The sequence below is a fragment of the Musa acuminata genome, chromosome BXJ1-11, assembly GCF_036884655.1.
Source record: "Musa acuminata AAA Group cultivar baxijiao chromosome BXJ1-11, Cavendish_Baxijiao_AAA, whole genome shotgun sequence".
NCBI lineage: Eukaryota > Viridiplantae > Streptophyta > Magnoliopsida > Zingiberales > Musaceae > Musa > Musa acuminata.
In genome coordinates this window covers 24,072,607-24,144,695 of record NC_088337.1, presented here as the reverse complement: position 1 = coordinate 24,144,695, position 72,089 = coordinate 24,072,607, and the positions used below count along the sequence as shown (strand labels likewise).

The 72,089-nt window shown below is 37.7% G+C and overlaps 4 protein-coding genes across 5 annotated transcripts; 3 read left to right on the top strand and 1 right to left on the bottom strand.

The window, feature by feature from the left end:
- Window positions 1-33,992: 33,992 nt before the first annotated feature.
- LOC135597320 (hydroxyproline O-galactosyltransferase GALT2-like) lies at window positions 33,993-41,267 on the top strand. The gene is made up of 7 exons (XM_065090114.1): window positions 33,993-35,214; window positions 38,760-38,992; window positions 39,116-39,406; window positions 39,835-39,963; window positions 40,067-40,240; window positions 40,576-40,683; window positions 40,769-41,267. The coding sequence occupies exons 1-7, from the start codon at window positions 34,338-34,340 to the stop codon at window positions 40,973-40,975; spliced, it is 2,019 nt and encodes a 672-aa protein (XP_064946186.1). The 5' UTR covers window positions 33,993-34,337; the 3' UTR covers window positions 40,976-41,267.
- Window positions 41,268-41,671: 404 nt separating this feature from the next.
- LOC135597319 (nucleolin 2-like) lies at window positions 41,672-55,798 on the top strand. Of its 2 annotated transcripts, none has more exons than XM_065090113.1 (19): window positions 41,672-41,822; window positions 42,396-42,455; window positions 42,535-42,583; window positions 42,679-42,863; window positions 43,315-43,404; window positions 43,492-43,623; window positions 44,342-44,470; window positions 45,846-45,902; window positions 48,942-49,022; window positions 51,104-51,205; window positions 51,303-51,440; window positions 53,109-53,183; window positions 53,269-53,360; window positions 53,577-53,694; window positions 53,940-54,028; window positions 54,301-54,391; window positions 54,458-54,549; window positions 55,186-55,490; window positions 55,574-55,798. In XM_065090113.1, exons 2-19 carry the CDS (start codon window positions 42,423-42,425, stop codon window positions 55,600-55,602), a joined length of 1,887 nt encoding a protein of 628 aa, XP_064946185.1. In that variant the 5' UTR covers window positions 41,672-41,822; window positions 42,396-42,422; the 3' UTR covers window positions 55,603-55,798. The 2 variants fall into 2 exon arrangements, with proteins under 2 accessions (XP_064946185.1, XP_064946184.1); XM_065090112.1 differs by having other exon boundaries at window positions 55,186-55,505.
- A 1,727-nt stretch (window positions 55,799-57,525) lies between these two features.
- LOC108951715 (uncharacterized) lies at window positions 57,526-63,561 on the bottom strand. Its single transcript, XM_065090111.1, has 3 exons — window positions 60,538-63,561; window positions 59,712-60,126; window positions 57,526-59,356 (listed from the first exon to the last, which is right to left on the bottom strand). The coding sequence occupies exon 1, from the start codon at window positions 63,405-63,407 to the stop codon at window positions 63,042-63,044; it is 366 nt and encodes a 121-aa protein (XP_064946183.1). The 5' UTR covers window positions 63,408-63,561; the 3' UTR covers window positions 57,526-59,356; window positions 59,712-60,126; window positions 60,538-63,041.
- Window positions 63,562-63,809: 248 nt separating this feature from the next.
- LOC135596453 (pentatricopeptide repeat-containing protein At4g20090-like) lies at window positions 63,810-65,780 on the top strand. Its single transcript, XM_065088498.1, has one exon. The coding sequence runs from the start codon at window positions 63,810-63,812 to the stop codon at window positions 65,778-65,780; it is 1,971 nt and encodes a 656-aa protein (XP_064944570.1).
- Window positions 65,781-72,089: the final 6,309 nt, after the last annotated feature.

Here is a 72,089-nt window from a genome sequence, read left to right as displayed (position 1 = left end):
ATCATATGAATATAAATTTATAAAAATGAAATGTGATCCTCTATCTTATCGACTTTTCAATAAATCTATGCTTGTCATGTATGAATTTATTGAATGTGACTTTGAGGATGATTTCGGATTTCACAAATGCTTGATTCATACTTATGACATGAGACACATTTTAAATATGAATCATGTTCAATGCTTCAATCATATTATATCTCCCTTAATTCATTTTGTTATCCTAGATTTATTTACCAAAGAGGAGAATCTTCCAAAAATGAAATGATACAAATGAATCATTTATCGATATGTCTTTTTGAAATATCTTTTTAATGTGATGTTGATAATTTGAGATGCCTATTGGAATTCATGACATGAGATAATTGAATCCTTGACTTACTCTGGCTTGAAAATAGATGTTTAAAATCTTGCTTGATGAGTTGTTTTATAAGATTTTGTCTTTACGTCTTGAACTTTCATGCTTATCTTGATTTGGCATATAATGACTAAGGCATGCTTAGATGAAAAAGAATCACTTAAAAAATGCTTTTCCCATCTGATCGAGATTAATGATTTCATGATATTTTATGAATCTCGAAATTGATTTTGATGATTTGATTATGAATTTCAAGTTAACGATTTGATTTGAAATGAGTTTTATCAAAATCATGATCTTGATTTTTTGGAATAATATGAGATTTCCTTTGATGATCTTTTTTATTATTTAAAAGAAGATTTGACGAAATGATTCATGGAATTTTGGATTCATGACTTGATCCTTCATTTGTTTATGAGATGGTTGAAATCTTTGTACCCTTGAATTCTTTCCTTCTCCTTTCGATTTTTGAATTCATGCATGTTATATGTTGAAGATTTGAAACCATGTTTTGATGTCATGCATACCCAAGAAATGTTGATTTGACAAATTGAATGATTTGAAAATGAATGATGATTTTTCTCTTGAATGTAACTTATGATATTCTTTATGAATCATCATCTTGATTTCTCGATATTCAATACATGATATTTTATTGTGAATCAAGATCTCGTTCTTTGAACTCCCATATTTCTTCTTATTGTTTACTAAAGAAGAAAATTTCTGAAATAAATCATGATTTTTTGAAATTATAATGTTTATGATTCATAAAGAATTGAGAGATTAAAAAATCTATCTATGTTTTTCTTTTTATGAATCTCTTGAAAAATGATTTTGATTTGATGATTTGAATTTGAATAAGACTTATCTTGATTTTTTGAAATTTATAACTTATGATTTCTTATGCAAGAATCAAGGTACTATAACATTTGATCTCCTACATTTCTTTTTGATATTTATAAAAATAAAGGAGGTCTGTTGAAATAAATCATGTCTTTTGGTATTCAAATGGTCTTATCTTTGATGATATGATTTCTTTGTATCTATGATACAAATACCTTGATATGATTGAATCACTGTTATAAAAGAAAAAGGAATTTGTTAGCTTGCTAATTGTAAAAATATATGCTAGCTTGAATGATAAAACATGAGATTGTCTATAGTGCAAATTTATTACTATCATGATGTGTAGATTGAAATAATGATTAGAATATTGATGTAATTATAAATGATGACTTTGTATTATGTATAAAATACTCTTGATATTATTTTGATGCATACAAATGAAAGGTTATGAACATAGTAGGATATAATTTGATAAAATTGATACCATCATGATTTGAAACATTTATGATTTGAAATTATACACGCAATTGCTTTTTGTTGTGATGATATATGCATATAATGTTTATCATGAATGCTCTAAATGATGAATGCTTGGTATCATGATCAAAATATTGATAAATGCTATGATTTATTGCCAAAATGATGTATCATGTATGATATGCTTATAATGTTGATTGATTTATTCAATATCATGCATGAATGAAATATAAGGTTTTTGAAATAGTGTATATTTTAATTTAAAAATATAATGATGCACAAATGAGATTGATACTTACCTTTGTCATAATTGATGTAAAGGGTCTTTCCTTCTTTTTGACAATGACAAAGGGGGAGATAGCTAGCTTGCACAAGTCAAGAAGATGCAAAAACTTGATTGCTAGCTTGCCTATCTTAAGTAGCAAAGATTGCTAATTTGATTATTTCAAGAAGCAAAAGTTGTCTTCTTGAACATCACTATCTTGCCTATCTCAAGAAGCAAGACTTGCAACCTGCACATTACAATAGGAAGCAAGAATCGATAGCTTACACACTTCAACAAGAAAGCTATCTTGTATTTGCTTTCGAAATTTTTGCTAGCTTGTATGTTGCAAAACTTGCTCACTTTTTCAAACACTTTGCTAGCTTGCACTTTGTAAAGGAAGCGAAAATAGCACTTCTCAAAAGAGAGAAAGAGCTTGCTTTCTTGAACATCTTTAATTTGCTAGCTAGCATGATGTACAATTTGCTATCTTGAACATTACAAGAAAATACTATCATGCACATTGCAAAGAAAAGCAAATATGCCAACTTGCACATCTTTAAATTTGCTAGCTTGTATGTAGTAAAACTTGCATATCGTAAAAGTTGCTAGCTTATAGAGAAGCAAAGAATTGCTATCTCGAAAGAAGCAAAAAATGCAAAACTTAGAAAACTTGTAATATAATTGCTCTTGCCATGCTTTGTATAAAAAACAGGTTGATATCCTTAAAAGCATCGCATTAAATTTTCTAGTATCGCAATGTATCACATGTATCTCAAATTGAAATTTTTGAGACTATTATCATATCATGTTTAACAATTGATGTCTTTCATGATATGATTTCTTTGCATTTTTGTCTTGTATATATCATGTGATGATTGAAATATTGATTGATGCAAAGTTGATGTAAAAGTCTAAATCATTGGTTCCTCTCCTTCTTTTTGACATTGACAAAGGGGGAGAAAGTTATTGCTAGCTTGCACACTTGAATGAAGAATTTGCTAGCTCTATCATTGTAATGAAGAAATTTGCTATATCAAACATCATAAATATTGTTACTTGCAAAGAAAAGCAAAGTGCAATCTTGCACAAAAATTCAAGTGTTGAATTGCCATGATTGAACTTAAGAATCATGCTATGCTTTTGTGCTTATATGTTGTGATGAAAATCTAGCTTCATGTTGCAAAAACTTGCATATCTTTTAAAATAGCTAGAGCTACTTCTCTTTTTTGTTGATGACATAGGGGGAGAAGTATATTGATGACTTCATGCATTGAATTGAATATTTTATATATATTTGCATGATGGTTTAAATATTTTTCATAACATGTGATGAATGTTACTTGGATTTGGGATAATCCAAGTGTTATATCAATGACATATTGATAGGGGGAGTTTGGTTAAACTCCGGGGAGTTAAGGTTAACTCCGTTAATCATCAATTAGTTGTCATCATCAAAAAGGGGGAGATTGTTGAATCTCGGATTTTGATGATGAAACTAATTGATTGTGTTTAGATGTTTAACTGCATTTTGAGTGATGCAGGTCTACTCGATCAGGATTAGACAGTTAACGCAGGAGGAATTAACGTTGCGCCGGAGGAGATCACGTTAGGATATTGGATGGCAGAAGGCTTCGGACGTCGGGCATCGGGCCAAGAGCAGAATTGCGCTAAGGATATCGGGGTTGCAGAGGTCAACCGCCAATTGGGAAACAAGCCGCAAGAGAGGACGATGCGCTGAAGAATCGAACGAAGTGCCAACCAATGACGTGCCGGGCAACAGAATGTCAATTCGCGTTGTAATAATTGTCTAAATCGGAGAAGAGTTTTGGCTTGTGTGTGCAGGATTAACTATGATAACGATGAAGACATAAAGCGAAATAAAGTGTCGGAGTTAAGCGCGAAGGATTTGTTGTGAGTTCGAGAGTTCGACAGAAGTCCGAAGGTTCGTCAGGAATGCTGCCGGAACTAGCCGAGAATGAGGAGGGAGCTTGCCAAAGGGTTTTTCGGAAGCTCGCCGGAAGGTTCGTTGGAAGTTCGCGGAGCTCACCGAGAAAGATCGAAGCTTGCCGAAGAAGCTTGTTGGAACTCGCCAAGATCAAATCGTGAAGTCTAGGAGCTTGCCGGGAGTCCACAGAATGGTTTCCGAGAGTTTATCGGAAGACCACCGGAAGTTCGCCGGAAGCTCGTTGGAAGAAGTCTTGACTTGTGGACTTTGTAATAGCTTAGGAAATGTCTTTAAATTCATATTTAGCACGTTAATTAGGGTTAGGATTAGGTGTTAATCCTATAACCCAAGTAGGGGCCAATTGGGCCCGAGTTCGGACTGGTTTGGGCCAAGTTTGGAGCCCAACCAGTGAGCTGAAATAGTGTAGGCGGTGGCACCGCCTAGAACCTGAGAACTGAGCGATGGCACTGCCAGCCTCGGGAACCCAAGAGAATTCAAAATTTCGAGCCCAAATTTGAATCCTCTTGGGACCTATAAATACCCCTCAATTCTCAGCAGAGAAAACAACTTTTGAGAAGCAAGAGAATGAGATAAAAGTCTTAGCAAAGCCTTTAGCAAGTTTTTGTTTTCAATAGCTTGAGTGTTCACCTCCCTCTTTCTCTTTGAAAATTTATAAGAGTGTGAACCACTTGTAAAAGGTTGTAAGAGGGATATTTGTCCTTCCCCTTCAAAATGATTTGCTAGTAGAAGTTGGGAGCCTCTTCAAATAAGGCTTCGCAAGTGGATGTAAGTCATTTTGACCGAACCACTTTAAATTGGTGTGTTCTCTGGTTTGCATTTACTTATTGCTATTTACCTTACTGTAAACCTTCATATGTGCTTTACTTCCTCGTTACTTTTGCTGCATACCTTTACGAACACGCTTTCAAGATAAGCACTTCCGAGTTCGGTTTTTTATCGTACGAAAGATTTATCCAAAACTAAAGTTTTAATCCACTGCACTAATTCACCCCCCCCCCCCCCCCCCCGCTTAGTGCCGCTCCGATCCTAACAATCAAAACTTGCTCCACATTCTTCATAAAAGCCCCAATGGGAAATCACCAACAATAAACACCAACCAAGTCCAAGCACTGCTTGAACTTGTAAACTGGAAGAGGCTTCGTAAGCATATCAGCTGGATTGTCCTTCGTATGAATTTTCTGAACAAGGACCTTTCCCTCAACAATAGTATCCCATTTGCATCCAATAATTTTCTTATCCGAAGGCAACTTCACAAGATCCCAAGTTCTATTCCGATGGAGAGATTCAATTTCTTCATTCGTCGCAATTAACCACTTAGCGGAATTATTACAAAAAACTGCATCTGAGTAGGAAGTAGGCTCACCAACTTCACTTGTTTCTTCTGCAACAGACAAAGCATATGCAACCAAATTTGCATATCTTTGTGGTGGTCGAATATTTCTCCGTGGTCTATCCTTGGCTATGGAATATTGCTCTTCCTCTATATCATCTTCGTTAGTAGACTCGGGACTACCTACTGGCATTCTTTGAGTAGAAGAGTTCGACTTAAAAAATCTGAACTACCAATCTCAAGCTCCACCTGCTTCTGCGCACTATCATTTGTACAATTAGTAAAATCCTCTTTGGAAGATAACATAGACAATTCATCAAAAGTAATATCTCTACTGATTACAAATTTTGAGGATTTGGGATCAGAACATCATAATCTGTATCCTTTCACCCCAGAAGCATACCCAAGGAAAATATATTTTTTAGCTCGAGGCTCTAATTTTCCTTCATTTACATGCATGTATGCTAGACACCCAAAAATTTTTAAATCAGAGTAATCAGTAGGAGTACCTGACCAAACTTCCTCTAGAGTTTTAAAGTTAAGTGCTGCAGAAGGAGCGCGGTTGACAATGTAATAGGCCATATTAATCGCCTCTGCCCAAAAGTCCTTTGTCAACCCTGCATTTGAGATTATACACCTTGCTCTCTCCAAGAGTGTTCTGTTCATACGTTCGGCCACACTATTTTGCTGAGGCGTCATCCTAACAGTGCGATGCCAAACGATTCCTTCTTTTTTGCAAAATTCATTAAAGTCACCTTCACAAAATTTCATGCCATTATCTGTTCGAAGCCGCTTAATCTGTTTACCTATTTGCTTCTCAATCAAAGCCTTCCATTGTTTAAAGGTTAGAAAAACATCATTTTTATGCTTCAGAAAATAAACCCAAACTTTCCTGGAATAATCGTCAATGAAAGTCAACATATACCTAGCACCACTCTTAGACTGAACATGAGCTGGACCCCAAAGGTCTAAATGAATATAGTCAAGAGTATCTTTTGTTTTGTGAACTGCTGGAGAATTGAAGCTAACTCTTTTCTGCTTTCCAAAAATGCAGTGTTCATAAAAATCCAGTGGCCCAGTACTCTATCCACAAAGTAAACCCCTTTTACTCAATATGCTCAAACCTTTTTCGCTCATATGACCCAAACGTATATGTCATAATATGGTGATGTCAGAATCAGACAATGATGATGACGAGACTACAACCGAGCCTGTGATAGTAGTTCCCTGCAAAATATATAATCTACCAGACCTACAAGTTTTCATAACAACAAGAGCACTTCTAGAAACTTTCATAACTCCACCTTCAGCTGTGTATTTACACCCAAGGGCCTCTATGGTGCCTAAAGAGATGATTTTTTTTTTTTAAAATCAGGAACATGTCTAACATTAGTGAGCGTCCTCACAATACCATCATGCATTTTAATTCGGATTGTTCCTCTACCAACTACATCACATGCTGCATTATTGCCCATCAAAACAATTCCATCATTACAAGATTCATATGTGGAAAATAAATCTCTATTAGGACACATGTGATAAGAACAACCTGAATCTAAAATCCATTCATTTTTAGACCTCGTCCTGTCATCAGTAGCAAAGAAAATATTTCCATCATTCTCATCAGCTACTACACTAGCTTCAGTAGACTCAGTAGTTTTCTCAACATTTTTTTCTTTTTGCTTTAATTTATTTTTTAATTTAAAGCAATCAGCCTTAATGTACCACATTTTATGACAATATCTGTATTCCAAATTTCTATGTTTGGATTTAGATCTAGATTTAGATCTACTACCGTCAAATTCTCTTTTATCTATTCTCCCCCTAACAACTAGACCTTCAGCCTGATTCTCTCTACTTTCCCTAGTGATATCTCTGTTTATCTGCTCCTTAGATTTTAGTGCAGATTTAATTTCCTGATATAAAATTGTTTCTTTTCCATAAATCATAGTATCATGGAAATGCTTAAAAGATTGGGGAAGAGAATACAAAAGTAATAGGGTCTTATCTTCATCATCAATTTTTGCATCTATATTCTCCAAATCCATAACCAAGGAATCAAATTTATCAAGATGTGAGAGTATAGATGTAGTCTACATAGCTACCTCCTCACATAAAACCTTGTAGATTTAGAATAATGCTGGATCGGGCCTTCTTATCCATACCCACAAAATCTTCCTTTGATGTACCATCTGGAATGTTCTCTGCTCCCTGTAATGCCAAATCAACTCTGTCTTGAATCAGAATGGCCTCCATCTTGAGTTGCCACATGCCGAAGTTGACATTTCTGTCGAATTTCTCGACAATGATATTTGTTATTGTTATTGTTGCCAAAAGATCCCGAAACCAGGCTCTGATACCAGTTTGTTAGAGCTAGCCTCAGGAAATTTACCAAAGGGTAATTTTGACAACCCGACAAAGACAATAAAGCGGAAAGAATAAAAGCCACAAGAACACCATATTTACGTGGTTCGGTCAATTAACCTTGACCTACATCCACAGACGAAAGATGAGCAAATCACTACTGTAAAAGATGGACTATTACAAATGCCTTAGGAAGATGTTCCTAGGCCATAAAACACCCGAAAATACTAAACAAGAAAATCCAAACTATAAGCCCAAACTATTTAACTGAGTGTGGACTTAAACCCAAAGCAAACATTTAAGTTTTTCTTATGGTGCATTTGACTTCAAAGCCCAGACCCTTATTTATATTTTCAATAAAAAATAACAAGTCTGATTTTCCCGATGTGAAAAAACTTACCAAACTAACTAGAAGGTGATCGCTAGCCCACCTCGTCGGCCCCATCGAGGATCACTTATGCAGAACCCCTCTATCGGACATTGTAACTCCAACACTTTGATCTGCATCTAGAACTCTGCACCAAGTGCAGAGTTGGCCCACTTGCCTAGTTGTAGAGCATCGTCTGATTGCCTCCCTCCATCGACTGATATCCTTTAACTAAACGGTTAAGCGTATTGGACATCCTCTACCAACACCAATTCTTTCCTCCTCCCAGGAAGATTCGAGAAAGCCTTCTCTACCCATCGTTGCAGCAACATCACTGTTTCCCCATCTACTCGGTAACAAACTCTGCTCATAGTCACTACTGATCTAATCGACATACTTCTTCACCTCTGATGCTGACCCTCCTCACTGCAACTCCCTGAAGCCGCAGTTGCAACACTGTACCATCACAAACCTGCAAATCTTTCATAGATCTATGGTAAGAACTGAAGATCTTTTATTGAAGGTCGATCCTGAGAGTTAGTCGACTTGATTAAAAGAAGTCCAATGTGTGTGATGAGGATCACAGTGATCACTATGGTGGACTATGAGGACCAATGCCCCAGGATGTCTTCCCACCCTCCTCCTTTAGCCAAAGACTTCCACTACCAAAGGCTCCTCCTCCTCGAGCTCTGTTGCCCTTCCGGTTGTCCCTTCTCCTACCCCAGAAGATTGTTCCCCTGTTTCTCCTCTCCTCTCCTAAGCGAGTGTTCGACGACCGACAACCTGCATTCATGTGCAAGGTGACCTCTTCCTCTCAGTGCAGCATCCCTCTTTCTTCTCTCTTCCCTACAGATGATGCTCCCAAGGGAAGTGCAAGTGCTGTAACCGCTGCATCATCTTCCTTGCCATGGTAGAATCGAAAGGAACTTCTGGTCCAGCCTGGATCTACCGCCCCCGATGACGTTGATCAGAACCACACTTTCCTCCTCGGCGAACGACGATTCTCTTCTTCTACTACCGCTCTACACTGTTCACTCACTACAGTCCCAACATGCTCTCTATCAATAAAACAGGATCTCATCTATTGCGATCGGTCTCCCTGCTATGGTGCCTCTAGTGTTGCATTCACAAGTGCTGCTCTTCACCGACAGATCTCCTCAGTGATCTACTGTTGCTTCTCCTCCTCTAGCGACTATGATTCTCTGATCGCAGGCCACATCTTCAACCCATCGAGAATTGCTCACATGAATACATGAACCCCTTCTTCGGCAAAGATCCTAACCAAAGCTGACTTCCCGGTCTGTTGTTGAGCTCTTTACTGCTCAAATCCTTCGTTACAAAATTTGTAGAAAGAAGAGTTATAACTTTGCTCCATATCCCTCTTGCTGTACAACCAAACCAGCTAGTATAGGAACCAATTCCTTACTATTCTATCGCAAACTCTCAGCCCTCTACACATCCTCAAAACATCTTCATCATCTACCTCTGACAGTCCAGTTATTGTTCTTGCAGGGAATTATAGTACTCCACATACAAGATTTATCTCCATCAATGCTATAACTCTAATCCCTTTCAAGTTATCAAAAAGTGGCAGTTGCATATCTTGGCGAGCTCAATTTTCTAATCTCCTATTTTGATACTTTAAGAAAATCTATGGGTGACATTATATGCACAGCGGAAGAACATAAAATAAAATTATCATATTTTTCAAAAAAGTGTTCATCGTCATGTGAACATTGGTGTATAAAAATCCACGAAACAGAAAATCATGTGTAAGATAGTTATTTTACCTAGGGAGATCATATATCTCTGAAATTTTATAGATTTATGGGAGAAGAGAAAGGAGGTTAAGTGTCATATTCTTTAGCGGTGATCCACATGACAGGGGCTGCAAAGATGCTTCTCGAATCATTGTCCAAATCTCTATACCTATTGGCTGAAGTGGATCTATATCCAATAATTTCTCATTAGCTATTATTGGATCTCATCCATATGATTCAATAATTCAATGGCTTATTGGATATCCAATAAGATAGGGGCTTCGACGGATATCTCATAATCGAACCTTTATTTGTCGCAACACCTACCATAAGTGTATGACCCTTTAGGTCCAATATCGACTAGCCATGAATCATATCTATCAGAACTCATTCTAACCCAATAAATTATTATCTCCATAATAATTCACTTGACTCATCGATTACGAACGTACTAGGCTACTACGTTGCAATCCCCAAACGATACAGGAGAATCCAATCCATTGGACCTGTCTATATATATATATATATATATATATATATATATATATATATATATATATATATATATATATATATATATATATATATATATATATATATAATCCTTCATCCATCTAACATCCCAAATATAATATATCGAGCATTATGTTGTCAGGCTCATATGATTTTTACTTGAGTCTCGCTCTAATCGGATTCTCCCCGAGAACTCTTTCTCTCTCAATCCGAATGTCCTTGGCTAGGGATTTGTCTGAGTAAGAACACATGAGATATTCCTCTTATGACACTGAGAGCGGATGATCCTCTATCGATACTCAATAGCCCTCGTAAGGTTAGCTGTTATTCCCAAAAATCGGTTGTACTAGATCTGAACTTCCAGACCTATAAGTCTAATATTAAAGAATGAGTACTCATATAGGACATCCTTGGTGTCTTAAGTCTAAGGACTAGATACACCACTAGAATAACGAAATCATTGTTTGATAATAAGGTATCATCTGTTAAATCTCAAATTTTGATAATGAAATCAATTGATGAGTTTATGATCTAATCTGCATTTTGAGTGATGCAAGACTAGCTTCGATCAAGGATAAACAAATTGATTGAAGCAGGAGGAATCGAACGTTGGGTCAGAGTTAAACATGTCAGGAGATTGGACGTCGAGCCGGAGGATCGGTTGACATGCCGATAGAAAGATTTTGTGCTGTGAGTTTGGGCATCGGGCCGAAGAATCGAATATTGCGCTAAGGAGATCAAAAGTTATGGGAGTCAACATGCCGATTGGGCAATACACCAAAGAGGACGATACGCCAAAGGATCGGACGAAGCGCGGGAAGAACCAATGACATGCCGAACAATATATAATCTGTGCTTTATAATAATTTATCTAGATTAAGTTAATTTAGATCTAATTGAGTTAGTATTGGGGTGAAACAATGCCAACACAATTATGGGCCAATTAGGCCTGAATCAGGGCTAAGTTGGGCATATTATTTGGTCCATTTAGCGTCCTATAATAGGGTCAGGCGGTGGTACCGCCCAGTGTCAGTGTGTTAGGCGGTGGTACCACTTAGTGTCAGAACTGACAGGCGGTGGTACTGCCTAGTATTAGCGGTGGTACTACTAGTACCCTAAAATTCTGAGGATTTAAATTTTTGGCTCTAAATTTGAATCCATTTGGGGTCTATAAAAATCTCACTCATCCTTGCTCAATTAACGCAAGAATTGAGAGCAAAAAACAAAGAAAACGCTATTGTAATATTGTGAGAACTCCTCTTTGAGCTCTAAGTGTTGATGAAGTTTAAGAGAGGGGTGAGCGGTTATAAAGGTTATCTCCTAAACCTATGAAAAGGAGAAAAATGGGCGTAAAAGGATAGTTGATCTTTGCTCATTAAAAGAAGATTGGAAGCCAGTGGCCTCAAGTAAAGAGGAATCAAGAGTGGATGTAGGTCATGACGACCGAACCATTATAAAATTGGTGTGCCTCCATTTCTCTACTTATTTATTTATTTTACAACTGCTTTACCTCCTCATTACTATTCTTGTAAATGTTTTAAGTTTAAACGTCTTTCCGATACGATTTCATCAAACAAAGTTTTCAAATCGACTGATTTTATGAAAGCACTAATTCACCCTCCCTCGGTTATCATATATATATATATATATATATATATATATATATATATATATATATATATATATATATATATATATATATATATATATATATTCCTTCATCCATCTAACATCCCTGATACAATATATCGAGCATAGTGTTGTCAGGCTCATATGATTTTTACTTGAGTCTCGCTCTAATCGGATTCTCCCGGAGAACTCTTTCTCTCTCAATCCGAATGACCTTGGCTAGGGATTTGTGTGAGCAAGAACACATGAGATATTCCTCTTATGACACTGAGAGCGGATGATCCTCTATCGATACTCAATAGCCCTCGTAAGGTTGGTTGTTACTCCCGAAAATCGGCTGTACTAGATCTGAACTTCCAGACCTATAAGTCTAGTATTAAAGAATGAGTACTCATATAGGACATCTTTGGTGTCTTAAGTCTAAGGACTAGATACACCACTAGGATAACAAAATCGTTGTTTGATAATAAGGTATCATCTGTTAAATCTCATATTTTGATGATGAAATCAATTGATGAGTTTATGATCTAATCTGCATTTTGAGTGACGCAAGACTAGCTTCGATCAAGGATAAGCAAATTGATTGAAGCAGGAGGAATCGAACGTTGGGTCGGAGTTAAACTTGTCAGGAGATTGGACGTCGAGCCAAAGGATTGGTTGACATGTCAATAGAAAGATTTTGTGCTGTGAGTTTGGGCATCGGGCCGAAGAATTGAATATTGCGCTAAGGAGATCAAAAGTTATAGGAGTCAACATGCCGATTGGGCAATACACCAAAGAGGACGATACGCCAAAGGATCGGACGAAGTGCGGGAAGAACCAATGACATGCCGGACAATATATAATTCATGCTTTATAATAATTTGTCTAGATTAAGTTAGTTTAGATCTAATTGAGTCGGTATTCGGGTGAAACAATGCCAACATAATTATGGGCCAATTGGGCCTGAATCAAGGCTAAGTTGGGCATATTATTTGGTTCATTCAATGTCCTATAGTAGGGTCAGGCGGTGGTACCGCCCAGTGTTAGTGTGTCAAGCGATGGTACCGCTTAGTGTTAGAACTGACAGGCAGTGGTACTACCTAGTATTAGCGGTGGTACTACTAGTACCCTAAAATTCTGAGGATTTAAAATTTTGGCTCTAAATTTGAATCCATTTGGGGTCTATAAAAATCTCACACATCCTTGCTCAGTTAACACAAGAACCGAGAGCAAAAAAGAAAGAAAACGCTATTATAATATTGTGAGAACTCCTCTTTGAGCTCTAAGTGTTGATAAAGTTTAAAAGAGGGGTGAGCGGTTATAAAGGTTATCTCCTAAACCTATGTAAAGGAGAAAAATGGGCATAAAAGGATAGTTAATCTTTGCCCATTAAAAGAAGATTGGAAGCCGGTGGCCTCAAGTGAAGAGGAATCAAGAGTGGATGTAGGTCACGACAACCGAACCACTATAAAATTGGTGTGCCTCCATTTCTCTACTTATTTATTTATTTTACAACTGTTTTACCTCCTCATTACTATTCTTGCAAATGTTTTAAGTTTAAACGTCTTTCCGATACGATTTCATCAAACAAAGTTTTCAAACCGACTGATTTTATGAAAGTACTAATTCACCCTCCCTCCCCCCTCCCTTGCTTTTAGTGTCATCACGGTTCTAACAATTGGTATTAGAGCTAGTTTCTCTCTATTTGGTTTAACACCTATGAGAGGGATTTTTTTAGTTTTCAAGAGGGTCACTCTATCATTCATTCTCCTATGTTCAATAAGAGTTTTCTTGCTTTCTATAGATTTTGGTTTATGGAATATTATTGAAAGTTGTTTTCAAAAGTCTTCCAAACCAATGAATGAATGAAATGATTTGAAGAAGAAGACTTTTTCTTTAAATGCTAGAGCTATGAATGCTCTATTTTATGCTTTAGACAAAAATGAGTTTAATCATATTTTCTTATGCGAAACTGTATATGAGATTTGACACACATTAGAAATAACTCATAAAGGCATAAATAGAGTTAAAGATTCTAAAATTAATCTTTTGATGCATAATTTTGAACTATTTCAAATGAAGCCAAGCGAAACCATTGTTGATATGTACACCTATTTTACGGATGTCATCAATGGTTTAAAAGTTCTTAGCAAATGTTTTTCGAATCTTGAACTTGTTAATAAAATTTTACGATCACTTTCTAAAAATTAGGATTCGAAAGTAACTACAATACAAGAGACAAATGACCTAAATTATTTTACGCTTGAAGAACTTATCTGGTGTTTAATGACCTATAAAATGACATGCAAGGTACATAATGAACTTGATGAACATGAAAACAACCTTCTAAAGAACATGAAGGATTTGACACTTAGAACAAAAGAAAACTACTCGAGCGAAAGCTCAAGTGATGATGACTTTGAACTCCTTACAAGAAAATTTAAAAAGTAATAAAATAAAAAATTAAAGAATAAAAATAAACTTAAAAAGAAGAAGCTATCAAAGAACAGGAAAGCACTCAATATGACTTGGGATGAAACGAGTACATCCGAAGACGAGGAGCAAACCGATGAAAACGATGAGCAAACCGATGAAGACGAAGTTGCAAACTTCGCTTTGATGGCTCTCGACAATGAGGTAAACAACTCAAATGAATCTTCTTTATCTTACGAAGAATTACTCAATGCCTTTAATGATTTGTTTGATGATTTTAAATTAGTTAGTAAAAAATATAAATTATTAAAAAATAAGCATACTTCTATTGCTAGTGAATTTAAAAAATTTAAAAATAAGCATAATAATTATATATTAACTCATTGTACTAAATGTGAAGAGTTAGACTTAATTAAGAATGAAAATATAGTAAAAAATAAATGTTAGAAAATTTTTAAATTGGTAGAAAATCATTAAATATGATTATTGCCAATAAGGTTCATGTACATACAAAAGTAGGAATCGGTTTTGTAGGTAGCGATACTCAATAAAAATTGATTTTATTTGTTAAAAGACCCAAATTACATGTTTCCCATGAAAATAAATATAATTTTTGTGGTAGGTGTGGACACTTTGCATATAAATGTCCATTGAAGAAGTATGGCTTGCATAAATTAGTTTGGGTTCCTCAAGGAACCATAAATGACCTTATACCAAAAATCAAGATAGATAGATCCAATCAAAAGGAACCTAAAGCTAAATAGGTACTTAGAACAAACCCACCTTTCTTATAGACATCTATAAAATTGAAAGCTATGAGCAAAAGATGATTTTTTGATTATGGATGCTCAAGGCTTATGACCGGAGATCCAACACACTTCACAAAGCTCTCTAGCCGAAACAAAATGATTTTGAAAATACTTTATATTTAAATCATGCTCGATGATTTAATCATGCATGATGATTTGAAGTAATTATGACTTTTATGATTTATGGTTTATTGATCTTGATGATTTTTATGATGAAATTTGTTCTTTTGGTTTTAAATTATAATATATGTTTTGATTTGGCATAAAAAACTTGGGTATGCTTGTATAAAATTAAATCACTTAAATTGAAACAAAAAGAGGAGAATACATTTTTCTTAAAAATATATCTAAAGCTTTTCAATTTTTCAACAAGTGATTCTTAGTGATGAATCTATTTTATGTTATCTCTTGAATTAAGAAAGTGATTTGATGATTTTGATAATTTGACGATTTGAATTTGAATAAGTTTTATCTATATCATGATCTTAAATTCTCGGAATCATAACTTAAGATTTTCTTTATATGAATCACGATCCCTTATTTTTTATTCTCAAATGATTCTTACATTTTATTAAAGAGAATATTTATCCAAATAAATCATGATTTTTATCTTGATTTCTTAGAATTAATGACTTAATTTTTTTTTTAAAGATCTTTTACTATTTGATCTCCTAAGATTTCTTTTTGATTATTTAAGAGGTGATTTGTCAAAATGAATCATGTATTTTGGTATTCACATAATCTTTGATATTATCTTTCATGACATGATTTTTATTATATATAATTTCTTTATATTCATGAATTGTATACGAAGTTAATTTTTCTTGATATATTTCATATGATGATTTGATAATTGATATAAAGGGAAATGAATTGCACCATTGTATTATTCCTCTCTTCTTCTTTCTTTTTAATAATGATAAAGTGGGAGAAAGATTTGCTAGCTTGCACAATTTAAGAAGAAGCAAAAGCTTGTAAACTTGTAAAAATTTTTAACTTGCAAAAATTTTTAGTTTGCAAAGAAAGGCAAAACTTGTATATCTCAAGATAAGCAAAACTTGCATATCTCAAGAGAGGCGATACTCATGAGGCAATGCTTTCCAATGCTACGACCCCCAAACCCAAAAAGCCGTTATATCATGTTACGTTATTTTTATGGAGTCTACCTTTTCTTTTCAAAACCATGAGTCTCTTGCCGTGCAAGCCACTCCAACAAATATTCATCACTGAAGTATACCTCTGATTCTATCGGACAAGCCTCCCATAACACTGTCTAGTCCTTCCCCTCGGTATCCACACTCTACTTTTACTCCAGTTCAACAGCTACTCATTCCCTCTATTATTTCTTCACTCCCTTCTTTTTAAGTTTCCCCCATTCATGAGATAATATATTCAGAAACACAATCATTGTCTTTACTTCCTTCTAGACCTAGTAACACCGAAGTACCTCAGCCTAACCTGACCTATGTTGGTAACTCTCTACCGTCCATACCAATAGCACAACCTCACAATCTCATAGCCTCTGGACATCTAATGACAACATGCTCCAAGAGTGATATTTTCAAACTGCGTCAAGTCCTTACATCAGTCTACAATCAAAACAGCTTACTCTGATGGTGGAGGTGAATATCAAGCCCTGACATCATGTCTCTCAGCTTGTGGTATATAACACCTCATGTCACCCTCACATACTCCTCAACTAGTTGGCTCTGTCGAATATAAATATCGACATATAATTGAAACTGGTCTCATGCTTTTATATCAGGCCTCCATGTCTCTAACCTTTTAATCAACAGTCTTTCAAACTATAGTATATCTTATTAATCGTATGCTTACTCCAGTCCTTCAATATCAGTCCTCCTTTGAAACACTATTTCATAAACCTCCAACCTTCAGAAACTTAAAGTATTTAGCTGTTTATGTTATCCATAATTACTGTTAGGATCGAGACCACTAGAGGGGGGGGGTGAATTAGTGCAGCGGAAATCTTTCAACGATTAAAACGAAAGCTGCGTTTGTTTGATAGAAACTATTTTGATGCAAAAGCCGATTCTAAGATTACTTATGATTGAGTACAGTTTACGTCTAAACACAGTTTGCATCTAAGCGTAGTTTACGCAGTTTGCGTCTAAATGCAGATTGTGTCTAAGCGCAGTTTGCATTTAAGTGCAGTTTGCATCTTAGGCTCAGATTGCGTCTAAGCGCAGTTTGCGTCTAAGCGCAGATTGCGTCGAAGCTCAGATTGCGTCTAAGCGCAGTTTGCGTTTAAACGCAGTTTGCGTCTTAAGCGCAGATTGCGTCTAAGCGCAATTTGCGTCTAAACACAGTTTTACGTCAAAACGTAGATTCGGAAAGATTTGAACTTAGACACTTGTTCGTAAAAGCGCAGAAGTCAGTTTGCAGTTATAAATGGAATGTAAACGTAAACTGCAGAGAAACTCGTTCGTAAAAGCGCAGAAATCAGTTTGCAGTTATAAACAGAATCAAGACGTAAACGTAAACTGCAAAGAAACTCGTTCGTAAAAGCGTAGAAGACAGTTTGCAGTTATAAATAGAATCAAAACGTAAGTGTAAACCGCAATGTACGAAAACACCGATTTACGTCTGAATGCAGATTCGGAAAGAACAGAACTTAGAAACTTGTTCGTAAAAGCGCAGAGAGCAGTAGCTATGTAGGAGGTTTGCAGTAATGATAAAGTGCTCAAAATGAAAGCAAACCAGAGATTTAGAGTGGTTCGGTCAGTCTTGACCTACTCCACTTTTGGCTTCCTCCACCGACGAGGTCACCGACGTCAACTAGAGGCCTTCCTTCAATAGGCGAAGGCCAACTGCCCTTTTACAGTTTCACTCCTTTTGACGGGCTCAAGAGACAACCCTTACAGAACCTTTCTCTCCTCTCTTTACAACTCAAGACTTGAAGAACAGAAAGAGGAGAACTTTTGGACTTTACACAAATTTGAGCTCTTAGAATCACAGAAAAGATCAAGAATTCGGTGTAGGTCTGTATCTTTTCAGTGCTGAATGGGTGGGGTATTTATAGGCCCCAACCCAGTTCAAATTTGGAGCTCAAAACGATCAAATCCCGGAATTCCGGGATCAGGCGGTTGCACCTCCTGACTGGAGAGGTTGCACCGCCTGGCAGAGCTCGAAGACTGAGCCTCTGGGCGGTGCTACCTCTGTCAGGGGCGGTTGCACCTCTCTGCCAGAGCTCGAAGACCGAGCTCAGGCGGTTGCACCGCCTGACTAGGGAGGTTGCACCGCCTGGCAGAGCTCGAAACTTGAGCTCTGGCGGTGCTACCTCCTGACAGAGGAGGTTGCACCGCCCAGTCTCGCTCGAAGACTGAGCCCTGGGCGGTTGCACCTCTTGGCTGGGGCGGTTGCACCGCCCAGTCTCGCTGGGAGACATAGCCTGGGCGGTGCTACCTCCCTGCCTGGGCGGTTGCACCTCCCACAGCAACCTGGGTCCGAATGGGTTGAACCATTCGACCCAATTTGAGTTCTTCAGGGGCCCAATTGCCCCAAGATTAAGCTAATGGGATCACCTCCCATTTCTAACTTAATCAAAGTGCTAACTACGATTATTTCCTAAGACATATTCTGCAGCTTGCTTCGGTGCGTCACTTGCTTCTTCTGGCGAGTTTCCGGCGAACTTCCGTCGATCATCCGATGAACCCTCGGTGATGCTCCTGCGGACTTCCGGCAAACTCGTGGACTGCGACGATCTACTTGGCAAGTTCCGACGAGCTCCTTTGGCAAGCTTCTAGACTTCACGGATTTGTTCCCGCAATACCTCCGATGACCATCTGAACTTCCGTCGAACTCTCGAACTCCCAACGTGATCATAGTCTTAACTCCAGTGCAACTCTAGCTACATGTCTTACTTCCATCGTAGTTAATCCTGCACACTCAAAATAAAACTTCGATCGAGACAATTAATCCTAAGCGATTAACCAAGTTGTCCGGCATGTCATTGGTCCCTCGACGCTTCTTCCGATTCTTCGGCGCATCGTCCTTTCCTGCGACCTATTGCCCAATCGGCCAGTTAGCTCCGCAACTCCGATATCCTTGGCACAATACCCGCTCTTCTTGGCCCGATGCCCGAGTCCACGGCCCGAAGCCTTCTGTCGATACGTTGACCGATCCACCGGCCCGACGTCCAATCTTCTGACATGTTCCTCCGGCACAACATGATGTTGCTGCTTTAATTGTCTCATCCTGATCGAAGCATCCTGCGTCACTCAAAACGCAGATTAAATCATAAACATATATCAAGTAGTTTCATCATCAAAATACGAGATTCAACAATTACGTCTCTATGCCTCCCATAAAATAACATCAAGATCTAAGCCTTGCATTTTCATATGATACTCTCTTAAATATAATACTTTCCGATGCTACGACATCCAACTCAAAAAGTCTTTATATCACATTATGTTATTTTTATGGAGTCTACCTTTTCTTTTCAAAACCATGAGTCTCTTGCCATGCAAACCTCTCCAACAAATATTCATCATTGGAGTATACCTCCGATCTTATCGGACGAGCCTCCCATGACATCGTCCAGTCCTTCCCCTTAGGATCCATACTCTACTGCTACTCCAGTTCAACAACTGCTCATTCCCTCCAATACTTCTCTACTCTATTCTTCTCAAGTTTCCCCCATTATGAGGCAATATATTCAGAAACACAACCATTATCTTTACCTCCTTCTAGACCTAGTGACACTGAAGTACCTTAGCCTAACCCGGCTTATGTCAGTGACTCTCCATTGCCTATACCAACAACACAACCTCACAATCTCATAGCCTCTGGACATCCAATGATAATATGCTCCAAGAGTAGTATTTTCAAACTGCGTCAAGTCCTTAACCTACATGCTATCACATAATCCTCACTTGAGACCATTGAACCCACCACCACAAAATCTCTACACTAGCATAAAGCCATGTGTGAAGAATATGATGTCCTCCTCCATAACTCAACATAAACCCTTGTACCCTTTTATCATACACAAAACATCATTATGTGTAAGTGGGTCTTTCAAATTAAGTGGAACTCGGATGGATTCATTGTCAAATATAAAGCACGGTTAGTCGCCAAAGGGTTTCATTAATGACCTGGTGTTGACTTCACTGGGACATTCAGTTTCATTGTTAAACCCATAATAATTCAACTTATCTTGAGTTTGACCATCATTAAAGGCTGGCAATTATGATAATTTGATGTTAATAATGTCTTTTTATAGGAAATCTAATTAAAGATATCTTTATGTAGCAACCTCATAGTTTCATCCATCCTTAGTATCCAAGGCATGTTTATAAACTACAAAAAGCTATTTATGGACTTCTCAAGCTCCAAGAGCTTGGTACATCGAACTTAGCTTGTTTTTGACTTCAATTGCTTTATCAACTCAAAGTTTGATACATTATTATTTCTATGATAACAAAATAGAGACACAATATATTTTATGGTGTATGTAGATGATATTATTGTCATGGATAATAATCCTATAGAGATCCAAACATTCATTAAGCAATTGGCAAATTGATTCTATTAAATCTCATATTTTGATGATGAAATCAATTGATGAATTAATAATCTAATCTATGTTGAGAAAAGTGATGTAGGACTTACTATGATCATGAAAATACAAAACAATACTAACTATGATTGTGAAAAGATAAAACAATTAAAGAAGAATCGAATATTGGGCCGGAGTCAAAGATCGGGCATTGGGCTAGAAGAATTGGGGGATACGTCGAAGGTTTGGATGAGGCGTCGAAAGCTCGCTGGGAGTTCGTTGGAAGATCGTCGGAAGTCTCGTCGGGAGTTTGGAAGAACAATTGACATGCTGGACAATTAGGATTGCTTGCATTGTAATTGTTTAGACTTAATTATCATAGTTAGGGGTTTCAATTTGAGTTAATTTTGAGAAAAATCCTACTAACTCAAATAGGGGTCAATTGGGCCCAAATTAGGGTTGAATTGGGTTGGATGGATGGCCCATTCAGTGACCCAAAGCCACGTAAGGCGGTAGAACGACTTGAGGCTAAGCCTCCCAAGCAGTTTGGGTGGTGGTACCGCCGGCAGTTAATGTTTCCAAGTGGTGGTACCACCCTATCAGGCAATGGTACCGCCAGAGCCCAATCTCCGAGGCTCTATTAGGCAGTGGTACCACTAGTGCCATAGAAACCTGGGATGAGACACTTGGCTCTATTTTTAAAGTCATTGGGGCCTATAAATACCTCACTCTTTCCTATATGAAAGAGCACGAAAAGTGTGAACAAAATTCTTAAGATTTTGAGTTGTAAAAGTCTTAAAAAAGTGATAAGTGTCCTCCTCCTCCTTTAGATTTGTGATCATTCTAAGAGATGTGTGAGGCTTGTAAAGGTTATCTCTTAAACCTGTGAAAAGAAGAAAGAGTTGTAAAATGGTAGTTAGTCTTCACCCATTAAATGAAGACCGTTAGTGATCGCCAATAGCCTCGACAAAAGAGGAATCAGAAGTGGATGTAAGTCACGATGACCGAACCACTATAAGTCTGGTTTGTACTTTCTTTCTACGTTTCATTGCTATTATATTATGAATTATTTGCTTAGTTCACTTACTCTAAGTTAAGCATCCTTTTATTATCATTTTCGTTGAACAAAGATTTTCCAAAACCGACGTTTTTATTAAAATCAAAAGCACTAATTCACCCCCCCCCCCCCCCCCCCCCGCCCAGTGTCGATTTTGATCCTAACAGTTGGTATTAAAGCCAAGGTTTTTCTTACTTGGTTTAACACCCAAGAGAAATAATTTTTACCGACAATCAAGAGGGTCTTTTATCACTCGTCCTCCTATGTTTAATGGGACGGACTATACGTATTGGAAAACTAGAACGAGAATTTTCTTGCTTTCTATATATTTCGATTTATGTAACATTATTGAAAGCTATTTTGAAAAGTCTTTTAAACTAATGAACGAATAGAATGATTCGGAGAAGAAGACTTTCTCTTTGAATGCTAAAGTGATGAACGCTTTATTTTATGCTTTTATGCTCTTGATAAAAATAAATTTAATCGTGTTTCTACATGCGAAACTACACATGAAATTTGGCACATACTCGAAGTCACACATAAAGGCACAAGTAGGGTTAAAGAGTCAAAAATTAATCTTTTGGCTCATAGCTATGAGTTGTTTCATATGAAACTAAGCGAGACCATTAGAAACATGTACACCCTTTTTACGGAGGTCGTTAATGGTCTAGAAGTACTTGGTAAAAGTTTTTCTAATTTTGAACTTGTTAACAAGTTAGTAAGATCCCTTCCAAAAAGAAATTGACGATAATAAAAGAAGTAAAGAACCTAAATACTTTCCACTTAAAAAACTTGTCGGGTCTCTAATAGCCTATGAAATGATGTGTATAATACATGATGAATTTGAGAACAACCTTCCAAAGAATATAACTGACTTGACACTTAGAACCAAAAAATGCCACTTGGGTGAAAACCCAAGCGACGATGATGATGATGATGACTTGCCACTTCTTACCAGAAAGTTTAAAAAATTCTTAAAAAGAAACAAAACAAAACAAGACACTAAGAACAAAAGTAAACTAAAAAAGGACCAAATAATTTGCTATGAACGCAAGAAGCCAGGACACTTTAAAAATGAATGTTCCCAAGTGAAGAAGAAGCTACCAAAGAAAAAGAAAGTACTAAAAGCTACTTGGGATGACTCAAGTGCATCTGAAGATAAGGAGCCTACCAACAAAGAAGAAGTTACAAATTATGTATTAATGATATTTGTCAACTAGGTATGTAACTCAAACGAATCTTCTTTATATTACGATGAATTATTCAATGCCTCTAATGATTTGTTTGATAATTTTAAATTAGTTTGTAAAAAGTATATATTATTAAAAAAGTAGAATGCTTCTCTTGTTAGTGAATTTGATAAATTAAAAAATGAGCATGATAATAGTATGTTAACCCCTTTTACTAAGTGTGAAGTGATAGATTCACTTAAAAATAAAAATATTTTACTACAAAAAATAATAAAAAAATTTAAAATAGATAATAAATCTTTAAACATGATCATTGCTAACAAGGGTCATGTTCATAGAAAGAAAGGAATTGGCTTTGTGAGTAACACTCAACAAAAGCCGACACTCTTCATTAAAGGATCTACATTACATGTCTCACCTATAGATAAATAGAATTTTTATGAAAAATATGGATATTATGCCTATAGATATTCTTTTAAAAAGTATAGTCCACACAAATTAGTTTGCATTCCTAAAGGAACCTTAAATAACACAATAATAATAGTTAAAATAGGTAGATCTATCAATGAGTGACCTAAAATTAAATGGGTACCTAAAATAGGTAGATCTATTAATGAGGGACCTATAAATATAACTTAACGTCATAGAGGTCTGATGGGGATCAGACACACAGGTGATTGGCTTTAGGTCAAGTGGGAGATTGCTAGTCATATGTGCCCGATAAGCCAATCACATGAGTGATGGCACATGTGACTTGATACACAGTATTTTTACTTATTATATTTTGGTATTTATCACTTTATACTGACTATTACATATATGCATGTATATAGTGTAATATCATTTGATCTGTGCAATGGGAATCAGATTGTGATGAGATCACGATAATGTGACCGATTTGCCTTCAAACACAAATCCTTAATAATCCTGGTCATAGGTTACTCGAGAGGGACATCGAGATAATCGGACAGACTGGTGTGCTATATATTTGTCCATATGATAGATGCAGCTAGTCTCATAGCTGCTCATGTGAGGACACTAGGGATACAATACAGGTGCTCATTAGAGAATGAGTTCACTAATTGATCCGCTTACGGAATGCTGAATGGTTGATGATGCCTTATTGTTAGATAACGATTCTATGGTCCCAGTGGTGTATCTGGTCCTTAGACTTGAGACACTAAGAATGTCCTGTATGAGTGCTCCACTCTTTGATACCAGACTTATAGGTTTAGATGTCCTAGATCTAACACAACCGGTCTTCGGGAGTAGTAGTTAACCTTACCAGGGCTATTGAGTGTCGATAGAGGATCATCCACTCTCGGTGTCATGAGAGGAATGTCCCATATGTTCTTACTTAGACAAATCCCTAGCCAGGGTCATTCGGATTGAGAGAGAAAGAGTTCTCTGGGAGAATCCGATTAGAGCGAGACTCGAGTAGAAACCGTATGGGTCTGACAGCACCATACTCAATATATGATCTTTGGGATATTATATGGATAAGGGACTATAAGTACATGGTAACTGAGGACAGATAGGTTCAATGGATTGGATTCCCCTGTATCATCTGGGGATTGCGGCGTAATGGCCTAGTACGTCCGTAGTCGATGAGTCGAGTGAATTATTATGGAGATACTAATTCACTGAGCCAGAAGGAGTTTTGATATGTATAACTCACGGCCAAATCAATATTGAGCCTAGAGGGTTATATAAATATGGTAGGCCTTTGCTTGCCTCTCAAATTCTCCTCCCTCTCTCCACCTTAGAGCAGGCCTAGAGTTTTGAGGAGCGTCGTCACAGCATTGTTGTGTAGATCACTGCTAGTGAGGAGGACGCTTGACCTCTTTCACCCTCTCCTAGAGATTTGCAAGGACACAAGGATATATGATCTCCCTAGGTAACACAATCTATTCTATACGCAGTTTTAAATTTCATGAATTTTTGTGCACCAATCTTCGCACGACGATGAACATATCTTTGGGAATTGGGGATTTTGTTTTCTATTCTTCCGCTACGCATGTGATGTCGCCCCCAAGATTTCTCAACAATGGTATCAAAGCCAGGTTGTTCATGTGAAAGATTTATTTTGAACTACGTGTGTTGTGATTTTGTAATTCTTTTGACGTCAAAATCGTTGACACAAAAGAGAGAAAGGGCAGCAACTGTTGTTGCCCTCATAAATGGCAGCTTGCTGCCCTCTACATGTGTGCAGCCACTGCAGCAACGACCGTAGGTAGGCAGGCCTGCGGTCGACGGGGAGAGGACTAGCAGCTCGCGGGTGCCCCACCCATGGGCACAGCGCCTGTAGGGGCGGCGCTGCCTGCAGGTAGCTCCTGCGAGCGACACAGTGCCCACAAGAGGGGGGCGCCACCCGCAGGCACAGTGCCTGCGGGCACTACACCTGCAGACACAACACCTGCGGGGGGCGCCTGCGGGCACTGCACCCGCGGACACAACGCCTGTGGGCACTGCACCCGCGGGCACAGTGCTGGCGGGGGGCAAGGCCACCCGCAGGGGCGATGCCCCCGCCCCCCGCCATAAAGGGCTACCGCTGGTAGGGTGGCGGCGGCTGTAGCAGTAGGGGAGAGGGAGGAGGGCAGTTAAGGTTTTTGGCAAAAGATAGTTTTGCCTCTTAGAATTTTAGAAATTACAAGTTTATCCTTTGTCTAAATTATAAAAATACCCTCTTAGAATTTAAAATATTCCCTACATGTCCCTGATTTCAAAAAATATTAATTAATAAAAAAAGTTTAATTGATTATTATTTTTATTATTATCTAGTAGTCCTATATGATGATGATTTATACATGTGATATATGTTATGTGGACGAATGATCATGGACCGTGTGATGTGTGTACTTGTGATTATTATTATTGGGGCTTGTAAGCCTCCATTTTATTTTTCGTTTATTATTAGGCATGTGTGCCTATGATTAAATTATAATCATACAAGGAGGCACTACGGGAGCATGGATACGATAGCGGGACCCACGAGATGAACGATCGTGATGCATGGAGATGCGTCGAGATGCCGATAGAACCGACGAGGATGAGATGGATGATCACAGGGCATGGAGATGCACCGCTGCACATATAGATCTTGATGTGAGTGATTAGGCCCACTAGCTCAGGCCTGATCATATTAGGTTGTGATCCATGATCATCTAGTGTGATTGCTCATGTGATGTGTGATTGCTTATACACCTACTAGATATGTATATATATTTACATGTGATGTAGATATATATTAAATATGTATATATAAGACATGTCATATTAGGAGACCAAATCATATAAACCCCTTTCTCGATAATATTAAGTCAATAAATGTGAGACAATTAGATTGACCCACGTGGCCTTCCATCGTTATAGGTAGGGACTAATTCCTGGTGTAGGTTAAGTTGGTCGAGTCCCTCGAGGCTCACCTATATCGCGATTCGCTATCTTGCCTATGACATAGAGATGTCACCGGTGACCTGAGGACATGATATACTTGGTCGAGTCCCTCAATGGTATATCATCGAATCAGACTCATCTTGTAACAATGATGTTGACTTAACAGAACATTATGGTTGGTCGAGTCTCTTGAGACCATGGTGATTCAGAGGCCGAACAAGACGAGAATCACAAGAAGTTGTGATTGACAAGAGTTGCCTACATTTTAGCTTAGTGTGATTGGTCGAGTCCCTCAATGTTACACTAAGACGCTGATTGGATCCTGATCCCCACTAGAAGTCTATCAGAGACTTCCGTTTCACATGTTGAAGGTGTCGCATGACTTGCCAGTAAAATAGTGGGAGCATATTAAGATAGAAATTCATATCTTGATTATTTATTTTTATAAAATTTATATGTTATTTATTTCCGCTACATCTTTATTTTCAAAAAATATCGCTTTCAAATCCCTTATGTGGCATACTTGATGTCAACCGCCTCACTAGTCCAAATTATATGGATTGGCTCCACAACTTGAGAGTTATTCTCACGGCAGAGAAAATCGCATACGTCCTTGAGGTCGGCCCCAAGACTTCAAATTTTGTTTTCACGGCAGAGAAAATCGTGTACGTCCTTGAGGTCCAAAATTTGTTTTCTGTTCTTCTGATGCGCATTTGATGTCGCCCCCAAGACTTCCCAATAACATCACCTTCGGAGATAATAATAAAAGGAAAATTATTGATAAAGGAACCATAAGTAACAAGTCAAACCTTTTAATTGAATATGTGCTATTAGTAGATGATTTAAAATATAATCTACTAAACATTAGTCAATTGTGTGATAAAGGATATATCATCAAATTTGAATATAATACTTGTATAATTGAAATACTACAGAAAAATAGATCTATGATTGTCTTAAAAAATAATAATATGTATACTATTGATATTGAAGATTTTTGTAATGAAACGTGTTTTTTGGCTTTTGATTATATCTGACTTTTGATTATAATGCATGGCTTTGGCATAGGAGATTAGGTCATGTTGGCATGAAACTAATCTCTCAAATTTCAACTAGAGAACTTGTAAGAGAAATGCCTAATATCAAGTTCGTCAAAGATAAAGTTTATGATGCATGTCAACTAAGAAAACAAATAAAAAGTAGTTTCAAATCAAAAAATCAATTAAGCACCTCTAGACTAGTACAATATCCATATGGATTTATTTAGACCAATTGATACAATAAGTCTAGGAGGTAGTAAATACACCTTTATAATTGTTGATGATTATAGTAGATACACTTGGACATATTTCTTGACACACAAAAGTGATTATTTTAAATATTTTTTTAAAATTTTGTAAGCTTGTTCAAAATGAAAAGAGTTTTATGATTTTGTATATTTGTAGTGATCATAGTGGTTATTTTTAAAACTATGATTTATAAAATTTTTGTGAGTCAAATGGGTACAACCATAATTTCTCTACTCCAAGAAATCCACAATGAAGTAGTTGAAAGAAAAATTAAGAACTTACAAGTGATAGCAAAAACCATGTTAAACGAACATAACCTACCTAAATATTTTTAGGTCGAAGTCGTTAACACGGCATGCTATGTCATGAACAGGGTTCTCGTAAGACAATTACTTTTAAAAACTCCTTATGAATTATAGAATAATAAAATATCTAACATTTCATATTTTAAAGTTTTTGGTTGTAAATGTTTTATTTTAAATGAAAAAGATGCCTTAGGAAAATTTGATACAAAATCCGATGAAAGCATATTTCTTGGTTATTCCTTTATTTCTAAAGCTTTTCGTGTCTTTAATAAAAGAACCTTGGTTATAGAGGAATCCATTCATGTTGTTTTTAATGAGCTTTTCGAATTTAAGAAAAATAATTTTGATGATGATTTTGATTTTCATGCTTTAAATTTAAATAAAAACACTTCTCTCCCAAGCAACTTATATGCATCTTCTTCTAAAGAATCCTTACCGAAGGAATGGAAGTATATAGATGCTCATCCTAACAAGCTAATCATTGGGAATACATCAAAAGATGTTCAAACTCGTTCTTCTTTTAAATTTTTTTGTACGAATGCAGCTTTTTTTATCTCAAATTGAACCAAAATGCATTAACGAAGCTCTAAAAGATGATTCATGGGTTATTACAATGCAAGAGGAGTTAAATCAATTTGAGAAAAAGAGGTGTGGAAGCTTGTCTCTAAACCATTTAGTAATTGGTACTAAATATGTCTTTAGGAACAAATAAGATGAACTTGCTATTGTGGTTAGAAACAAAGCTAGATTATTGGCTAATAATTTTAACTAAGAAGAATGTATCAATTATGAAGAAACTTTTGTTTCTATGGCTAGACTTGAAGCTATAAGGATTCTTCTTGCCTATACTAGTTATAATAATTTTAGGTTATTTCAAATGGATGTTATAAGTGTTTTTCTTAATATTTTTTAATATTCGAAGAAGTTTACATTGAACAACCACTCAGATTTGAAAATGCTATCTTTCCTAACTATATTTTTAAGTTATCTAAGGCTCTCTATAGGTTAAAACAAGCCTCTAGGGCTTGGTATGAGGGGCTTAGTTCTTTCCTTATTTAAAATAATTTTATAAAAGATAAGGTCAATACTATATTGTTTATTAAATATTTTAAAATTAATTTTTTCATTGTTCAAATTTATGTTGGTGATATCATTTTCGGATCTTCAAATGAGTCTTTATGTGAATCTTTTACTAATAGTATAAGCTAATATTTCGAAATGAGTTTAATAAGAGAATTAACCTTTTTCTTAGGTTTACAAATCAAATAACTTAGTGATGAAACTTTTGTTAGTTAAACTAAGTATGCATTAGATCTATTAAAACGATTTAATATGGATAGTGCTAAGGCTATTAATACATCAGTTAGCACTTTTACAAAATTAGATATGGACATTAATGGAGAATGTTTTGATCAAAAAACTTATAAGGGTATGACATGTAGTTTACTATACCTCACAACAACTAAACCTGATATTATGTTTAGTGTTGGACTATGTGCTAGATTTAAATCTAATCCCAAATAGTCTCACTTAAAAGTTGTTAAAAGGATTTTTAGATACCTAAAAGGAACACCTAATATATGATTATGGTATCTAAAAACTAAAAATCTTGAATTGATTGCTTATGCTGATGTTGATTTTGCTTAATAAATAATAGATAGAAAAAACACATCTAGAACATGTCAGCTCTTAAGTCATTCATTTGTTTCTTGGTCGCCCAAGAAATAAAATTTGGTTACATTATCTATAGTTGAGGCTAAACATATAGTAGCAGGTACATGTTGTGCACAAGTTATTTGGATGAAAACCACTTTAGAAGATTATAGACTATATTTAAAAAATATTCCTATAAAATACGATAATACTAGTGCAATATATTTAACAAAAAAATCTCATTTAACATTCTAGAACTAAATATATTGACATTAAGTATTATTTTATCATAGATCATGTTAATAACCATGATATATCTTTAGAATTTATTGATATAAAACATCAATTAGTTGATATTTTCATAAAATCATTAAATGAAGAATAATTTGATTTTATTAGAAGAGAATTAGGCATATTAAGCCTTCTTAATGCATGAGTTCCTCTTATACATTTTTTGAATTTTTTTAATTTTTATAACTTGAGTTTTCTTTTTAAATTGAGATCGTTTCCTATCATTCATTCTTATTGCAATGTACAAAAGAAGATATTTGATTCATGGACTTTTGGTATACTTGATCTTTTATGTGATAATTATTTCCTATGATTCCTTCCTCTTTCTATTCATGAAAGTAGAACTTTGATTCATGGACTTTCTGAACTTATGAATTGATTCTTTTCTTTATGTGATGAATGAATTACTCCCTTCTTCTTCTCATTTTTATGATAAAGGGGAGAAAGCAAAAATGCTAGCTTACATATCTCAAGAGAATCAAAAGTACTTGCACATCTCAAGAGAATCAAAAGTACTTGCACATCTAAAGATAAGTGCTAACTTGCCCATTTCAAAAAGCAAAAGTTGCTATCTTGCATATCTCAAAAGTTGCTATTTTGCTCAACTTCACTTGCTAGCTTGCATCTTCTAAAGTGAAGTAAAACTTGCTTATATGGTCTAAATATTTGTTAAACATTCTCCTTTTTATTGATGACAAAAGGGGAGAAATAATGAATGTTTGGTATCATGAAATGATGAATGGTATCATACGCAAAATAATGTTAATTTTGGTATCATGAATGAAGTGATAAATTATTAAAATTTTAATGTTTTAGTATCATGTATGCCCAAAGTGATGTTGATTTATTTTTGGTATCATTCATGAAGTGATAATGTATTGTAATATTTTGAAATTGTGCATGTTACATTTTGATACTATTACGATGCATAATGTATGAAATTTTGATATGATATATTGCATTTGATCATTATGATCCAAAATTGTTTCACTTGAATTCAAAAGTTATGATTCATTTTAAATACAAGTTTACCTTATCTCAATATGTCATATAGATAGGGGGAGTTAAGATTAACTCCGTCATCAATTAGTTATCATCATAAAAAATGGGGAGATTATTGAATCTCGGATTTTGATGACGAAATCAATTGATGAATTAATGATCTAATCCATGTGTTGAGAAAAGTAATGCAGGACTAACTACGATCGTGAAAAGACAAAACAATTAAAGAAGAATCAAATATTGGGCCGGAGTCAAAGATCGGGCATCGAGCCAAAAGAATCAGGGGATATGCCGAAGGTTCGGACGATGCGTCAGAAGCTCGCCGAGAGTTTGCCGGAAGATCGTCGAGAGTACGTCGAAAGTTTTGCTAAAAGTTCAGATGAATAATTGATGTGTCAGACAACTAGAATTGCTTGCATTGTAATTGTTTAGCATTAATTATCGTAGTTAGGGTTTCAATTTGAGTTAGTTTTGGAAAAAATCTTATTAACTCAAATAGGAGCTAATTGGACCCAAATCAAGGTTGAATTGGGCCAGATGGATGGCCCATTCAATGATCCGGAGTCACATCAAGCGATGACACCACTAAGACTAGCGGTGGAACCGCTTGAGGCTCGGCCTCCCAAGCAGTCTGGATAGTAGTACTGTCAACAGTTAATGTTGTCAAGTAGTGGTACCGCCAAAGCCTAGTCTCTGAGGCTTTGTCAGGCGGTGGTACCGTCCAATGTTAGTTTACAAGTGGTGGTACCGTCAGTACCCTAAAAACATAGGATAAGACACTTTTTGGCTTTATTTTTGAAGCCATTGGGGTCTATAAATATCCCACTCTTTCCAGTATGAAAGAGCACGAAAAGTGTGAATAAAAGTCTTGAAATAGTGTTAAGTGCTCCTCCTTCTTTAGATTTTTTATCATTCTAAGAGAGGTGTGAGACTTGTAAAGGTTGTCTCCTAAACCTGTAAAAAGGAGAAAGAGTTGTAAGAGAGTAGTTGATTTTTGCCCATTGAAGGAAGACTAGTAGTGATCGCAGGTGGCCTTAATGGAAGAGGAATTAGAAGTGGACATAGGTCACAATGACCGAACCACTATAAATCCAGTTTGCACTTTCTTTCTGTGTTTCACTGTTATTACATTCTGAGTTAATTACTTAGTTCACTTACTCTAAGTCAAGCACGCTTTCATTATTATTTTCGTCGAGCGAAGATTTTTCAAAACCAATATTTTTATCGAAAGCACTAATTCGCCCTCCCTCTTTGTGCTGATTTCGGTCCTAACAGATTCCCCCTCAAAGATCCAGGAATCTTGAGCTATTTTCTAGGAGTGGAAGCAATATATACATCTTCATGTCTCTTTCTATCACATAGAAAGTATATTCAAGATTTTATCAAAGACAAACATGCATGAAACAAAAAAGGTTATAACTCCCCTCATTACTAGTAGTAAATCACTCAAATTATGTGATGGAAGTCCTACTACAAAACCCACTCAATATCGATAAGTAGTTAACTCCTTACAATACTTAGCTCTCACCCGTCTAAACATCTCATTTGTGATCAATAAATTATCACAATTCATACATCGGCTATCTACTACGTATTGATCTGTAGTCAAACGAATCTTGCTATATCGTAAATGGACCCTTAGTCATGGTTTCTTTCTCCGTAAACACTCTCTACTTCATCTCTATGTCTTTACCAATGTTGATTGGACAGGAAACTTTGATGATATAATATTCACGTTATGGTATAAACTTCCTTGGAGCTAATCTAAGTAGTTGGAGTTCTAAAAAGCAAAAGACAATCGCATGGTCTACAATTGAAGCTGAATACCATACTATCGCCACCACTACTGCGGAACTCAATTAAGTCACGAATATACTCAAGGAACTTAACATTAACTTCACTTTTACTTCTATAATATATTATGATAATGTTGGAGCTATATGCACCAACCAATGTTTCACTCCCGCATAAAACATATTGTCATCAATTTCCACTTCGTGCGAGATCAAGTTGTCCAATATCGACTATGTGTTTCTCACATACATATGACTGATCAATTAGCATACTCATTCACGAAGCCTCTCACCCATAAACTATTTTTAATGTATCGATCTAAGATCGACATTCTTGACAGGAGTACCAGCTTATGGGGGCATAATAACAGATAAGATTTTTCCAATTACATGAGGAAATCTCACTACTCTGATAAGAAAAATCCTCTCTCCTGACCTATATAAATAAGAAACATATTAATAAACTTCTCATCAAACTTTTGTATCACACTTTAGTTTACCAAAAGACTTCTCTAGTTTACGAAAGACTTCCTACTTTTAAGTCGGATCTCTTGTATTTTGCATAGCCAAGTAGATTATTATTAAACTATCAAATACATTCTAACTTTGTGTCTATATTCTTTTTAAATGCCCTATTGTTAGAGAATTTTAAACTTATCTAAGACATTAGATTGGTTATAGTTTCCATACCTTATAGTCATGCTAGTTTAGGTAGATCTCTCTCTCTCTATATATATATATATATATATATATATATATTTGGGGCAGGAGCTAATGGTTTACCCATTTCTTTTGTTATAAACCTTTAAATCTAAATAGATGTTTTTATTTATTTAAAAAAAAGATAATATTTAGTTCGTCAAATTCATCTTAATATTTTTATCACATCTGACAAATATTACATACATAGTGATTCTACAGTTAGATGATTCTATGATTTTCGTAAATCATATTTGATATATTTTTAAGTCGATCATGTAAATCGAATATTACAAGTATAATATCATGACGCTCGTCAAACTCACCTCTATCTTCTAACATGATAGATAAATATGATATAAATAATGATTCTATTGGTTTTTCATGTTTATATATTTTTAAAATTTTTCAAATCGAATTTGGAAATATTCACATTCAAATCTTATAAAAAAAATATAATAATCGTTAAAGAATAAAAGATATTTGTCAATTTTTCGTCTTAAGCACCCAAATAAATTATGAAAAGAGGGGTGCTTTTAGGATAAATTTAATTTGTAATAAAAAATTGTCAAGACCGGTACGTTGGTCCCCACAAGTGTCGGTGGGGTCTCTTGACCTTCCATATCAGATAGCTTTTGGACCGTCCGATAACTGGATCAGAACTCCGCCTCCTCCTGCCGTTTAAATCTACCTTTAGGGCCCTTTCTTGGATCACCGCTCCGGAGTACGCAGCGGTATTCGTTATCGATCGATCGCCATTCTCGTCCGGTTACACCGCTGTTCAGTCTCCGTCGCAGATCGAAGTAGCCGAGGGGAAATTTCGTCCGGCTTGCCACTACATTGGGCTCCAACACTAGCATTTTTGTGAAGCACGATATCTTTTTTGCAGCCTTGAGGTCGATCGGATCTATAGCTCACGGAGACGTTGATGACATTGTTAAAATATCGAAGGAGAAATGTCAGATTTGTATATGTAGATGACTCCCTCTTTTTGATGGGAATTTGATCTTTCTTGCTCTTCCAATTTGGTGACGAAAATATTATGAAGGGGAGAAGCATTGAATCCTCTGGGACGAGGAGGTGGAGGCCTTCGCATCCTGTTCTTGCCATTGGATTAATCTACTTAGTCTTTGTTTCCTTCAAATTCCATCATTTTCTCGAGATCGCCAATGCGTTGAGCGGCGACGGCAGCTTCTCTGGGCTCGACCGGCCGGTCAATGACCTTACATCTCGCCACCTCCACCTCGGCCATAGGACCCCTGTCTTGGTCGACCATGATACCTTCTACCGGAGACTGGAGGATAGCCGGAACCTCCCTCCTGCCCTCGAAAAGGAGCAGCCTTCCCTTAGATTTCCACCGATCAAGCCATTTCAGCGTTGGTTTGGGCATAAATCTATAGGCAACTTGACTCAGCTTCAGGCTATGATCAATGAGGCATGGGTGCTAGGCCAGAAGGCTTGGGATGATGTGAAGAATTATGATCCTATGAGCAGCACGGATCAACTGTCTATGATCGAAGGAAAGCTGGAGTCTTGCCGGTCATCGCTGGCAAAGAGTTCAACCGAGATGGGCTCTGACGCAGAGCTACGAGTCTTTCTTCCATGTGGCCTTGCGGCAGGCTCTTCGATTACAGTCGTCGGCAAGCCTCAGGAGGCCCATGAGGAGCATGTCACAAAGTTGGCAAGGTTGAGGCAGGGGGATGGAAGTGGAACTACATGGGTCTCGCAATTTGTTGTTGAATTACAGGGACTGAGAGTGGTTGATGGCGAGGACCCACCAAAGATCCTGCATTTGAATCCAAGGCTCATGGGGGACTGGAGCAAGAAGCCTGTTCTTGAGCTTAACTCATGTTATAGGATGCAATGGGGCACAGCAATAAGGTGTAATGGCTTGCCTTCAGAAGATGATGATGACACAGGTAACATGTCATTATGTTTCTATCCACATTTAGTTTTAATCTGCTTTTACAGTTACATTTGTTCTTACTCCTTCTGAGTTACTTTTTTCAATCAAATGTAATGGATCAGTATCTAGAAAACGAATACAGCATTTGACTGTTGAAACACACTCGTGGATGAGTTTAGCTCTTACCAACATCGCAGCAATGTACACAGTTGCACAGAGCAGTAATTTGATTTGTTTCAAAATGATAATTCTCATGTTTACTTCAATATCCATGAGTTTATGAATGAGTAGCATCTGATACTCTCTTGAGCACTTCATATATCTGTAACGTGTTTCTTTTTTTTTAAACTAATATTTGATGATATTCCTCATACTTTTGGATCATTCAAGCATATATATCCTACTGTGTATGAACCTATGACTTGTTTGATATATTGGATTTATCTATATATATATATATATATATATATATATATATATATATACATACATATACACGTACACACACGCTTTTATATACATATATATGTATACATATATATGTATATATATATATACATATATACATATATATGTATACATACATATACATATATACATACATATACATACATACATACATATACATACATATACATACATATACATATATATATATATATATATACATATATATATATATATACATATATATATATATATACATATATATATATATACATATATATATATATACATATATATATATATATATATATATACATATATATATATATATAATCTATCGAAACCATTTAAATAATTTATTCAATAAAATTAAGTAAAAATATTAATTGAATCAATAGTTGGAGACTTGGAGTAGTAACTAAAATAGCCGATTAAGTCATTAATCTAAAGTTAGAAATATTAGTTGGAGCAGTAGTCGAAGTAGTTGATTAATTAATTAACTGCTAATTTTGGTTTCCAGCCATAGGCTAATGGAAGTTTCATCATTGATCATCAGTTAACTAAAATTAATCAAGCATATGAAAAGTTTGACATATATATGCAGGTATTTGTGTAGCTTTCGAAATTTAAGAGGGTTTGTTGATTGTTGGTGAACCTTTATGCCATGGCCGAGGTGTCAGCATGGCTCGGTCCAGTCCCCGATGTACAAGGTCGCCCACGTGGATGCTCGGGTGGTGAAGATGAGTGTTGGGTCGGGTCGGGTTCAAGCACGGTCTTCTCTCTTGGCGAGTGGCCTGCTTCTCCATCGCTGGGCTCCTGCACACAAGTCGAGGTCGGGAGAGGGATTTCTCGACTCGACCCCTCCGAAGCTTAAGTCAATAGTATGTATGAGAGAGTTGAAAGTTCGAAATGCCTCCCCCTCCTGATTAGGGAGGGTTAGCTTTTATACCTGCGAGGATGAGTTGGTCGTACAGGGTCAATTTACTACGGTCGACCAGGGTGGCATTGTGAGGTGTAGGGATGAGCGTAGGTTGGATCACGGGCGACGACCATGGGGGATGAATCGTCTGCTGAGCTAGCTGAGGTATGAGGGGTGCGATGGTCTGCATCATCCCAACTAAAGCTTGCACATGGCGGGTGAGGTTGAGAAATGCCTCGGCTGAGACAGCAGGTTGCACCATGATGATCTCGGGAGGAGACAACTCGAGATCATTGAATAGTCGCCAATAGCGGCTCGGGGTCGCGGTCGAGATATTTCCTTCTATGCTCAGAGGAAGTGAGAGTTGCCCTCCAAACCCGAAGGTCAAGTGAGTCGGGGGTGGCTCTTCTCCGGGGAGCTCTCTCGGGTTGCTCGGTTGGGGGTGTCCTTGCGACATCAGGCCCTCCTTCTAGCGTCAAAATATTGGTGAACCTTTACGTCGTGGCCGAGGTGTCAACACAGCTCGGTCTTGTCCCCAATGTACAAGGTCGCCCACGTGAATGCTCAAGTGGTGAGGGCGAGCGTCGGGTCGGGTTCGAGTATGGTCTTCTCTCTTGGTGAGTGGCTTGCTTCTCCGTCGTTGGGCTCCTGCACACAGGTCGAGGTTAGGAGGGGGATTTCCCGACTCGACCCCTCCGAAACTCAAGTCACTAGTATGTATGAGAGAGTTGAGAGTTCGAAATGCCTCCCCCTCCTGATTAGGGAGGGTTAGTTTTTATACCTACGAGGATGAGTTGGTCGTACGGGGTCAATTTACTATGGCTGGCTCCTCGGGCGGTCGACTTAAGCTTCTGTATGAGTGCCGACCGACCTACAAGGATCGACGCCGCCTCGAGCTTTCCGGGATGGCTGTACCATGATGATGTTGTTCGTACGGAGGGGGTGGCAAGCGGCTGCCCGCCACGTGTGTGCTACGCGCCACATCGTACTTGAGGTTCCACGTCTGCATCGTCGTGTCTGCTTGCTTGGGTCCACGTGGGCGATGCCAAAATATGCCCTATCATTGATGAATTGCACTCAGGCAATTACTTACTCTCTTCTTTGATTCATTGCTTGTAAATTACATATAATAAATTCTGACTTATGCAAACTTTTCAGCCATCTTCACAGCCATCACACCTTCTCTGACTATTTTCAATTGCAGATTGTTCATCATTGTTGTCTCTGATCAGTGCTACATCCACTGCTATCACTTGAATTTCTAATCTTGTTAAAAAGTTAAAACTCTACAATATCTTGCTTAAATTTTGTCGAAGACATGAGGTAAAATGTGATATGCTCACTTGAACAGGCTAGCATGGTATGTGCCATCTGGTGTTAAGCTATGACATGTGACTGAGGCACATTAGTGAGATTGTATGGCTAAAAAACATCAGACCTTAGGTTTGCAAAGTTATTTCTGCACAGTCTAGTATGTCTGATCTACCCTATTAACTCAGAAGCATTTCTCATTGAACAACAAACTGCATATGTACCAAAGATACGTGCTTGTTATGTACTTCTTTAGGAATTTTACTTGTATTCCCAAAGAAGTGTGAAAACGTGAACTGATTATAACTTAGGTTGTCATCTGTAAGAAAGAGTAAAGTATGATCTTAACTCTTAAGTAAGGAACTTTGGTGTTATGATGTAGAATGCAAATCTGTACTTCCAATATTTGATAATCTCTATCTGTTATTCTACCTAGAATGCATCGTTATCTTCTTTGGCCTTCTAACAAATTTTAGTACCCTTTTTACTAATATTTTCAGGTTCTTAGGCTTTCTTTCAGTTTGCATGAAAACAACCCAGCCTGCAGTGTGAAGTCAGATTGCAGAAAGTATTCTAACTTTAAGGCACATAAAAAAATACTTGCATAAGCCTACCATTTTATTTTCATCCATAGTCAACCATTCCGTAGACAGGTACATTTTAATTTTCCCAATGTGTTTTTGCCACAATATATTAATAACATTGTTGATGCTCATGATCGAACCAAACCTGAATGAATTCATAGTTGTTTATTTTTAGTGATAATGATATGCTGACTACGATGACTAATGATTTTAAGTATGTCAAATGAATTCTTTTGATCTTCAGGCTTTTGCAGATATGGCTAAAGTATTCAAAATTTCAATCTTCTTTTTGGACAGTTGATGGATTCAAAAAATGTGAGAAATGGGCTCGCAGTGATATGATAGATTTGAAAGAATCTAAAACTACCTCTTGGCTAAGGAGATTTATAGGTCGAGCAAAGAAGCCAGAAATGACATGGTCTTTTCCTTTTGTAGAAAGCAGGCTGTTTGTCTTAACACTGCAAGCTGGTTTTGAAGGATATCAAATTTTTGTTGGGGGTCGACATGTAGCTTCATTCCCATATCGGCCGGTAAACTAGTTGGGATGCTTCGTTATTTTCTTAATGTTAAACACCATTTTATTGTTGTGATCTTGAAGAACTATCATCAAGTGTATCATGTAGTTTCTCACAGAGTAGTTGTTTGGTTTTCAGGGATTCACTCTCGAAGATGCCACTGGATTAGCAATAAAAGGAGATGTTGATGTACACTCAGTGTTTGCCACTTCGCTTCCCACATCTCATTCCAGTTTTTCGCCTGATCGTGTCTTGGAAATGTCAGAAAATTGGAGGTCTCCTCCTTTGCCAGAAAGTTCAGTTGATCTTTTTATTGGAATTATTTCTGCTTCAAATCATTTTGCTGAACGCATGGCTGTTAGAAAAACATGGATGCAATCTTCTCAAATCAAGTCATCTAATGTGGTGGCTCGTTTCTTTGTTGCATTAGTAAGTTTTTTCTTTAAACATATTACTATAGGGCTTTAAATAAAACACATATGCATGGGAATTGATACCAGATGCTAATTTATACATACCGCTGTGAGAATTTTGATATAGCTGTCTAACTTAAGTGCATTTTTCTGAAATTGAAACCTAATCATGTAACTTAAGGGTTGTGAAATTTGGTTAGACCAAAATGTTTAGTTTGAAATGGAATATAGAAATCTTCCTGTGAAACTCAATCATGTGATGCCTAATAGTCTAAATAAGACAATGACAAAGAAACTTTTACAAGAGGGTTACCCAGCTTTGCCAGGGAACATCTAATTGGCTATACTGAATGCTCCTGTGTTGCTAAATTTTGCATAGAATCATAATCTTTTTTAATGTTATATTTGCAAACCTGACTTTTACCATTTCAATTGTGCTTGCAGAATCTGAGGAAGGAGGTAAACACCATGCTAAAGAAAGAAGCAGAATATTTTCAAGATATTGTAATTTTGCCATTTATGGATCGTTATGAGCTGGTCGTTCTTAAAACGATTGCCATTTGTGATTATGGGGTGAGCTAGCATCTTTGTCCTATTTTCCCCTATCCCTGTGGTGCATCGTCATGTTAATGCAGTTCCATGTACAATGTTCAGTAATAACTTTATCACCATACAGGTTCACAACTTAACCACTCCATACATCATGAAGTGTGACGATGATACTTTCATAAGGGTTGATGTTGTCTTAAAAGAAATAAAGCGGGTCTCTCAAGAAAAGCCGTTGTACATGGGGAACCTTAATCTCTTGCATAGACCTCTCAGGCATGGAAAATGGGCTGTATCATATGAGGTATGAAGTTTGAACTATAACTTTTAGGGCTCCTGATAGAAGGCCTTGGATTAATCAAGTTTTCTCTTCTTTGCAAAGTCATGGCAGTTAACTCATTGACTATAATAAACTCATAGCAAGTGAAATTGACTGTGGTTTTATGAATACTGTAATTCTCATGTAAACAGGACGACAGACTGTTTATGGATCACAGCCATTATATGATCTGCCTAATTTAATATTCATGTGAACTTTAGGTTGATGTGTGAAAATGGCTGCACCTTCTTTTCTTGTCCTCGTATTATTACCATAAAACATTTGAAGTTCTCATGTAAATTTGACTGTGGTGTATACAGGAGTGGCCAGGGTACATATACCCACCCTATGCTAATGGACCTGGCTACATAATTTCAAGAGACATTGCAAAGTTCATCGATTCTCAGCATGCCAACCAAAGCCTAAGGGTGAGAGACTCAATTCCATTAGAAACTGCATCGCCAATACAAGATTTAGTAGCATCTGACATGGATTCTGTTAATGTTATTGCAGCTGTTCAAGATGGAGGATGTGAGTATGGGCATGTGGGTCAAACAGTACAACTCCTCGATGACCATACAATACTCGCATAGTTGGAAGTTCTGTCAGTATGGATGCATGGAGAACTATTACACTGCTCATTATCAGTCTCCCAGGCAAATGCTCTGCCTCTGGGACAATCTGGCCAGGGGTCGAGCTCACTGTTGCAACTTCAGATGACAACTTTGATGATTCTTCTACATTGTTTCCGACCTCCCTGTAATGTAGAAGCTTGCCTGCCTCTTGTTGTCTGTGTCTAATCTTTTTTTGACATTGGTGATGGTAACAATGCTGTCACTGGTTAGAACAGTAAGCTCTTCTCCCGGCATCTGCCGAGGATTTTGTTGAAACGAGTGTATATGCTATTCTGATTCACTTGTGCTGCGTCCAACTTTCATTATTGTTTGATTTGTGAGGCAGCATGTTGAATGATATCATGTGAAGGTAAATGGTTGCAAGGTACATCTGTACATCTTCTTTAGTGCTATGCATATTCTTTGTTACCTCTCAAGATTGCTCTATATATTTTGTTATTGTTGTATCTGTTCTTTTTCTTATTTTGATTGGTCAGATCTTCGAACCTCGACTCCAACCCTATGAGGGTAGGTTGAAACTTTTTCTTCTTTGATTTGGTGAATATTATGATGATCAAAATCGACATTAATAATTTGTATCAAACAAATATAATTAAAGAATTTAGTATCCCTTCGATATCAATATACGAGGAAGAACTTAGATATTGTTGATACTCGACCTTAATAGCAAATTATGGTCCGACCCGCCCGGTCGACACTCCTTAGAGCTGAACCGGATCGGCCGGACCTGGCGGCGTTTTAATGTCGGCCGACCCAACGAAGCCCTAAATCGATGCCATGCTTCACACATCCTCCTATATAAGGCTTCGATCCTCGGCTAAACGAAGCCCTTCTAAAACCCTAACGCTTCAGGTTAGGGTTCGTTTTGTCCGCCTCCAACCTCCGATTTGCCTTGTATCCTTCTCGTTTCTCTTCTTTTCTCCTTACTCGAGGTAATCGAGTTGAATGCTTGTGCCTTTCTCTTTTCTTGTTACTCCTTACTCGTTTCTCTAATTTTCTCCGATTTTCCTTGTTTCGTGCTGCTTTTCGTCTGAGCTCAAGTTTTTTAGTTAGTTTTTTGTACAGCGTCGCGCTGTTTTTTTTTTCTCTCTGTGGTTTTTGGATCCATGAACATCTTTATTATTGGTTGCTCCCGTCGTTCTAGCTGTGTTATCTTGTAAGTTCGCGGCCTTTTGTAGTGTAGACGTTGAATCGATAATAAAGATTGTATCTTTGTGGTTTGTGCATAAGTCTGTTGGCGACTATATTGCTTATTGAAATTTTAGGAGATCTTTTGTGTTTCTTTTTTCAGGTTTTCTGTTCGTTTGGATATTTCTCTTTCTTTATTTTCTCAAACATTTTTTACTTGCCAAGAAATTGAAATAGTCATTGCTCGTATCTATAGTAAATTATATTCGACAACCTAAGTATGCTTTTGGAAATTTAGCGTGTCAAATTCTTTTACGTCGTGAATGAAAATTGTCATTGGGGATCCGTTTGTGACTTTGGTTTTTTTGTTTTATTAGGGTCTGACTACCCTCTAGCATCACTAAATGGGCAAGTCAAACAAGAAGGCGAGTACTGAGGTAATATTAAACTTTAAAGTTCCAGCTTTGAAGGACCTTCTTTTGTTCAAAATGTTGAAAAGTCACAAATGTCATACAGGTGGTAGCAGCTGTGGCACCAATGCTGTCTGGAAAATCTGGTAAAAAAGGTCAGCACAAATTAATTTACTGGGCATAAAAAGGCTATATTAGTTTTGTTTATTTTGTATGAGCGTTGATGACATCTGACTATTTAATTGTCCAGGCAAGAGGGATGCCGAAGAGGCAATAGAGAAAGCAGCAAGTGCCAAGAAGCAGAAGAGAGAAGTCAAGGAGGTTGTTCCCCAAAAGGACATTAAGAAGCCTAAGAAGTTTTTACAGGAGGTTCCTTCAAAAAAGAAACCTGAAAGTAGTTCAGAGGATGAAACTTCCTCTGAATCTGAAGAGGAGGTGTGTTATCACTGTACTTCGTGAATTTCATACAATAGGGCAAGGGAGTAATGTAGCAATCTTGTACTGCTGTGATTGCATTTGCATGATTTTTTTCTTTAACGCGTTGTAAAAGCCATCTGTCGATATATCTTTCAGCAGGATGTATCTATCATGATTGAAGTTTGCATGTCATTACCATGCTGATTCTTAATTTCTACCAAATTTAAGAACTGTGTTGTCCTTAAGAATAGCATCCCATTTATTTGTTAACAACACACGATAGTTAAAAGTGATGCTTTGCAAATAATGGTAAATCATATTGTGCAGCATCTGGTGGTTTTTCTTTTACATATTGGAATACTGAGGTTTTTCTTTTTCATTCAACATGTTAATGTTATTATAATAATATGTTGGTTTTGCTGGTAACGGTAATATTTCAAATTCTTACTTGAGAGAGTTGACTTTGTAGGTTAAAGTTCCTCCAAAGAAGCAAGGTAAACCAACAAAGCCTCCTCCAAAGGAGTCTAGTGATAGCAGCGAGGAATCCTCTTCAGATGATGTAAAGAGTCTATAAAATTAATACTGGCAGTTTTTCATCATCTCTCTTATTTTGATGACAAAATTAGGAATATTTCATATTGTGCAGGAACCTTCGAAACCTGTTGCTGCTCCAGCTAAAAAGGTTGCAGTTACTGTCTCCAAGAATGGTTCTGCCAGTGCTGCAGCCCAAAAAGGAAAATCAGAGAGCAGTTCAGAAAGTGATTCAGAAGAGGATGAAGTGAGTTTATTCTTATGGCTTAGCTTTTCTGGGTCAAATCTATTATTTTTCAGGGATAAATCATGGTGTAACTTTTCTAAGTAAGCTCCAAATTTCTGTTGTTACAACTGCAGTCATGATGCACTTAGGAACCCAATTTGAAGTCTCAACATCATGCTATTAAAGTTTTTTTTTTACATTAAAGCTCTTAAGTAGGTCTTATTTCATTGTGGGCAAAAATTATGAATTCATCGGTGTAGAGTCATTAAATTGTCAATATGATCTTGGCACAAAAAAGCCAAAAGCCACATGTTGTGGAATTTATTTCTCTGTTATTACATGCTTAATTGTAAATGTGGCTTGAATCACAGAAACCTGCTAAAGCTGCACTGCAGCCCAAGAAGTTTCCATCAGCTAGCCTGAAGAATGGCACACCTGTAGTATCTAAAAAGAAACAGGAATCAAGTGATAGTTCAGATTCTGACAGTAGTTCGGATGATTCAGATGAAGATGCAAGCAGTTTAACATTTTGTTTAGCTTTATTAAATTTTTGCTTCTAAGTTGTATATTAGAAGTGCCATCTGGTGATGTTGCCCTCAATACATTGTAGCTCAGCCCAATTATGTGGGGGAACCATATTCTTTTTTTCTTTTAACATTTGTAAATACTAGAATAAGTCGTATATATATGTTATGAATTTGCCTGTTTGACTTGATTTAAGTGCTTGCCAATTTTGCAGGAAGATGCTCCTGTAACAACCAAGGTTATTCCAGCAGCTAAGAAGCAAGCAACTCCAGCGACTGGTTTGAAAAAGCAAGAAGAATCCAGTGATACTTCAGACAGCGAGTCAGATTCTGATGAGGATAAGGTAAGCCTGAGACTCTGGTGTAATACTCCCCTGAAGGATGATATATTGTAATTATGTTCTCCTATTGATGCTTGTCATGGTTATGTGCTTGTGACGATTCTATTAATGGTTTATTGAAGTTTAGGTGCAAATATAGTTTATGTTCTTTATGGAAACTGTACTAGTAATTGCATATTTCAGATTTATAATGTAATTTAATGCTGTGCCAGAGTTCTTTTACTTCTAATGAACTTGTTTTTTTTTTCCGTTATGGAAACAATGGTAGTGGCAAAACGGAACCGAAGTGCTCTCTAGTTTTTGATCTCTTTATACATAACAAAAGAATTAGTATGTTTGAAGATATATTCATCAGACCAAAGATTTCAGATTTATTATCAATAAGCAACTAGATTAATGTAGAAAACTGCATGTCTATAGGACACCTCCTGGAACCAACATTTGCCCATTCTGTTGGTGTGTGGAATGGACTCCTGAAATACTATTTTATTTAATGACCCAACCAAGCATTGTCATTGTTTCCTGTTTGCTGTAAGACACATTCTTTCTGTGCCAAATTCTGTTGTTATTTGACATTAATGACTATGGAAATCTCTCTATATTTTCTAAGTCTCATAGATGTTGTGGATATCTTGTAAGTCTCATAGTAATTATTTAACATTAATTACTTGCTGTAATAGTGTAATATATCGTGCAGTAGAAGCATGTGGCTGTTGTAGATGAGTATTTGTATTGTATTTTGTAGCATGTTATATCTGTCTGCACCAGTTATCATGCCATCTTGTGGTATCATGCCGTCTCATTCATGTCTGGTGTTTTTGTGCTTTGTAGTGGTTTTGTGCGAACCTGATACTGTTCTTTTTCTTGTTGTCTTTGGTATATGGATCATGTCAAATAGTGAAATCTTTACTTCTTGAAGCAAGTTTTAGGGAAGGATTTCCAAGTGGTTTTGGGAAACCATGCTGGTACTTCATGTTGGAAGTTCAAAAGTAGAATTTTATTTTCTTAGCATGCTTTTCTAGTGCATATGACAGAGCGCATACACAAGTCTTATGTTCTTTTTTTAATGACATCACATGCTTGTGGTGGTGTACCTTTTAGTTCCTTTTGTTTGATGTTTCATGTTATCTCTAGAAAAGGTATGACACAGATCATGGTGAGTTTTCTTTGTCCTTGGTGTTTTAGCTTGTGGTATGTTTGGAATTGATAGATGGTTTAGAAAGCGATGAAATATTCAGGTCAAACCGATTTGATTCTTTCTGAATTTTACCATGATTGTTGTGCAATTCTTCACGAAATTTATGGTTACTTGTCATTGTTTCTCGTAGACTTTCAGTGTCAGTTTACTATAGTATATCCTCTTTAATGTGCGATGCAGGCACCTTCAGCAAAGGTTAGTCTACCTGTGAAAAAGCCGGCTGCCATAGAGAAACAGGTATTTACCCTTTTCTTGTCTTTGTTATAATACAATGTTACCTTGCAGTTTCACTACCTTAGTGTAGATTTAATTTACTATGATGCAACCCCTTATTTTTTGTTATCAATTAGGGAATCGTATGATATTTCTGTTAAGACATCCCAATCTAGTGCCGTGTAAGATCATGGATGCACAGAAAATTGAGTTGATTTGTGAGGCTGTATAAGTCTATTGTTATCAAATTGTTGATAAGAATTTTAGTTGATGTGATGTAGTCCCATGCCATGTTAATTGGATAGTCACATTTGAAATTATATTATAGACATGATATGAGTCAACTATTGACTGTGCCTCACATGCTTTACTAGAGTGATTCTGAGCTATATTTGAGCCTTCACAAGGATTAGGGTTGTGCCTCACAACTAGGGGTGATTTTGGGCTATTCTTGAGCCTTGATGAGATGTGAAGCCTAAAATATATGAGAGATTGTGATGTCCCGTTTAATTCCACATCTAAACCACATCAGATGTGGGAGGAGAATGAACCAATTTATAGGGTGACAAGAATCTCCTATCATTAACTTGCATTTTAGATCGTGTGATTTAGGTCTATATCAAATTGATGGGTTAGTTGTCCCACTGGGTTGGGTAATGACATTTAGTGCAGCAATACCTCTTGAGACTAGAGAAGAATCAAGAGCAATTGATATGCTCAATGATTTCAATAGGCGCTTGAGTGGTTGCCTAGGTACTCGGGCGAGCACCTCGCTTCATTTCCAGGCGGTGCGCTTCAAAGAGGCGTCATCTGGGTGCTCGCCCGAGCTCAGGCGTCGGGCGCTTCGGGCGAGCGCTCGGGTTAAACCAGGCGATCGAACCAGCGTTTTAGGTCTGGTTCGGTCTTTGATACTTTAGTTGGGTCAATTGAATCAACTAAAGCATCGATATCAGCCTTCCTCTCGCGACTTCCCAACTGTAACCTTGTTCGTCATTATCGTTGTCGCTGCTTGTTGCTATCGTTGCCACTATCGTCACTCCCGCTATCGTTGCCACTATCGTCGCTCCCGTTGTCGTTGCCATTGCTCGTTGCTACCATTGTTGTTGGCACTATCATCGCTCGTCACTCCCGCTGTCGTTGCTCGTTGCTATCGTTGCCTTGCCATTGTCGGTGCTCGCCGTTGCCGCTTCTCGTTGCTACCGCTGTCGTTGCCACTATCGTCGCTCGCCTCTCCCGCTCTCGTTGCTCGTTGCTACCTCCTCTCACATCGACTTAATAGTATACTATTAACAGTATACTAGTAATAATATTTTTTATTTATTAGATTAATAATATATTATTTTAATTTTAATATTACTAATTTTTATTTATTTGAAATTACTGTTATTGTTTTGAATTTTGAGATTTTTTGTTAATGTGATATTGTGATTTTGTAAGATTTTTAAAATTTAATATCATATTTTTATTTAAATAATTATATTTATTAATTATATTATATATTTTTATATTTTAGTGCCTCGTTTTGTTCAGGCGAGTGCCTAGCGCCTCGAGTGTTTTTGGACCTTGGTGCCTTCTGGCGCCTAGCGCTTTTTAAATCACTGGATATGCTATATTTGGACTCATTTCCACAAAATGTTGTAACACAGAGTAAAACATGACTCGGAAATCGAATGAAAGATTACTTTAACAAGTAACGCAGAGGGTGAACCGAAAGAAGCAATAGTAAAGAAGAGTAGGGGCGAAGCCCTTGTGCTAACGCTTAATTGAATAAGCAATGGTGCAAGCTGTTGTGCATTAACGAACAGACCGGGGTGCATTAGTGGGTTTTAAGGGGACACACTTAATATACAAAGGATACAAGGGTATGGGTAGTTCAGTTCACTTCTTTTCCATGTACTTTATAGTAATGTAAAGTCCTGGAATGAAAAGCTGCTAGAGTTTCATTGAAAAAAAATGATAGTGCTAAGTTATGTTGATTAGTTGATACTTTTCGTGACAGTTAAACCCCATCTTCATGCATGCACATTTTAGACCATTTTTCCAGTTTACTTCTTTGCACATGATGGTGTTCTCTTTTTCAAAGTTTCATTGTCCGATATAGGTGTTAAGTTTATGTGGTTCTGGTTTCCAGTTGCCAAGGCATTAAACCTTACGATACAACCCCTGGTATCTGCTGGTCTGAGCCAGGACCAGGTTGCTGACTGACCTGTATGAAGCTGGTTCACAGCAAATCCACAGAACTGGCCTTAAATTGTTTTAAGTGATTCATGATTACATGATTCTGCCATGACTAACCCTCGTAAAAGAAGGAAAGAGAATAAAATAAGAGGAGGTTAGGACTGTGATGACAACATTATTTTATGTGCTTGTATTTGAATAGAGATACATACAAAATTATGAATTTTTTAGATGAACACCCCAAGGAATTAATATCTGATCAATCAACAGCTCAAATTAAGGCCATGAAACAAGTAGCTATCCAATCTCCAAACCATCAGCAACCAACCATTTCTTAGATCTGTTTTTCATTTTATTCAGCCTGCACCAGCGAATACAGTACTAGTTTCATGCCAGTCTGAGGGAGTGGTATAAGTATTGAATTTGGAAATTGTCTACTTGTCAAGAGTACATATTCTTTTTGGTCATAATCGTTCTCTGAAAGTGCTCAATTTCTTCTGTTCAATTTCAGACGAGTCCAATGCATGTAAAATTTGAACAGTTTATTTTCCAGGATTTGTTGATACTGATGTTAAGGCAATGCCATGATATTCTAGTAGTTTGATTGTATTTTGTCATATTTAGTGGATATTATATAATTTTGCTCAGATGAGGTATTGACTATTTTTATGGGGCTATGTGCTGAGAAATTACAAAATAATGTTAAAGTTGATGAGAGTTCTGATGGGATTAATGAAGAGCCACAATGAAATAAAAAAGACCACTAGTTTTTTTGTCTTATTTGCCATATAATTTCCTTGTTCCTGTCTTGGTTTCTGGATTGTTTTTCATAGAGGATTCTTTTTCTTAAAATGTGGGCAAGCTTAATCCAAGTCTGTTAAACAGGAAAGCAGTAGCGAAGATGAGGATGACAGCTCTGAAGAAAGTTCTGATGACGAACCCTCCAAAAATCAAACTGATAAGAAGGTGGCTTGTTTATTATCGCTTAATTCTTATGGCCTTTTGGTAATATAGTGTCTCGTTTTAATTTGACCCGTATTTGGTTTTAATTGAACATGGAATGTTAGTTTGAACTGGATTTCTTCTCTCTAGCCCTTATCTAGTTCATTTCTTTTTTTAAAATTAAAATTCTTGAATTTTTGGTAAATTGTACTATAGAAATTTCTAAACAAATGTGGCCATAGTTGGTCTCTTTGATGAGTGGTAGGTACAAATGGCTGGCTACTGTTGAGAAGCGAACATTTGCTCTTCTTCTTAGTTAAAATGATGCACATTTGTTTTGTCTAGAATAACTTGGTTAATTTTTATACATTCATTTGAGTTGCAAATTATTTTGCCTTTTACATTGTCGTAATCAGGAAGATTTTGATCTATCATTTCCACTGTTTCTAGCTTTTTGTCTTTGTCATGTCTCTATATTTTCTCTAAAATTCTGCTATTGTACTTGTTCTGTTGTTTTGATCATTTTAGACTTTTGACCTGTTACGCTTAGTGAAGTCATCGGGCGCTCAAGCACTCACCTAGGTGCTTAGGTGAGGCAAGGCGAGGCTTGAGCACCCACCTATTGGGTTGGGTGGGTGTCTTCACTCAGGCGAGGCCTAGGCACTAAGTGAGTCGGGTGGTTGCTTGGTTCAACTGAGACCAATTTGACCTTGAGTTGAACCAATTAATTGTATCTGGTTTGATCGAACCAGTTAGACCCTGAGCTGACGACTGTAGAGTTTGATTTAGACCTGTCCACGCTCGAGCCCTAACGCAGAAACCCTTTCTCACTGTTTCTGCACGGCTGCGGGGTTCCTCCCATTGGTGAATGATGACAGCAGTGGCAGCGACAGTGTCTTCCTCTAGTGGCAATGGTAGTGGTGGCATCTTCTTCTGGCGGCAGCAGCGATGGCTTCCCCTCCCTTCCGGCATCTCGCTCTTTCTCCTCGTACCTCTGCCCGTTCACTGTGCCGCTCCACAGCCTCTTCCCTCTTCTCTCTGCCCCTCCTGACCTGTTAATCACTCCCTTCTTCCATGTTCCTTGCAGCCCTCCTATGTTCACTGCAGCCTCTTCCCTGTCCATCACTGCCTTCTTCCCCATTCACGGCAGCCCTCCTATAGTGTCTTCCCTCTTCCCCGTCCATCACTGCCTTCATTCCCTTTCACCGTTGCCTTCTTCTCCATTCACCGCAGCCAATCCTACATCCTCTTCCCTCTTCCATTTTCCACTCCCTTCGTCCCTGTTCATTGCTGCCTTCATTCCCTTTCACCGTTGCCTTCTTCTCCATTCACCGCACCCAATCCTACAGCATCTTCCCTCTTCCATCTTCCACTCCCTATTCTCCGTTCACCGCTGCCACTTCATTGATGTTTGTCAGTTTAAACTTCGAATAGCTGCCTGCTGTGCTGTTAGTCTTTGTTGTTTGTTTATGTTTGTGAGAACAGCAGCTGCTGCCTGCTTTAGTGAATCAGTAGTAAAATGTTGATTATTATTGCTATTTCTGTAGTGATTAGTGCTACTTATTAGTGTTTTGGATTGTTGTAGCTTTAGATGGTGACAAGATTGAATATGATGAACTGGATTTTAATGTTCTTTGATGTTAATCTTGATTTATTTTATCATTTTGTTATTGAATATGGACAATGTAATTTAGTACTTTAAATGAATGGAAGTTTGATGTGTTATTTTTGTTTTAGTTTGTTTTTATTATTCATGATATATAATTTTTAAATTATAATATTTGGGAGCTTCTCGCTTTGCTTGGGCGAGTGTTTAGTGTCTCGGACACTGGGACCGTGCTGATTTTTGGCGCTTAGAGCTTTTGACTACACTGATTATGCTAATTGGTGAAGCTATTGACAAGAAAGTTTTTCTTGTGGAATTCGATCTTTTGCAAACTTCTTTTGCATCGTTGATTGGGACTTGGTTCAGAGAACTTCTTTATTATGTGTTTATGACTTTTGCAAGTACTTTATGTTGTATGCTTTGCTGTTATGTATCTTAATATTGTAGATTTGTTGTGTTTTAGAAATATTGACTGTTCTTCTCAATTTTATGTGTTCAGGTGCCTCAGAACAAGACTAAAGTTGATGAAAGTTCTGATGAGAGCGATGAGAGTTCTGATGAGAGCGATGAGGAGCCACAATTGAAGAAGCGAAAAGTTCCGGTAGTTTGATGAGTTGGTTGATGATGAATTGATATGCATTAATAGATTTGCACTTCCATTTACTTCTCATAGGGTTTGATAAATATTAATCTTGTAGGATTCTGTTCCATCTACTGCTGGTAAACCTGCTACAAAGGCTATAAAAAAGGAGAGCACTAGTAGTGATGAAGATGAGGATGACAGCTCTGAAGAAAGTTCTGATGGTGAACATTCAAAAGGGCAACAAGCTAAGAAGGTGACCATGAACATATTTAATCATTTTCTATTATGTATCTTTTGATTTAGCATCATCAAAATGGGCATGAATGCATGCTTGGCTGCTGTCATATGCCTGATGAGGTGTGCCAAAAATGTTGTATTAGCACTCATAGTTTGGTTTTACACTCACAAACCCTGCTATGGAAAACTACAAACTGTTTTTTTAGGAGCAGATACAATTAGAATTAGGTAATAAAACTATGCAGGACTCATTGGACGAGATCAGACAGAATCAAAGTTAAAATTAATAATTTGGAAATGAAATGGTTTTAAAATAAAAACCAAACGAATAAAAAATTGTCAAATTATTGTGATCTGTGAGTTGGTAAATTTGATATAATGTCAAGGAAAAAGGGCTGAGTGAACAAGTCCATAAGACAGTCTAGGGCTTAAAATATTTTACACTTTTATGCCCACTAACAACTACAGAATGAGTACAAAACAGTGCATGTATCAACGGTAGTATGCATAGCCTTTTTTGTTTCTTCAAACTCTGGATAGCTAATACCTGATTTGCTTGGGAATTGTCACAGGAGATCATAAAAGTCAAATATAGTATTTAACAGCAGTGCCAGAAAAATGGTACTGAAAAAGTTAACTGGGGAACCAATAAGAAAATGAGAAATTAGAGAATATTTTGTTAGAATGTTTCAAAGCATGGAAGTGAAGATGTGTTAACGATCAGAAAGTAGTGATACTGAAGGATGGTAATGAGGTACGATGAAACAATTACAAACAAATTATAAACGTGGATGGTAAAGGGTTAAACATTTTTTGATTGTTTGATAATGGGGAGCCGGAATCACAGACGATTGTTAAGATTGACTGAAACTGTTCAGTTTACCTAGACTGGCTGATACCATCAATTCTGGTTGCTGGTTGGGAGACACAATGGGATAAATGGAGAGGAGGAAGAAAAAAGAGAGATAAATTGACTGGGAGAGGAGAGGGAGGTTGTTGTTTTCTCCTGCTGTATCTGCTTCTCAATATCCATCGTTTGCATCGTCTTTAAATGTGATATAAATGAGATATTATGTACTAGTTTTTAGATGGAGGTGCATATGCTTCGGATAGTAGATAGGGAATAAACTAGCAGATCTAAGATTGCTAGTGACAAAAACTGCAGATCCAAACAAGGTCTAAACTAGTTGAATATTTCCATTGTATACCCTATACTTGTAGTGTGTAAAGCAAGAAATTCCATTCGAAAAGCTGTCCTTTGAAGTAGTTTTATTTTCTTGGTCAGTTCTGGATCTGGTCGCTCGTCCTGATTTCAGATCCAAGGACTTTAATAGTATGCCTTGAAACTCAATGCGTAGCACTGAATTACGTCGGATTGATACATACCAATTGGTTTTTTCAAGTCCAAGAATCTGTATGACTATGAAGGTTGGTACCAGATGACATTGTGTGGTCTGGTAACACCTGGTACTGTACCATAGTTCAGGTAGAATTAATCTGGAAATATGACCTGTTCATGTTGGTGGTTGGACACACAAAAAGCACACAACCCCATCAACACCAGCAACCTGAACGAGAATTTTCATTGAAGTGTGGGAGTAACAGTAGTTTATTTCCTTTCCAAATACTGGTTGCTTATTTGTTTCTTATATCATTTTTTTAAGTTGAAAGTGTTTTAATGCAGGTTAAAGATGTGAAAATGGTGGATGCAACTCCGAAGAGTGAAAAACAAATTGCTAGAAAGTCTGAAATGAAAGGGGTATACTCTACTGGCTCAATTAATTATGATTTTTATTATTGTAGATGAAATTGGCTTATGTTTTTTTTTCCTCCTTTTGATATAGCCCAAAACTCCTGTTACAAGTCAGACTCAGACAACTGGATCCCGAACAATATTTGTTGGAAACTTGTCCTATAATGTTGAACAGGATGATGTGTATGTTTCATCTTTTAACATCATTTATCATAGTGTGTTGTTTTACGTTGATTTGTGTATGTACATGTAGGCATATTTGTGTAAACCTGTATGTGTTTATTTACATCGACCTACACGTGCATAAATATGTTTTTACAAGTAGACATAATTATGATTGAAGGGTTTGGTTTATTTACTGATATAGTGAGCTTATTAAGATTGTTCTTTCTCTTGAAGATCGGAGTTCTTCAAAGTGGCCGGGGAAGTAGTGGATGTGCGGATGGCTAGAGCAGATGATGGTAGTTTTAAGGGATTTGGTCATGTTGAATTTGCTACTGAGGAAGCAGTTCAAAAGGTCATCTTGCTTCTTTTAAGTTGTATATTCAGTTATTCCCAACACATCTTGTGTTCAACTCTCTGGGTTTTATGCCACTGCTATATTTTGTTGCTTTATTCTATTTGGAAGTTTTAGTTAAATGATTTTAATTGTCAATGATGGTTGTGAACTTGCGATGCTCTCTGTACATGCTTTCAGGAAAAACTGTTGAAGTGGACTTGATTTGATGAATAGATATTTATCAGTTTTCTTTCTTTATGCAGGCACTTGAAATGAATGGTCAGGAACTATTTGGTCGTGCAGTAAGACTTGACGTGGCCCGTGAAAGGGGTTCATATACACCTAATAACGGGTAGGATTCTCAACTAAAAGATTCTCTTACGCCAATTGAAGATACAAGTTAAGATGCTAATGTTTGCTAGTCTAGATCTTCATAGAAGCAAGAAAACAACCAGTTTGCATTTCATAATATGTAATAAATGGGTAGGATTCTATTTTTCTCTTTTGGTGCCAGAGATCCTCACTTTTTCCCCTGTTAGTGACTATAGATGAGAAAGTTGCAAAGATTTACTCCTAAAATAAGATGAAGTTCCTAAACTTGCTGGCTTTTTGTACATTTTACAGGAAGGACAATTATTCTCACCAAAAGGGTGGGACAGGTCAGAGCCAAACCATATTTGTGAGAGGCTTTGATAAATCACTTGAAGAGGATCAGGTATTATAAAATTATGTCCTCTTTTGTTATCCCTTCGTATTGTTTATTAATTGTGAGTCATTACAGATTAGAAGCTCCCTTGAAGAGCATTTTGGGTCATGTGGAGAGCTTACACGAGTCTCCATTCCAAAGGATTATGAAAGTGGTGCATCCAAGGGGTTAGTAACCATCTTACATTTGCTTTTTTAAATCTGCTTTGCCAAATCTACCTGTAAAGATTACATCAGTATGTTCAATCCAGTTTTGCTGTTACATCAGTATGATTGTGTGTTACTAGAATTGGCTATTTTAGGCTTTTTAATATGGATTAATGCATATTATGGTATAGCTTAAATTTATTGATGATTAAAATCCTTTCATGTGCTCATTTCTCTGATGTTTATGATGAGAGACCAACTAATTAATATATAGTTTCTGTAAAACCAGAAGTAGATAAGATGCAACTGAAGGTGCTTGTTAAGGTGAAAATTCACAGTTTATTATACCATGAGCCTTGAACGTGTACAAGTCATGAATCTTAGGATATATCAAGATAATTTTCTTGAATTGTTAGCTTAATTTTATAATGTTGGAAAGAAGAGCTGAATAATTGTGTTGGGTGGGTTTTATGAAAGTAACCAGTCACTTTTCTAAACTTAGATTTCATAGCCTATCAGTTTCTTTTGTGATCTATTTCCAGTATAATCTGTGCAAGAGTGGTTATTTTTGCTGACACAAATGATAAGGGCAGAATGTGAGTAAATTAAATTTATGGTTGCTTCCGTTCAGTGACATTGAAGGTTTTATGGTTGCAGGATTGCATATATGGATTTCAAGGATCAAGATGCCTTCACGCAGGCACTTGAACTCAATGGCTCCGAACTTGGAGGGTACACCCTGACAGTCGATGAAGCAAAGCCAAGAGGCGATAACCGTGATGGTGGCTGGAGTGGTGGTGGTGGTAGAGATAGCGCAGGTAGAAGTGGTGGGAGATTTGGTGGGAGAGGAAGTGGCGGGAGATTTGGTGGGAGAGGTGGACGGGGTGACAGAGGTGGTGGAGGCAGAGGTCGGGGAGGTGGTGGCAGGGGTCGCGGTGGCACACCCAACAGGCAAAGCATGGGTACAGCTAGTACTGGTATACACTGAAATGAATGCTGTTTTTTTGAACACTTCGATAATGTTAATGGGGTTACTCGTTTTCAGGGAAGAAGACGACCTTCCGCGATGATTAGGGATGATGGCTTCTTCTGGGCAGGGGTTTAAACATCAATGGCGTGGCTCTTCGTTCTCCATCTTAAGCAGTCTTATCCTCAATTTTGATGCTTGTCATTTTGTTTGTCACTGAACACTTGAATTAGTTGTTTGGAGTTGTTGAATTCATAAAGACCAATCATTTACATTTAGAACTACTAATCATTTCGTTGATGATGATAACTTGTGTTTTATATATAGTTATTTTACCTATATATATATATATATATATTACTCAGTGTGGTTTGATTCACTAATCCAATTAATAAATCAGTTTGGTCAGATAGGCATTTTTTCCGGATCTGAGGAGTCAATAAGTGGGGAATTTCTCAACGTCACGAAAGAAGACAGAAGCCTACTCGGTAATTATAGTTCGTGGGAGGATGGACGATCAACTTGTAATATGAAAAAAGGTTTTTTGACAAAGATATCAAAATAACAAGTGGGAGAGGAAGTGGTACGATCAAAGCGTTTGATCTACGTCTGTGATGTTTTCACATGTTGCAAATTGAATTGATTTTTAGTTAATAACATTACAACAAAAATCTCAACATTTTGGAATCTCTCGAGTGATACTAAATCGGATGAAGCCTCAATTATGATTGAGAAGTGGTTGAATGTTTTTTAGCTTATTATTATTTTTTTAAAGAAAGTGTGAGGTAAATATTTAACCTACACATTTCTTTGAAATCTACAATAGATTTTTCTGCATAATGAAATCTAGTTGTTGTTTTGTGTTGTTTATGACATTGAGTTTTCTTATCCTTTTTTATATTGTTTATTTTTGTCTTTCTAATATTTTCTTCTTTATGTAGGTTTTTAGTGGATTGCAAGAGTCTTTAGCTAGGTGTTACTTTAGTGCGTGACACACACCTTAAGATCCCGGAGGCATGAAAATTTTCTTTTAAAAATTCTTTAAAAAATAAAAATAATTTAAAAAAAGGAGAAAGAAAAGTATGAATGATAAAAAAAAAAAGAGAGAAAGAAAAAAGATTTGAGCTTAGTAACTAGAGACAAGTTTACGATGCAGACAAAGTTAGTCATACTATTTTATTGATCAAGCTATGGTTGCGGATAAAATTGATTGCACCACCTACATTATTTATGAGCAAGAGAAAGAGCTCTATATTAGAAGAAATTGAAAATGAGGACCAAGAGAATAGTAAATATCGAGAGAATCACATGATATATATATATATATATATATATATATATATATATATATATATCTAAGTACAGTTTATAATCTAATAATCTAAAATTTTTAATCTCAACTTGTTTGACTCAGTGATGGATTTACATAACCAGCCAAATTCTTAAGCAACAAACCACACAGATGGTTGGTTGGCTCAGACGAAACTGATACCTGCATGTTCATGTGTGGTCGGCTCATACACTGAAACCAGCATGTACATGTCTTCACGTACTCGTACACGTTGACAGCTATCGCTTCCCTCACAGATAGATACGGTATTCCTGAGAACCTCGATCCCTCTCTCATGTACACATTTGCTTCCCTCACAGATACGGCATTCCTCACAACCTCCACCCTTCTCATGGATAATAATGCTGAAGAGACAGATACCGCACCAAAGCATTACAGGCTGCCAAATATACTCAGAACAAGGGATGATAGGTTAGGTTTTGTACTCTAGTTTAGTCTCATATAACTTATTAAATGAATTGGTCAATTATGTCATTCAAATAGATCATGAATTGGTCAATTATGTTTCACTCAAATTCCCACTCTTCAACTCTCTGATGACATTTTTGTAGAACCTTGATTGACAAATTATTATGATGAAGACCACATTGGGTTTTGTCAGCTGCTCGTTCTGGCAGTCAGCTCCACATATGGAGAGATCGATCCTTTGTGAATTAGTGTCACGAAAAACAATAGTATATGATGTAATTAAAATCAGTTAAGTTGACGGAACCAATTGGAGCATAAGAAAAATATCGATGTATCCAAAGCCATCATGACAAAGCTACCACACTTTTAACTCATATCTACTCTACATGTAAGCGCTCCAAACTAGGAAGATGACACGACCATATGCAGCTACAACACATGCCAGCCACATCTCTTCCTCGGGTATGGCGCACACCTGCATCACCCATCGCGGTGATAAAGGTCACCACCTGGAAGATGCTTCCTTCTCTCGAGCTCTCAACACGCGTGCAGAGGACGGAGCTTCTGCTGCTGCAGCAGCAGCAGCACGCGAGTTCTCTGAGGAATCCGCGCCGTCGTCCTCCACAATGGTGGTATCGAGGGTAGCTTCTTGGAGTTGCCGCCTCGTGCCGGCCATGAACCGCCACGGCGCGACCGCCGAGAACGGGGCCTTGCGCGACCGAGGCGAGCTCCGCGCCACCTCCAAGAAGAAGGAAGCTAACTGCACACCCGCCATTGTTCTTGAGCTGTGGCTCGTTGTTGCACCACGGAGGAGGGAGGATCTTTACAGAGAAGAAGTGATGTCGATGCACTCGAACCATGCCTTTTATATCTCGAGTGCCAAACCGTCTCCTTCTTATTTCTGCAAGACTATTCTCGGGGAGTCAAAACGCGTGGTCGGCTTTTGGAGGCAATAAAGGGTCGGTTTGGAGGGGTTCAAGGAGTTCTTTTCCAGATCGTGACTAAATATGGTGGGAGTCGTGGCTGCCAAAATGAGCAGCTGACAAAACCCAGTCTGGTCTCCATTATGATTTGGGAATGCTGCTGGTTCTACCTACAAAATAGTCATCAGAGATTTGAAGAGTTCCAACATTAACTGTAGGAATTGCCATGCTCTCAACAAAATTGGACTCAAGCATAGGAAGTAACATGTTTTGCTTCTTTATGCTTCATCTTTCTCCATGGATTTCATGAGAACTCACAACTGCTCTCTCACACAAAGAACTTGCTTTCTCATGATCTATTTTAACTAGATAATTGACCGATTCATTTAATAAGTGATATGAGTCTAAACTAGAGTATAAAACCTTTCCCTTGTTCTAAGTATATTTGGCAGCCTGTAACGTTTTGCTGCATTATCTCTCTCTCTCTCTCTCTCTCCAGCAGTATCCATGAGAAGGATGGAGGTTGTGAGGAATGCCGTATCTGTGAGGGAAGCAACAGCCAGCCGTCAATGGCAACAAGTACGTGAAGACAGACATGTACATGCAGGTATAAGTGTACGAGCCAACCATGTGTATGGTTTGTAGCTTAAGAATTGGCTGATGATGGCTACCCCGACATGTTGGAATTGTTCTCTACAGTGTGTTGGTGCCATGATCCATGTTAGGCCACTGTTGTGTTTTGATCTTAATCATCACCCTGCTAAAATCTCTATTTTTGAAAAGTTTAAATTTCATTTATTTTGTTTAATAAATTTTTTTATTATGATTAGTAAGAGTTTTCGTATTACTTAATTAGAATCAAACTACTTAGAGAACAATGAATTCATTCAAGTGTGGATATATAAAAGAAAGTCCTTGAAAATTATATGTTGAAGAAAATACAGTTTGTATGTTGTTAGGACTTAGGTTAGATTAGACTTAAAAAACAGGTGAAGGTTGTTTAATATTCACCTAACATTTTCATTGAATAAAAGAAATGAGTATACTAAAAATATCACCTCAAACCTGGAAGCTGCCAAGAAAGCCACGGCCGTGTGAGAGAACAGAATGAGAGTTGATTGCTGAGGGTAGTAGGCTTCGTCTTCATCTTTGTTGTTGAGAAATTCCGCACATCATTAACTGTGTACACATAAATTTCATTGTGTTCAAAGAGCAATACAGTAAATGTTAAACAATAATTTCATATGCAAGAAGATGGATTAAAAACAAGTCCAATTTAACTAAGAAAGGGCATTGACTCCATCATTTGCAATTGAACGAGGGAACACCACAGCACAATTTTCAATATCGTTCAAGAAAGCCAAAACTATCCGGTGATTAGTTGAAGTACGCTCTAAAAACATTGACAAACAACAGTATATTGTTTTGAAGCGAAGGATGACCCTACCGGGAACATTATACGAACCATAGGATAAGGAGATCAAAGCAACACCAGCAGATAAAGAAAAGTTTAGATGGTCTTACTACATATTACCTTCCTGGCTTGTACAGATTTCTTGAAGCTTCTTTTTGGTAGCTGCAAAGACAGTAGAAGGCCAATGTTTTATGGTTGAACATCAGCATCCTCTGCAGTTGTTCAGACCTAGCTTGCTCAAATTTCTTGAAACTTCTTTTTGTTAGATTCTTGTAGTAATTTCAGTAGGCATCCAATGTGTTTTTATTGAACATCAGCATCCTAATAAGGATAACATGCAGTTAGTCAAGCCATGCCCTCATTGTCTGCTCCCCCGCTGGCAAGCATTTCACCTTGTGCGACCACTCGGTTGACTCCCCACGGATCGCTTTATGGATACCCATACTTCACAGGGCAGGCTTTATCGATGTCACCAAATCAATACAGAAATGTTCCAGGGAATCCTTGCATCTGAACTGTGACTGGCTATGAATTCCTACAGCACAAAAACACTGGATCAGGTAATCATATAAGTAAAAGATGGAAACAACTAGCATATTGTTCTTGACCAAAATGACATCAAAGATGTGGAGCTAAAAACCTGGATAAACGTACGTACAAGATGAACAGCAGAGTTTTTGTATAGAGGGAAACATATATATTTTTTAGATATATACAAACATACAGGACCCATATTTCTTGCATAGTGACAATGCACAAATGATGAAAGAAAATGAATCATCACATTGAACAAATGTATCCCCAGATTAAACTGCAACGGCACCTTACTGATACATTCAACCAACTGTAAGAAACTTACTAGCATATTCAGAAAAAAATGTTTGGGCATAAAGGAAAGCAATATCATGTCCTTAGTGGTAGTTAAAGCAAAATTCTCCACACTCACTATAGTTGGAGCATCAAATTCTTCTCATCTGCATAACTGAAAATTGTAGAGAACATTGGAGATGCTCATTTAATTGTGGAAAACCTAGAACCAGTGGTCTTTGAAAGGAAAGCCTGCAATTCGTATTTACAAAATAGACAGTGCATCAGAGACATACATCAAGGTGTCTATGAAACCAGTGAGTCTGTAGATTGAATAAGCAATTAACATGTCATATGCTGCCATTTAAGCATGTTTACCATAAAGTGCTAAGCCAATGTAGGTTACGAAAGTCATAGTAAGGCAACATGAATGGAAGCATTCAAATTTTCATCTCCTTTTAGTACAAATAAGAGGAATCTGAACTGTTTATGTGGCAACTTCCTCCGTGCAAATTTATATAACTATGCTAATATATAATTCAGATGTCTAATCCCCTTTAAGCAAACATTAAAATGAAACAGGAGTTACCAAAAACTAAAACAGTTTATAGAAGTCAAATATGAATCCATAAATGTTTCGTAGAATAACTCAATCATTATGAACTCGCCCATTAAGAAAAACAACATCCAGTATCATGAACCAAAACTCAACAAAAATGGAAATAAGTGACCGTGAAAGTGCAATCAAGAGCCTGTAACAAATTGAGTTGTAAAGATAATTGGAAAAATAGCACTCAAGAAAATAGCTTAACAAACTGATTGGCCATACATAGTAATAAGGAACTTGTGACATAACATCACGCCCGATAAGAAAAGATATACAGAGGCATGACCAGTAATGGAGGTCCCTTGCCTACACCAGATTCGTGTTTAATGTACACAGAGCAGATCCACTAAAAGAAACATGGTGGTGATCAAGACAAGAGCATCACATAACAGTGAAATGGATTGTATTTCAAGTGATCTTATATGAGATATATTAGGTGTTTCTGTTGTGGAAATAAGTTGCTGGTCATGTTCAGACTTCAGTGGAACCTAGAAAAGCACAAAGGGAACAACTTACCTCACTATGGGTCAGTAATAATGGAGATGCCTTTTCTAATCAGATAATGATAACTCGATAAGCTGACAGATTGCAGGCAAGAATCTAAACAACATTGGCAAGATTCCAAGCATAGTATTAGCTAATTGATCTCCAAAGAGACAGTTCTAAAGAGTTGATTGGATGAAATTACGCAGGTTGTAAATACTGTTCTCAAAAATTAAACTGTGGTAGTTAGTTCACTTGAAAGGACTACTAGAGTGCATATTATAATTTATTGACTAGAGAATAGAGAAGAGGAAAGGAACTTGCTATGAGTTAAAACCATATCACAACAAACCCCTAATTAATGCACTTTTCAGAAATGTCTAACCTCTTTAAAATGATAAAACTTCAAGGATAGGATAAGATAATTTATTTAACAAGTCAGTTTGCAAAAGTTAAACAACATGAATAGAGCTTAGACACCATAATCTTGACTATGTGCTGAGACTACCAACTTCTCTTGTAATAAGTATAGTTTAAGTGATGTCACACATAAGATACTTTTGCATGATAAGTAGTCACTAAACAAGACCTTTGAACATATTTTTTACCATCAAACAACACATCCCATTTGTAAAAATATACAAATATGTAAGGGCACTATTATTTACGAAAACAACAAATAAGAGTAGACAACTATCCTGAAAGTTATATTAGTATTTAATCCCAGCAACAATATCTTAAATACAGAGATGTTCTTGCAAACGATTTATAAGAATGTTAATCACTTTTCTCACAAGAAGATTGGTGGTGTGTGCTTCTGTTAAACAGATGGAAATACCTAAAGTTACCATAAAGCAGAAGAACAAATTAAACTTGCAGTAACAAGAAAAATGATGACCATATATCTTGCAATTAAAAAACACTTTTCTAGAGTGTCTCATCAGAGGCATAAATAGTTGCATATAATCACGCAAGTATCAATCAAGCATTCATTATGCAATAATGAAACAGTATCTTTGCTTAATAGGAAAAAAGCCTAACGAGTCAGGACTAGCAGCTTCTGTATGTCGACGAAAGTAAGCACAAGATCTAGCCAATGTTTGTTCTACAACTGTTCATTAACCATTCATAAATAGATAGAGAACTTACGAACTCCAGTTCATAGATAGAACTGCAACAGAAGCAGTGATTAACATTCTGATCAAACAAATGAAAAACTAATTATGCAGGTGCTGCCAATAATCCATCAAATCGGCTCAACTTTGCAGATTTAAAAGCCTAGTAAAGGCACATAGTTTCTAACAAACATCACCAGAACCAGAAACTTGTTTAGCATGAAGTAATAATAAGCCATGATGTAATCCACCTATAGAATGAGAACAAAGGTTAGCTCTTTTTAAGAAAAAATGTTCTACATTTCCCACATCAGATCTACACAGAATTACCCTAGACCACAACTTCTGCTGTTATTAAGTCTCGATCTATCAAACCCAACGCACATCCGTACCAAACGATCGGAAGGAAAGAAGATCCACAGCGGAAACCCTTCTAGCTTAATGAGCAGCAACCATATCAGTGCCGAAGGCGTCCAAGAAGAACTCGTTGAACTCCGGGCTCGAGGGAGCGAAGAAGATCGACTTGGCGGCGGCGAGCTTCTTCCGCTGCGGGAACCGCGGGCCGCGGGCCCGAGCGGCAAAGAAAGGAATTCCATAGTCGTGAGCAGCAGCGGGCGGCGAAGCAGAGGAGGGGAAGGACGGGGGCGATAGGCGGGGGTGGGAGAGGGATCGGGGCGATCTTACAGTGCTGATCCTGGAGTCTCGGAGGCGCGCAAGGGCGCCGGGCTTTAGGAACCGGTGGTGCCGCTCCTCGATCTGGGAGGCCGAGAGCTTAGCGTTTGGGCTCCGAATCCTTCGATTCATAGCGAGAGAAAGATGAGATCGGAAAGAGAGATAAGAAGGTGCACGTTAGGGTTTTGGGGGGAAGATCGAAGGGCGGGATAATTGAGGAGGAAAACGACTCCAGCGAGGTTTGTTGGGGGTTTTTGAAACGGAAGGCGGGGGGACCTGCTTGATTTTTACGGTGTGTGACACCGTGGTAGGAATGTAATTAAACGATTAAAATAATGAGGCCTGGTTCATTAGGCCCAATCAGGCCGGATTAGTGGCCCAAGTTTCTCTCTCCTCTCCTCTCTTTCCCTTTGATGGCTGTTCGACATAAAACCCTAACTATTTCTACCAGCGACAAGCAATGCCCGATCGCTCCGCGTAATCTAACCATGCCCCTCGCCCTTGACCCTTCAAACCCCGCTATCCACCCGATTTATGCTCTCCCGCAATCTCTCACGGCCCTCTGCTGCCAGGAAGCTCCGCCGAGCCCTCTCCTCCGCCCCTGCCGCTGGCCGAGGCGGATGCGACTCCGATGGAAACGAAAGCGACTTCGACGCCAGCGCAAGCGACTCCGGCCCGCCCCTCGCCGACGAGATCTTCCGCTCCGCCCGACGCACCGGCGGCTACACCCAGGGCGATGCCACATACCTCGCCCTCGCCCGTGCCTATGCCGACCGCGAGCCCCCGAACCTCCCCGCCCTCCGCGACCTCCTCGCCCGAATGCGCCGCGAGCGGCCCCGGCCCTTCTCCGAGCGCGTCTTCATCCCCATCCTCCGCGCCCTGGGACGCGCCGGCCGCCCCCTCGCTGCCGTCCGTCTCTTCCACCGCCTGCTCCCCTCTTTCGGCTGCTCTCCCTCCGCTCGCTCCCTCAACTCAGCTCTCTCCGCGCTCCTCTCCGCCCCCGGCGGCCACCACGACCACCGCCTCGCACTTTCCTTCTTCTCCTCCGCTGTCCGTCGCCACCCCTCCCTTGCTCCCAACCTCCTTACCTTCAATCTCCTCCTCAAGTCCCTCTGCCGCTCCGGCGACCTCCCCGGCGCCATTCACCTCCTCCGCCACCTTCCACTCCGTGGCCTCCGCCCCGACGCCTACTCCTACTCCACCCTCATCGCTGCCCTTGCCGCCGCCGGCCACCTCACCGACGCCCTCGCCCTTCTCGACGAGATGCTCCTCGACGGTGTCCCCCCCGCCGCCCCGGCCTTCAACGCCGTCATCGCTGCCCTCTGCCGCTCTGGCGACCTTCCCCGCGCCACAAACCTTGTCCGCTACATGCTCCTCAAGGGCTGCCCCCCGTCCCTCCCCACCTACAACACCGTCCTCCACGCACTCTGCCGTCATGGCCGCCTCGCCGCCGCCTTCCGCCTTCTCGATCGCATGGCCCGCGACGGCCTCGCCCCCAACGAGGTCACCTGCGGCGCCATCGTCCACGGCCTCGTCGAGATCGGTCGCCCGTCCGACGCCCACCAAGTGGCCGAGCAGATGGAGCATCGGGGCGTCCGCCCCAACGAATTCGTCTACTCCGCCCTCGTCACCGGCTTCTTCCGCTGCGGCGACGTGGACCAGGCGGCGAGGGTGTGGGAGGCGATGGCGTCCAAGGGGGTGCGGCCCAACGCGGTCCTCTTCACCGCCCTCATCGACGGCCTCTGCCGCCACGGCCGCATGGAGGCCGCAGAGGAGGCGTTCGCCAAAATGACCGTGGAGGGCTGCGCCCCGAACGTGGTGACCTTCAGCGCCATGATGAGGGGCCACTTCAAGTCCGGCAACGTCGAGCGGGCGCTGGAGACTTGGAAGAAGATGGTGGGGTGCGGCTGCGAGCCCAACGCCATCAGCTACAGCGTGCTCATCAACGGCCTGTGCGAAGCCGGGAGGCTCAAGGACGGGATGATGGTGTGGAAGCATATGCTGGGCCGCGGGTGCGCCCCGGACGTGGTCGCCTACACCTCCATGATCAAGGGGCTGTGCGGGGCTGGGATGGCCGACGGAGGGATGAGGTTGCTCAACGACATGCTCGCCGGCGGGGACGCAGACCCGGACGCCGTCACCTACAACGTTCTGTTCGACGGGCTGCTGAAGGAGGGCAACGTGGGCTGGGCCATGGACTTGTTGGGCCGGATGTTGGATCGCGGGTGCGACCCGGATCCGGTGACGTGCGACATATTTCTGAAAGCCCTCCTGGGGGAGGGAGGGGAGGACGGGGGAAAGGGGAGGGAGTTTATGGATGGGCTAGTGGTGAGGCTGATTAAGAGGGGGAGAGTGGGCGGCGCTGGGAAAATGGTGGTGGTGATGCTGGGCAAGTTTTTGGTGCCGGAGATGGCCACATGGGATCTGGTGCTGAGAGGGGTTTTCAAGAGGAAAAAGGTGGTGGACGGGATTGGCAAGTGTTGGGAAGAGATGGGGAAGATGTGATGATCATGTCGTGTACAAGCAGATTCTTTATTTGACATGCTTATAAAACCGTGATGGAATTGGTCGATTGGATCCGAAAATGAGAATTAGATCCTCGATCGATTTCAAATATCTTCGACTCTTTTTTTTACTATTAAAAATATTTTAACCGTGTGAATGTTATTTTTTTATTATAAGGATTACGAGAAGGAAAATCCTATTGTCTCATTCTATCAAGGCGTCCCTCGTACTCCTTTTCATTATATTATAAATTTTATTTTTATAATATTATTAATAACATAAATTATAACGGATGAATTTTTAAAAGAATTTCGTTAGAGGAGATGCCTCATATTTTCTTAGCTCTTTGATTTGATAGTCACGAATGGGATCGATTTAATTCAATCTGATTAACCATTTTTCTATTATATTATAGTATTTTTTTTGTATTATTGAAAACACTATAACTTAGTAAAAACTTGTAATTATGTTTTTGTTAGTTGATTCCGAGAGCTTGTGAACAATCGTTGAGATAAATTTAAGAGCAAATAATTTTGAAATAAATGATTTCTAGATTTGATCATGTCATTCAATTCATCTCATATTATATACGAAAGAGAATCACACAGATAATAATAATTAGGTATTCATTGCTCGATACGTTTAATATAAAAAACACGAGTCAACAGGTTAACTCATGAGATGAAAAATACCTTTGGGATATCAAGAGTCTAAACCACAAGAATGTAGATGTTCTATACCTACGGGTACTCGAAAAATACTTTTAAAGTTCTAAGAAACAAATATTAAAAAATATAAAATTTATATTTATTATCTCTTAAAATATTGATCAGAAATCTATTTGACCCCTAAGGAATTCTTGGAAGCAATGACCCATAAATACCTCATGCGACAAACATAATTGAATGAAGATATCCTACATATGCTAGGACCCCCCTTATCTTTTGAATGATAAATAGTTTTCCGAGACACCTTAGAAAAGCTCTTAAGATAGACCAAAGGAAATGAGCCATAAGTTGTTCAAGTTGATTCATTGTATTCCGAAGAAGTAGAATTAAGGAACACTAATACATAATCTTAGCAAGTAAAACAACCTTAATGCGCTTAAGAAAACTCGCATGAGAAACAAATCTAGAAATTCAATTTTGTATTATGACATAATAGAATTAATAAGAAGTAGGCTTGACTGATATCTTCTTAGTAGCAAGAGGAACTCTAAAAAATTTGATTGGGAATAAGCATTTGAAGAGTTTTAGAAATAAGTTATTGTAACTCATTAGAGCAAAAATGCAAAAAAAAAAAAAAAAAATAGATTTGCATGAACTTATATATATCTCTGAATGATAAGCAAAAAAATATCACGAATAATAGTAGTAGAGATTATATCAACATTAGAGAATATAAATAGGTCATATGCAAAAGTCAAGTGAGTAACCAACGATAAAGAGCAAAATTTTTGGGGAGTTAAAAAGTCTTTCTAAGTAATATTATTTGATATATCAAAGATATTTTACATAACGACCATGAATAGATAAGGTATCATGAGATAATCTTGATAAAATCCTTGAGATCCTTAAAAGAAATCCACATTAAAATCATTAGTATTGATAGTAAAAATTGAATTTGAAATGCAAACTTTGATCTATCCAACAAATTAGGTTAGAAATCTAAATTTGTCTAAAAGATAAAGAAGAAAATCTCACGAATCAGATCCTAAGCCTTATGAAGATTAATTTTTAAACTTATATGAGAGGCATGTTTCGTAGTATGATAGTTATTACTTATACATAATCTCATGACAAAAGATGCTATTCTCATGAATGAGCTTATTCTTGATAAAGAAGTATGTGAGTTTGCATCAATGATTTTAGAAGAACTTGTTATAATCTATTCGTTATGATCTTAGAGACGAAGAGATAAATAACTTTGCATATGAAATGAGATTTAAAATCAACAAAAGTCTATATGACCACCGATGCTTTATCAGGCATAGAGCTAAAAACAACCTCTTGGATTTCATCTTTGGTGACATATTTAGAGAGGAGCTAACAAGATAATTCAAATATAATTTTAAAGAGACAGAAATGAAATTGTGTGAAATATGAAGGGTAGTGGCAAGAAGCTTTTGGTAAAACATGATATTTTGACCTTTTTCATTCAAGATAGTTAAAATATTATTATTTTTATCATATTAAGTATAAAAAGATTTATGAAAGTAAGTATTATCAGTCACCTAAGCAAAACCACAAGTAGGCTTTTACTAGAGTATATTCTTTTTTCATCTAATAGAGTCTTAGAGTTTAAATATGCTACTCTAGAACATAAAGGGATTCATCAAAAGGGTTAGTCATGATATAATTATTTTGAATATTATGTAACTCCACTTTAACAGATGAGAAAGTAGGAAGTTTTACAATTTGACATGACCATTCCTACAACAAGTGTCTTTAATAATTTTATAAAAATCAAGATAGTTAGACCAATGGTTGAAGTATTTTAAGCTCAATTACCCTTGTGGTATTGCTAATATACACAATAACCATAGAATGGTTGGAGATATTAAGTGGTAAGAACACAACTTAAAAATTCATAAAGAATAAGTACCTATCTAAACTAACCATAACTCTATCTAACTTATTTATGGTACCATTGGCACCTGAGAAGGAGTTTGACCATTTAAAATATAAAATTATGTATCTTTCATTTAAGATTAGATAAAGAAAGCTCATATAATTTATATGAAAATTGAGTAATACTTAAATATTTTACAAGGAAGCCCTCAATATTTTCATGAGAAAAAAATATATTAAAATCACTAAGGGCAATCCAAGCGCCCGAGAGAAATTATGAAAAATTAATATGTCAATATCAGTATAAAAGTTATATATAATTGAGAACTTATAAGATTTGTTTAAATGCTTAAAATATTAGTAATATAAGCATCTCACCTACGTTTAGTTTTATTTTAACCTAATGATATAGTCTTTGGTATTATCGATAATAATGTAATGAACATTAGGGAGTTTCGTAAAGACGAATGCCTTAATGCAAACATCTATAAAATTAATAGGTTATTTTTTACTAGTTACATGGTTCATAAAGGCTTCCCAATACCACTGATAATATAACTGATAAACTTCAGTATCTATATAAATAAATAAATATTATAAATTTTTTACCTAAATAGGATAGTGAAAAAATTGATTCTTTCCGATTGAAAGTTATGATCCAAAAGGTTAAAATATGAATAGTTTATTTTAAGCATACCATTACCCAAACTCTAATAGTATAGTTTAATCACCACTATTGTGAAATTGAAAGATAAAAAACTTATATCCAAGGATAATATATCAAGGGATCCTTTAGGTTTTAACATGATCGAGACTATTTTTAATAGTAACGAAGGATGAACAAGAGCGCATAAAGTAGCCAATCAAAGAGTTCTTCTACTAGTCCTCACTCTCTAACATCTCTTTCTTAGAAATTAATATTCTAATAGTACTATTGTAGGGAAATTTAAGGGACGACATCACATGCGCAGTAGAAGAACATAAAATAAAATCCTCAATTTTCTAAAGATATATTCGTCGTTGTGTGAAGATTAGTGCGCAAAATGCATAAAATAGAAAACTGCGTATATTAAATATTGTGTTATCTAGGGAGATCGTATATCCCTGAATCCTTGCAGATCTCTAGGAGAGGATGAAGGAGGTCAAGCATCCTTCTCTCTAGTGATGATCCACACAGTAGGATAGTGATGATCCACACAGTAGGATTGTGACGATGCTCCTCAAAACTCCAAGCCTGTTATCTGAAGAGGAAAAGGGGAGGAGAATAGGAGAGACAACCCAAAAAGGCTTTTGTCTATGAACCATTGATTCCCTCATATTTATAGAGGTCCCCTATCAACTTAACCCTAATGGATCTTGCTCTATGTATTGGATCTCCATTCAACTACCTCAATATCTTAGATTAGTGGATATCTATCTAATAATATCTCATTGGCTCTTATTGGATCTCATCCGTATGATCTAATAATTTAAGAGCTTATTGGATATCCAATAATATAGAGGCTCCAACGGATATCTCATATCTGAACCTCTATTTATCGCAATGCCTACTATATGTGTGTGACCCTCTAGACCCAATATCGAGTTGAGCGTGAATTATATCTGTCAGAACTCCTTTTGACTCAGTGAATTATTATCTCCATAATAATTTGATGGGGATATAAAGAAGAATAACCTTTGTATATGAACAAATACTAGAAGACCATAATACGCAGCGGAATAAAATAGAAACACAATCAAACAGAAACACCAAGATATACGTGGAAAACCCCTTCAATGTGAAGAGTAAAAACCACGGGGCAAACTAGAGATAATCTACTATGAGAATAATGAATATACAAATCTCAATCTCTTGCCCAAAACCCTAGCAACAACCACAAGAGAAGAACTGGGATACAAGGATCACGTCACTGCCCACAATATCTAAAACCTCCCCGAGTAATCACAACAAGAGTCTACTGTAGATTTGATCTAACCTGAGATGAGAACACTGCTAGATGATTGAGAACAGTCTCTCTGCGTTGTCCTTGTCTTCTTCCCTTTCTTTCTCTTCCTTTTCTGCCTTGTTCTCCTTCTTCTCTTTGGAATCTCGTGGCTCACAAGATCAGCCTCGTTGCTGCCTTTTTATAGCCTTTTTCTGCTTCTAAAACGCAGCCACCACACCCCCTAATCTTAATTAGGGTTAGGTTAAGAGGGGTTGTGGGCTGCCCTAGCCTACATGGGCTGAATATGGGATATCAGCCCAACAACCTCCCCCTTCAACCCATAAGGGAGGCTGTCTCATGACTCCTCAATGTGAAGCCATGCCGACCAACTGTCGGCATATCTCCTGTCTTTCTTTTGGTAAGGTCTTCGTTAACATGTCTGCTCCGTTGTCATCTGTATGAATTTTCTGAAGCTGCAACTGCTTCTCTTCAAATACATTTCGAATCCAGTGGTATCTGACATCTATATGCTTTGACTTGGAATGAAACATTGGGTTCTTACACAAATGGATGGCACTCTGGCTGTCACAATGTACCACATAATTTTCCTGTTTCAGCCCCAATTTTTGTAAGAATTCTTTCATCCATAACATTTCTTTGCATACCTCTGTAGCAGCAATATGTTCTGCTTCTGTGGTGGAGAGAGCAATACACCTTTGTAACCTGGATTGCCATGACACAGCTCCCCCTGCAAAAGTAAGTACATAACCTGAAGTGGACTTCCTCGTATCTATATCTCTTGCCATATCTGCATCTGTGTAACTTGTCAACATATGTGGTCCACCTCCAAAGCTTAAACAAACCTTAGAGCTCACTCTGAGATATCTAAAAATCCACTTCACTGTTGCCCAGTGCTCTTTGCCTGGATTTGCAAGAAATCTGCTAGTAACACCCACTGCATATGCGATGTCTGGCCTCGTACATACCATTGCATACATTAAACTTCCAACTGCTGAAGCATAAGGAACCTTTTGCATTTTCTCCTTCTCCTCATCACTTGATGGACTCTGTTCTGAGCACAACTTGAAGTGACCTGCAAGAGGAGAACCAACTCGTTTTGCATTGCTCATACTGAATCTTTCCAATACCTTCTCGATGTATTTCTTCTGTGACAACCAAATCTTCTTGTTTTTCCTGTCACGAGAAATCTGCATGCCTAGTATTTGATTTGCTGGCCCCATGTCCTTCATTGCAAAAGACTCACTCAGTTCCTTCTTCAACCTGTCAATTTTAGATATATCTTTCCCAAGAATAAGCATGTCATTAACATAAAGTAAGAGAATAATAAAATCCTCACCAAACCATTTGATGTACACACAATGATCTGAAGTCGTTCTTTTATATCCATTTTCTTTTATAAATGAATCAAACTTTCTGTACCACTATCTTGGAGCTTGCTTTAGCCCATACAAGCTCTTCTTCAACTTGCAGACAAAATTATCTTTACCTTTGACTTTGAAGCCTTCTGGTTGCTCCATATAAATTTCCTCCTCCAAATCACCATGAAGGAAAGCTGTCTTCACATCTAACTGCTCAACCTCCAAGTCCTGGCTAGCAGCAATACCAAGAACAACACGAATAGAAGACATTTTAACAATAGGAGAAAACATCTCTTCAAAGTCAATACATTTCTTTTGACTAAAGCCTTTCACAACCAATCTAGCTTTGTACTTTGGTTGAGAACAATATTCTTGAGTCTTCAACCTAAAAACTCACTTGTTCTTCAAGGCCTTCATTCCATTTGGTGGCAGCAC

Bases quoted from the DNA above. Each gene is read 5' to 3' on its own strand.
- LOC108951715 (XM_065090111.1), bottom strand. From the start codon at position 63,407: ATGAATCGAAGGATTCGGAGCCCAAACGCTAAGCTCTCGGCCTCCCAG.
- LOC135597320 (XM_065090114.1), top strand. From the start codon at position 34,338: ATGAAGGGGAGAAGCATTGAATCCTCTGGGACGAGGAGGTGGAGGCCT. The intron at 35,215-38,759 runs GTAACATGTCAT...CTTTTTGGACAG, and splicing joins AGAAGATGATGATGACACAG to TTGATGGATTCAAAAAATGT. The intron at 40,684-40,768 runs GTGAGAGACTCA...ATGTTATTGCAG, and splicing joins ATGCCAACCAAAGCCTAAGG to CTGTTCAAGATGGAGGATGT.
- LOC135597319 (XM_065090112.1), top strand. From the start codon at position 42,423: ATGGGCAAGTCAAACAAGAAGGCGAGTACTGAG. The intron at 53,361-53,576 runs GTATGTTTCATC...TTTCTCTTGAAG, and splicing joins AATGTTGAACAGGATGATGT to ATCGGAGTTCTTCAAAGTGG. The intron at 53,695-53,939 runs GTCATCTTGCTT...TTCTTTATGCAG, and splicing joins CTGAGGAAGCAGTTCAAAAG to GCACTTGAAATGAATGGTCA.
- LOC135596453 (XM_065088498.1), top strand. From the start codon at position 63,810: ATGCTCTCCCGCAATCTCTCACGGCCCTCTGCTGCCAGGAAGCTCCGC.